Genomic DNA, 72,089 nt, shown 5'->3' on the forward strand with positions numbered 1-72,089 from the left:
TTCTCATTTTTTACAAATCAAATAATCAGCTAAGAATTATTCAAATGAGAATATTAACAAACTATAATTAAGAATAATTCATCTTTGGGCAGGGTTTGCACAGAAGGAGTACTTGTACTTTGCGGTATTACTACTTGAATAATCTAAGGCTTCCTGCACTGCTGGATAAACAGGTTAAATATTTCCGCCTGTGATCTCGTCTTATCTCTCCTCCAGCATCTGTCGCCCTGCAGCAGCCCCCCCCCCCCTCCCCCCTCGGCCGCCGTCACTTCACAGTTTAAAGTGTTTTTCTAAAAAGTAAAAGAAAACCATCCGAAACACTTATTTCAGTGTAATTCCGTGTCTGACACATTCAGGTAAAGCTGCGTAACCTCCTCACGGTTCCTGTTCCTGTCCTCCCCCCTCCCTGCTGCAGAGGTGGACCGTTCCCTCTGCTCTGCTCCTGTGTGGGACGAACCATGTGAGAGCTGCAGGGGTGCTGCTGCTCTGCTGCGTCAGACCACCTGCTGAGGTAAGAAGGGATTTCAGGTTTTCAGCTCACAGACTTGATCCGGTTAGAGAGCCGCTGACTCTCACCGACCTGCAGGACGACTGGGACCAGCCTCACTGGTGTTTACTGCGGTCCTTAAACACAACACAGCAAAGACACGCAGTCTCAGATATTTACAACTAATTCTATTTAAGGTCATTTACGCTGAACACAGGGGCTGTTCTCCTGAAGGGGGCGCTGGAGTAAACAAAATAAAATCAAACTAAATAGAGTAGAATAGAGTAAAAAAGTCATGATTATAATTTATAGAAAATTTAAGAGAATTTAAAAAATGTCACAATTTACAAGAAAATAAAGTTTTAATATAATATGATAAAGAAGAATAAAGTGCAGCGAGAGTGCGAAAAATATATGAAATGTAAAAATGTGCAGCCCTAATACCTATAAATATAATAAAAATGATAACTTACATGTGTCAAAAGTAGAATTCATGTCTTCATAAAGCAAATAGTGAACAATGTGTTTTTGTAACGTACTTTTAAAAATTCACTGATTTTATAAGACATTTTACTTAAACACAAAAATTAAGGAACACCCTTAAACACTGCTAATGATTCACACCTGTGGAGCTCACCTGTCCGTGCCCCCCCCAACACACACACACACACGTTGCCATGGTTTCTGTGATCCTGTGGGCGTAATGAAGCCGCTCGCTGTGTTTTTGACATTCCTGTGTGGATCTCTGCACTGCAGGCTGCGGCCGACATGACTGAACACAGATCAGATCCTCCTCCATCCTTCAGGCTCCGTCATGTTCGACTCACTGTAACACACTGACGGCACAGCTGCAGCTGCTGTGCACAGGTACACGAGTGCTGTCAGCTTCATATACTGACAGCATCAGCACACATGAGAAAATGTGCTTCCACTGCAGCGCTGTGTGTAGCAGTCTGTGCCCGTGGACTGGAGCCTGTTCGCCTTCATGAAAGTTTTTATACCTGCAGTCCAACAAATCTAAGTGTCAAAAAGCTGCAGTTCCTGTAACGTCCACCAGAGGCTCCATAGACTTCTATGTTTACCTTTTTAATATTAGAGCAGAAGTAGACATGTTTACAGCCAAAAACTTTTTCACCATTATTAGGGGTGTGGCCTATTTGACTGACAGGTGGATGGAGCTGCTAGCTGTCGGTTAGCTTCACCTGAACTAGACCTCTGCGTCATGTTTATGCTGTTGGAGCCTGTTTAATTCAATGATCTGACCAATCATATTACCGCTGTGAGGTTACTTGTACTAACTGGTGACGGCCATCTTTTAGATACAGTCTGTGGTGAGGATGTGAATCTCGAAAAATCTGTAACAAGAATCAAAGAAGTAATCATAATTTTAATAAACATTTCTACATCTTCTGGTTCATTTTAGGCCGTCTTAGATCATTTTGACCTCCATGTTTAAAACTAAGACGTCACACTCTACAGCTGGTTTGGTATCTGGAGTTGGAGATGAGAAAGAACGTAGAAGAAAAAGACATTTGAGCCTCCAGTAGATGCAAGCTGACGTCTCAGAGTCCTCTCCTTCTCGATCCTTCCTGTAAAGATGAACTCACAGCAGCAGCTTCATTAACAGCTGTGAGAGAAAGCCTGGGAGACGTGCTCTGGCCCTTTACTCGATTTCAAATACCCCAAAATACCCAAATATTGACAGAAGTGTGAAAATTACAAGCACTCATTATACAAACTGGTCCATTCATGTTGTTGTTTTGGTGGTTATTAAAAGCACACAAGCAAAATTCACTGAAACCCTGAAACAGCTGTTATAATCTGTTTCCATCCTGGTCATCAGAGTTCACATTAGAAGCTACAATAAAGGCGTGTTTGGGTCTCTTAGCTTGAAGAATAAGAAGAAGCTGGAGCACATTGTTAGACAGCAAACAGCAGGTATAAAGCTAAATGATGTTGCCCTCCTGTGTAGAGGGAGGGCGACCCTGAAGGCAGGAAGGATTCGGGGTGACAGCTCACATCCTCTGTGAGTATCAGCTGTTGCCTTCAGGGACGAGCTATTCTTCACCTTGTTGCAGAACAAATAGATTTAAATGTAGATTTTTTAAATTCTATTATGGGATTTGTGTTTTTTGGCTGTATTTGTCGTGTGTTTATGCTGCTGCTACAAAGCAAATTGCCCCTCAAGGATCATAAAGTTTATGTTGATCTGAAAGGAGGAAGAAAGATTTAAAATGTCAGCAGAGTTTTAAAAATCAGCTCTTGCTGTAACTCACAGTGTGAATACAGAGCTCAGAACTGCCAGATTCAATGATTCTAATAAAATAATGTGTAATGTAGTAAATGCACAGACTAAAGGAGCACAGCTTCACTGGAAACATTCAAACATTGTTACAAACAGCTGCAGTTCAGTCACACGAGCTGGTTTCACACGGCTGAAGTTCTTCATGCTGCCTCTGCTGGAAGGGAGCGGCCTCTGTTGGGCTGCTGACCAAACTACAAGCACTGTGTTGAGTCACTGAGTGTAAATTTAAAAACTGTTTGAATAAATGTTTGAACTGTGAACAAACGCTGTGTCAGAGTGAGATTTTAGAATTGACATTTGTACTTAGAAACACGATCATATATGCTTAGAGTCTATACTTGTTTGCATATTGATAGAAGGTCTCATCCTTAGTAAGACTCTGTGTACTATGAGATGGGAGGACGTTCACTCCTTTTTCCAGAGTGTTCTGGCATACCTCACATACATCCTTGGATCATGAGAGAGGTTGTATCTTCTCTTTCTGATGTATGGTATGGCAGACACATCTGTATGTTTGAGTATAAGAGCCTTTTCTTTAGGTGGACCGCTGGACTCCTCGCGCCAGCTTTCTGAGGAAGTTCACAGGGTCATATTTTGACCCACACACACACCTACACATCCACATTTACACACACACATGCACACACAGACAGGTAGTCTTTGTTCACACATATGTCTGTTTAAGATGTCATATGTTAATGAACCTATGCATATTCATGTAACCACAATATAGAGCAGTGCTACCAGGGAGCAGACGAGAGCGACTGGGGTTCAAGCTGTAGGAAAAGGCTTGGTCTCAGTTGCCTCCCTCATGCACGAGATCACACAAAGAGCTCTGGTGTCTTGCATCTTGTTTTGCCCCTGCAGTGGATTGTCTCTTTGTTCCAGCAAAGGGTTTTACTTAGATAAAGCTAACACACCGGCAGCACGAGTGGACAGGAAGCAAATGAAAATGAAGCTGTAAATGTGTAAATGACACGTCTGAGTTAGTAAAACTACGTCCCCTCACACAGATGATAAAACAGCTGCTCTCATATGTGTGATAAACATTTGCTGTGTTTTATGAAGCAACAGAAAAATCCAGAAAAATTACAGGAAAGGAAACAAAAAGTAAAATTACACTTTTTAAATGAAAGCATAAAAATTAACAAAATAAAAAGTCCATTAACATCAACATCAACATCAGGAGTCACTGAGAAAATAAACGTAATATTAGATCAAACGTAAAGAATATAAAGAAGCTGAAAGGAAAAAGTTAAAAGTTGAACATTTTAATGTCCAATAAAATATAATCACACTTCTATGTTAAAGATGAATCAATTTTAAAATGAGATCTTATCAGGCAGCAAACAGTAAATATGAGGTTTTTTTTACATGTGTCGTTTGTCTTCATCGACTGAGTTCAAATCTTTATCATCTCAGTTCAAACTGGTCTCGACCTTTTCTTTGTTCTTCTTTGTGATCACATGAACGTTCAGTGAAGGAGTTTCTCTCCTTCCTCTATTTTAGTCATGAGCTCTGCTTTTTTTTCATCTCCATCAGAGACTGAACTCGTCTCTTCCAGCCTGGTTTGCCCTCAGTTTTCTCTTCTTCAATAAGCATGTCGATGCACTCTGGAGTGGACAGAGGGTTTGGCTCCAGTGATGTCTCTTTAAGTCTGTTCAGACACTTGGCAGATATCTCCATCAGTTTCATCACTTCAACCTGCAAACTTTCATATTCAGCCGTCAGTTTGTCAGCCTGTCCCTGAACAGTCATCTTCTCTCCTCTGGCTCTATCATACTTTTCTTCCAGCTCCTTTATTATTCTTTTTTCTTTAACATCTTTATAGCTCCATTTATACTTCTGGTTAAAGTGTATAATCCAAATACATTTCCCTGGGCACTCTGTACAATATCCATCTGGCCCAATTGCTGAACAGCTCCTTTTATCTGCATCATTTGCTATGGTACAGGGATAGTGACAGGTGACATGACACTGCTGACAGTTGGTGATGTAGTTTCCAGTCCTAGAAATGTCCTCCTGAAAAGGCTTTTTGAAGGTAACTTCAAACTCAAAGTTCTCATTTCTGCTGATCTCTGCGTCATATTGTTTAAGTTTTTCCCTCGTCTCTTTTATCTCCTCAAGCTTGGCTAACCCAAGTTTCACCTGCTCCTGCAGATTCTCAACTGAATCCTTCAGCTGCTTTCTTTCTCTGAGGACTTCCTTTGTCAGTCTCAAGCTTTTAGTTTCTATAAGACTTAGAGCAGCAAAAAAACTCTTCATGCTCTCTGCCCACATTTCCCAAAACATCTGATCAAAGCCTCCTTTATTACCCTTCCTCCAACTGACTTCTTCAGATGATCCTTTCTGTGCAAACAAGGCTGAATTATTGAACTTGAAGTGAGTTGGAAGTCCATCTTTTGTTTTAGGACATGGGACTCCTGCAGCATTGATCGCCTCTAGAACTGGAGGTCGCTGACCGTCTGCAAATGTCACCAGAACCCTGATGTTTTCTGCCACATCTTTGCCAAAGATTGAGAAAACTGAATCAAACACACATTTCTGTGTTGGTGTGAGTTGTGCTAAAGCAGCCGGAGCTACAAAACACACAGCATCAATGTCAGTGACACCGTGCTGAGCAGAGAAGAGATTACGTAGCTGCTCTGTGATCTCTCTGTCTCTTTCTATGCCTCTTGTATCTCCAAAGCCTGGAGAGTCAATAATGGTCAGAGAGAACGGGATTTCAAATCCATCCTGATGGTTGATTTTGTAAACAGTGACTTCAGAGGTCTGACTGTGAGCTCGTGATGTTGACTGATCCTCATTAATGAATTTAAACCTGAAACTGTCCTCCCACTCGACACCAACAATGTAGTTGATCATCCCATTGATCAGAGTGGACTTTCCTGATCCTGTCGCTCCAAAAAGCATTATTGTACGATTCTGCCTCGTGCTTTCTTCTCCAAAGTTAAACTTCCTGCATCCATCTATGTTCATGTGTTCTTCTGTCAGAGGCAGTTTGTAAACTGAGGGGGAATCAGATTTGATCTTTTCACTTTTATTTCTCAGTTTTTCTGCCAAACATGTTTCTTTGTTTCTGCCACTTGAAGTTGTTTTAATAGAAACTTGATTATCCGGCCCGACACCTGCTGAGGTCACTGCTCTGCATCTGAACACATACTCTGTGTTTGGCTTCAGATCTCTCACTGTGACTTCTTCAACTTCTGTCTTCTGCTGCCATCCATCCTCTCCACTGACACAGTACTCAACAGAGTAGGAGGTGATGTTCTCTGCTCCAAACCTGGGTGGAGAAATCTTCAGTGTCACACTGTTGTGGTTTATGTCAGCTACAGTCACAGTTTCAGGCTTTGAAGGAGGCTCAAAGTTCTCACTGACAGCAAATCCACCTTCATAAAGGTGGATGCTGGAACCTTCCTGGGTCTCATTAGTTAACCCCACTGTCAGGAACCTAATGTTCTTGTTCTCCTCGTTGGCCTCTGCAAAATCACTGAAGAGTTTTGCTTTTCTCCTCATTTCAGCTGTTACTTCTTTTGAGGCGTACCATTGTTCCTTCTCTACATCATGAGTGTGAGATTTTTGGTGGAACACATTGAAAATGAACGTAAAAATAAAATTGAACAGACTAACCAGGAGGTTTGGTTTGTTTGTTTGTTGGTTTGTCACTTTTAAGTATTGTGATAAAGCTGAGAGGTACGGTTCATCCTTTCCCAGAGAGGTGAAAACAAAACACACAACATGCTCTGCATTGAGACTTTCCTTGTACAGATCATTTTGAGACGAGATGATTTTGGTGTTTTTCATGTTTTTGGTGACAGATTTTAAGATACTGATTTCTCTGTCTTTACAGTCCATCCACTCGTTCAGGTTTTTGCTGCTGAAAGGTGAAGAATGTCTCTTCTTCAGGATCTCTGCAAGCTCAGCTTCCTCTTCTCCTCCTCCTCGGATTGATGGAAGCTTCTTGGCCAAAGTTTGTTGGAATTCCAGTTTGAACTCAGAGCACATTTCTTTAAAACTTGTAATTTTTTTACCAATCTGTGGGAACTGCTGTGCAGTGGTGGTTCTCAGTACATCATTGTACCTCATTTCCAGCTCACTGAAGTCCTCCAGGACTCTCTGTGCTTCTTGAACTAATCCTGTACTGATCTGACGGACGAGTTTAGCAGCAGAAGAATCCAAAGCCGTCAGTGGCAGCAGCCAGACCTTCACTGGTACAGTTTTGTCTCCCAGTAATCCTGGCAGGCTTTGGTAGACTTCTACTGCATCTTGAAAGGTTGTTGGTGGTTTTGGAAGACAGAAGTCTCCATAAAATTTACAGGAGAATTTATCAAGACTGGCTTTGTCCTTCTTTTCCATCTTCAGGGAACCTTCACCCTCTACAGAAAGTAAGGGAATCTTCTTGATGGTCACCTTCAAGTTGCCCTGAACATCTTGATGATCTTCGTGTTCAGAAACTTCTCGGTCAAACACAAAGAAAGCTTGTGCTCCATAAAGAATAGCTGTGACTACATGTGTTGCTAAGCCTTGATCAAAAACATATGGATGCTTCACGTTTCCTCTTCCAAGATGATTCATGGACAGCTCCTGGATCTTTGTGGTTGCCTTGTACTTCAGTGTTACTCTGGCCTGATTTCTGGAAGATTTACTATCATTCAGATATTTGGCAGATCCATCAACCTGAACCAGTCCACCCAAGAAACTTGCCTTCAGTGAAGCATCAACACTTAGAGCTGAAGATTTGTCTGAAATTGATTCAGATGCAACAATTTCAAAATCATTAGAGGCCTGCGGTCTTTCTCCAACATCTTTCATCAGGTCATCACGATCCCACAGAGTCATTCCTGTAACGACATAGACAGACTACATTTAATCCCACACTAGGAAAATGAAAACAGAAAAAAAAGATGAGAAGAAAAAAAGCCAAAATACTATACTGTGTACAGATTGTTACTGTATACACTAAAATACCACAAGGTTGCTGTTATTATTATTGTATAAATAAAGTGCAGTGGGAGTAATATTAATACACATGTATTTTTTAAACAGTATTTTAAAAAAGTAGAACTCAAGTTCAGCTTCCTGAACAATCAAAACACGGAGATCATTATAGATAATAAAATTATTGCAACAGTCTTTTCATGATGTATAATCACCAGTGCTGATAATTTGGAACCTTATAAACCACGTATGTGTAATCTCCCTTGTCCATAAATCCTGAGTCAGTTCATAATACAGTTCCTTTATCAACTCCTTAAACATATTATAGGCAGAGTGATCTTCTTTTTTCATGGGTAACAGCACAGCAACAGCTGAGATCTCAGTCGTTTCTGTTCTGTGTAGTTTAACCTCAACAGCAAGAAAGTTTTACACTGATATATCGTGTGAGCTAGAGAATCTGGGGATCGATTCACCAGTCTAACAAAAGATTCATTCCTCCATCTTATCCACAGCCTCCCTTTTAAAAGTTCCTAAATAATACAGTTTATTTTTAAAAAGTACATAGTACACAGTTGTCTAAGGAGCTTGGAAAGAAAAGTGTCTGGACTTCTTTAAGTTGCTTGAAAATGTTTCACCTCTCATCTGAGAAGCTTCTTCAGTTCTAAGGTCAAATGGTGGAGAGTCTCAGATTTAAGCCCTGTGGGAGTGCCCCCCCACCTGATAGGGACATGGACACCCTAATGATCCTAAACAATTAGACCTAATCACACAAGTCAAGGTGTAAAAAGGGTTTCGGGTGAGCTCACTGTACAACCTGGCCCCACCCTATCATATGATTTTCCTGAGGTCAGATGTCCCAGGGTGTGAGTGGGTGTTAAGGCGTCTGGGAAAGACCTCAGAGCTGGATTATAGATGGCAGACAGTTGGTGTTGTAAGCCCCGCCCTCTGTTGAAAGATGGTTGTTCACAGTGGACATAAATGGCTTCATTTACTCCTGTTTCAAACCATTTGTCTTCTCTGTCCTAAATGTGAAGAGCCACCTCGATGAGACAAGACCATCTCCAAAGGACAAAGTTCACTCCTTTGAGGATGCCAATATCAACGTTTTCATTCAAGGTATTTCATAGAGCAAAACAACGAAAACAGCACAAAATGTAGGAAGGAAAAATATCTCATATTTTTGCTAAATCTTCAACTTCATGTGACTTAAGTGGATGAACAGGAGAGAAGCCTGAATGAGTAAAAACAGGAGGGTCAGGATCCAGTAAGTTATTAATTTTTATTATTTGACAAAATAAAATCTTTGAAGTAAATGATTTGCTCCACAGCTTTCAGCAATCAAGATCTGGAGTGGAAGTTAAAAAAAAAAAAAGGCTAGCATAATTACCTGGGATGGGATGAACTGTCTCACCAGCTGACAAATAGTTTCTGGATTTACTGTTCTAGTATGTTTTTGCAGAAAGCATCTTTGGGATCGCTGGATCTGAATAATGGGGCACATTTCCCATACAGATATTCATAGGTCCAAACAGCAGTATAGTGTTGTGCCCTTTCTCAAAGGAAAAGTGGAGACAAGGCAGGAAGGTTAAAGTTGAGGGGACGAGGTGGAGATATTTGTTTTGTCTCTTTAAAAAAATGTCTTTCAATCCAACTAAACTGCGTATATTCTGAGGAACATTCAAACATATCTAGAATTTCCTTCCTGTTTGGGAAACTTCACAACACATATATAATCCCCTCATCTCTACAACTAATCAACAAAACACTTGTAAACTTTGAAAGATTCTGTTAACCAATGATCTGTTATTAAACTGAATCACATTTTGGTGCAAAAACTAAATGGAGAAAAACAAACAAACAAAAACAAACAAACAGAAGTTTTCCTTGAAAAAATAAATAAATAAAAAGACTTTCAATTAACTTTAATAAAATGAGATTAATTGTAGCCGTTTAACTGACATTTGAGTGTTGTATATTACAGATTTGCAGGATGAAAAACAAACTACATGAATGTGATCCATGGTGTTTTGCGGTGTTCTGGATAATTTCACTTGTGTTGATTATGAAATGTTAAATACTGTAAATCCATCGTTTCTAAAATACTGTGATTACCTGCGTGCATTTTGTATTTTATATTCCTTGTTGGCTCTGAAAGAAAAACTCCTACAAATGCACATGATCTATAAAAGTAACTGCATCCATGTCCTTTGCCTTAAGGAAAAGGCACAGTGTTAGTTTTAAAACGGAAAGACGTAGACACGGATGTTTTGGTGGCTGGCCTTATTGCTTTGTATTTGAAAGAATTTCTCTTTCACAGCATTAAAGGAGAATATTTAATTCAGTCACACAAACATGATTTACTAAGTCTAATGCTAACTTTTGATGCTGAAAGAGCACATATTATTTTGATTGTGGGGTTTGTGATAGTTGGTGTATAACGGTGTGTTCACACCGAACGCGATGGACGCGAACAAAAACGCCCCAAACGCCCCTAATTTGACGCGTGCACATTCGCGCCTCAACGCGTGTCCAAGAAAAATCCATCGCGCGTCAAAATATCATATTTTGACGCGCGTGAACCGGAAATGTGGGAGGGATGTGGGAGGAAGTTGTGCCAGACCGGTATCTTTGCAAGATGGCAGCTGTCGAGCTAGCGCTTGAAGAGAGAGTCTCCCTTCTCTATGTACTGTGGAGAGCAGAGCAGCGGCGTAAAAGACGCCCTCGCCGTACCTGGGTCCATCAGGTCCTCCAGAGGCATGAGCAGTTTGGTGAGTTTCACCATTTGCTCCAGGAGCTGCGCCTGGATGACGGCCGATTCCAGCGACATCACCGTCTTTCACTCGGCCAGTTTGAGGACCTGCTTCCCCGGGTCGGTCCCAGAATCGCCCGCCTAGACACCAATTACAGGCGCTCAATCCCACCTGCAGAGCGCCTGTCCATCTGCCTGAGGTTAGTAAAAGTATTTAATACGGTAGTCCTTTATTGATACCTGTGCTAATACATGCTAAACCATCCATTTATACACTGCTAACATGGATGTGCTATGCTAACAGTGAACGCTCTCGTTGTTTACTGATAGCAAACTGTGGTACGGAGACGACTGTTTATAATATTTCTAGTGATACTCAGAAGGTCTCATCAAGTCCCGATTTAATTCGATTTATGCTGTTATCAGTGTTTGAATGATAGCATGGCTGTGGTGTCATATCAATGTATGCGCTCGGTATTTGCTGATATCAAACTGTAGCATTAGGACCACTGAGTTAACCTTTGTAGTGATACTCACTCCTTTTTATTTAGACCTGGTTTAATTCTGGGATAGTTGAATATTTGTATATAATCACCGCAGACTGTTTTAGATTATATCTAATATATATCATGTAATTATCCTTATAATTACAAAAGGTTTTATGTAAGATTTATGTTTTGCAATTTGTAATTTTGGAATTTCAATAATGTATTTTGTAACTGCAGTACACATAATACTCATTTTAAACAATTTTGTCCAGGTTCCTTGCCAGCAAACAACTCCTCCAGAGAGGCTGTCCTGGTGAGGGAGAAATTCATGGCTCACTTCTCGGTGGAGGGAGCTGTGTCTTGGCAACCAAAGGAGTAGCCTGTTTGAAGTCCGAGTGACTTCCCCACAACGGCTCTTTTAAGAGCCACCCACAAACCTCTAAAGAGTGTTCCTGTCTTTTTAAATTTTTCTTAATAAATGGAGCTCTACTCCAAAATAAACTAACCTCTTTTTACTCTCTTAAATAACTTGTCTTCACTATGTTCCTATATACAGTGTGGTGCAAAAGTTTGGGCAACCTTATTAATAGTCATTATTTTCCTGTATGAATCACTGTTACAATGAAAAATGTCACTTACATATATCATATAGGAGACACACACATTGATATACACTAAATATTTATTTCATTTCTCTTTTTTTGTGTTGCCAATTTATGCACCTGCTTGATTTAAACAGTTATTGCACACTTTCTGTAAACTGCATTTCACTTCTCAAATATCACTGTGTGTGTCTCCTACATGATATATTTGACTATTTTTATTGTGACAACCAATGATTTGTACAAGAAAATAATTACTTTTCACAATGTTGCCCAAACTTTTGCATCCCACTGTATTAGTATGTTTTGTCATTAGTATAATATGAAATAAATTCTACTTGTGTCAAGTCGGGTGCCAATATTTGCTGTGTAGTAGAACAGAGACATTTTGTCATTATAAATGTTTATTTGAAAAAATATAAATTCATTAACAAAAACATTTATCATAAATATATGAAATGTAACTATTTACAGAGAGACAGGAATAAAAAGGACCCAGCTTGGAGTGGAAGAGCCTCAGGGAGAAGGAGGAGAAAAATAAGAACATTGTTTCTGCCCTGGAGAGCCTGCTGCCTCATCAGAAAACTACTGATCATTAGGGTCCAATGTTTCCAAATTTAACACAGCTGTGTTGTTTTCAAAAACTAATTTATAAATTTGAAATTTCACGAATTCTCGTGTCTGAGGCGGCATGCTCTCCAGAACAGGAACAAGGCCGAGGAGGAAATGTTCAGTTGGAGACGGGCGTGGCCTCTTTAGGGACTCCAGGATGGCCAGCTCCACCGCCGATGGACCGTCCTGGGACCCGTCCCTCGCCCGCCTTCGAGCTGTCCTCCTCTGTGGGCCTGTAAAACACAGCACAAAACAACACAAAGTAATGAGAAGGCTGCTACTAGATTTTCATTTTCAAAATTGAAAAAAACAGGATATAAACAGATTGGTTGTAGATATTTAGTAAAGGTGATCACAAGGGAATTCAAGCGAGTAAAAAGCTGTCAGTGCTTGATGTTCATACCTGTGGGTGCAGCAGCAGGAGCTGAGGGACCAGGGACTGGAGAGCCAGGAGAAGAGACAGGGGAGGACTCTGCTGCATGATTACTTGACTCTATGAAGACAATATTAAATGTTAACAGGTTGAAGACAATAGTCATAGAGAATATTATATTATTATATACTTATATACTTATTATTATATACAGTGGTCTCTCATTTATTGCAGCACATGAACAGTAGTCACAGTTCTCACAAGTTGATTCTCAAAGTGAAAACCTTTGTCGATTTTAAAACGTAAAAGTATTATGCCGCGCTTTTTCTCCGTCTGCGGCGCCACTTTTGTGCGCCTTTTTTGCTCCCGGTGCAGGTGTGTATTTCCGAATGAGGGTCATAGTTATGAGTGTTTTTGTGCTGTTTTTTTCTATTGGACGTGATGGTTATCAAAACCAAACATGATAAGTTTGGCAAGCACAGGAGGCACGACACGGAGGAGATTTGTCATTTGGGCTGCAGAATGCAATGCGCATTGTTGAAAGCTGTACGGTGCAATAAAAAAAATCAGCGAAAAGGCGAGGCAGTGACGGATGAACAGCGGGACTACTGTATACTGTTTATTAATAAACAAAATATGTTCCTGTATGACAACACGCATAAATTAACTGCCTACATTAACTCAATGTAAACATACCTTCTGACTGACACTCCCCTGCTGCCTCTTCGGGCTGTCCCTGGTCCTCGGGGGAGAAGTTCTCCACGGTCAGCACCATATTACCGCTAGTCTCCCGCGGGGTGAGGAAGGGGTCCAGAAACCCCATGACCACGAAGAACTTCCATTTTCTCCCCGATCCTGCTGCAGACCCACTCCCCTTCTCCTTCTCTGTCTTCTTCTCCTTATTATAAGTGTCCCTGAGGCTCTTCCACTTTCTCCTGCAGATGTCCTCTGAATAAACGCATTATCTTGTTAGCGGAAAGGTATTTGTACATCAGTGGGAAAATAGCGGGACAGTAGGCGGGCTTGCTAGCTTTTGCGCGGGTTCATCGGGTCAGTCTGAAAATTAAAAAGAAGAAGGAATGAACTTACCAGGTTGCCCGATCTCCTCACTTATGTGTCTCCAAGCTAGGTCCTTTTTATTCCTGTCTCGGTAGAAGTAGTAGCTAGCATCATATAGCTCCGGGTGATTAGCCACGGCTCTGATGAGCTTTTCCTCCTGTGGGATTATGATATTATTTTATGCCATGTTAGACCCCTAATTAAAGATTGTGAATTATTATGTAGTTTTCAGTTTGCATTATGCTCCTGAACTAGAAGAAGGTGATAATTATTACATTTGGTAAACTGATTTGCATTACATTAGACTGTTGATTTATTGTGAATGAATGATATTGTTTTATGATGCATTATACTGCTGAGTTATAAGAAATACTGTTCACAGAAAGTCATCGTCTCATTTGTCTGATTAGAAGAGAACAGAGCATACTGCCCCATTTCATCAGGAGCAGATAAACAGGGAGCCAAGGTCGTAGCTTAGGCGCTGTGTGAGAAAGAATGTTTAGGCTCTGATGATTAGGTGGGGGCCACTAGAGGCTATAAGAGTTTGATCAAGGCTCCACCATTTTGAGATCTGATGCTGTCTGTGTATGGTGTCCATCTCCCACGCGTGTGTTCATTAAATCATCGTTTGACTTGACCCGGCCGGACCAGTGTTGTTATTTTGGTTTTCCTCTTGTATCCATTCCCAATATTTGAATCCGTAACAGTTTTGGGGGCTCGTCCTGTGGTATTGGGATGGAAGTTTTGGAGGCTTGGACGGTCCGAGGTGGTCAGACGGGCAGACATTATCCGGCAATCGAACTGAGTGGACAGGCGCCTTTAAAAAAGAGGTAGGCACAGGCCTGTTGATTTGATCCGAAGTGTGCTGAATTGGACGATGAAATTAAATGTCTATTCAGTAAAAGTTGCCGGTGAGTGTCTGTTTTGATTGTGATGAAAATCTCATGAGTTTTGAAACTTGAAATAAGCTTAAAGGTAAAAATACTGAGTTAGAGTCTCAGGTAAAGGTAAAAATACTGAGTTAGAGTCTCAGGTAAAGGTAAAAATACTGAGTTAGAGTCTCAGGTAAAGGTAATAATACTGAGTTAGAGTCTCAGGTAGATGGATAGGGAATTGGTCAGTTTGGGAGTTAGAGTCTCCATTGGTCTAAAGATTGCATCTGTGTTGGTCATGTTGCGAGTTAGAGTCTCCATTGTCCATAACGTTGCATCTGCCTCAGTCATACTCTTGTTTTTGGGTGTTGTCTGTTGTTTAAAAGTATTATAAATTTTGTTAGAACGGTGGTTAGAGTCCACTAAGAGGCGCATAGCCCGGAGGTTACGCTCCCTCCTGGCCGCGGACGCGCGACCTTGACCTGTCGGCGAACAGGGTTAGTTCAGTTGGCTTGACTGTGGGGTACAGGGCATCCTGGAACAAGCTAGGAGTTAGAGTCTCCTTATCTGCGCTTTTTTGGGCACTGTAAATTGACTTAGGGATTTTAGAGATGAGGCCAGATACAGTTAAAGTCTGATACTGGTTAATTGATTACAAAAAAGTTGGACTTTCTTCGGTTGGACCCGTTATCTTAAATTTGTCAAAATTGTGTAGGCGCTAAAACTTTCAGGCCTGAGAGTGATTGTAAATATAAGACGTCTTTGTAATATAATATAGAGTTGAGTGTGAAACGAGGCTGTGTGTGACGACAGCGCGCTGCAGCGCTGCAAGCTATTTTTAGATAGTGTGTGAACATGCAAATGAGGTGGCTGCTGTGAAGCCCACAGAGGACTTCCTGTTTAGCGTGTTATTGAGTTTTATAAGTATAATTTGCAAATAATGATACATGCCTGTAATTAAAACGCTGATTTTGCTGATTATAATATTACAAATAAAGTTTTGAATGACTACGGTGAATGTTTAATGTTTGGCTGAGTTTTGATATGGGAGAGACGGCTTCGCAGCTGCTGGGGGTAAGTGACCGGAAACTTGCATGCCCATAAAAGGTAACTGCCTGACTGTGTGAACTATGCACCAAGAGAGAGAGTAAAATTTAGGTGGATGAATTAAATGGATGTTGTAAGAAAAATAGTAAATGAATGTTTTAGTCTCTTAATACAGGTGGATTTCTCTCAACCAGGAGACCTGAGTACAGCAGCAAAAGGATAGATTAATAAAATTGGGACGACACACATGCCAAGCTCTGGCTCAAAATTTTACAGGTTGACCTATCACTTTGTCCCCACCCGAAAAAGAAGCTTAAAGGACATCTTCTCCTCCAGTTATCGGTTACCATCACTGGAAATTTTCAGGCAAGTTTTTCACTGAATTGTTTTTGGCACCATGTGTCCCTGAATCTCACAAGCAAGCTCTAATTCCTGGCTGAAGACATGGAATGCTGTTATTTAAGGTGGGAGATCAAAATTTGGGAAACAAAATTAAAAACACACACAATTAGAGAAATGCCTTGTTGAAAAAAAAGTTAAAATAACCCACCCACAAACGCACATACACGCAATGAAGAAACAGCTTACATTCATGAACACGTGAAAATTTTCCAGCAAGTTTAAAGCAGCGAAACTTAACATACACCTGATGTTAAATGATAAAGTCTATCCACTACTAACAATTAAACTCTCTGGGTTGCAGGACAACAACTTGACTTCAAAATGACAGACACTGGTAAATCACAAACCAGTGATGAAATAATAAATTTAGTGGTTAAAAGAGTCGAATTGTGACATGTTTTTTTTTTTTCTGATTGAATAATACAAGAGATTACTGAATGAAATAAAATTCCTTTTTTTGAATTATTAAACATGATCTTAAGAATTTTAACGTGTACCTGTGTTGTCCTGTCAACTTGGTGGGTTATGAGTTGATTATATAGTGAGAAAAAACAAAAAAAAGGGGGGGAGAAGGCTGACACAGGGCCTGGCCCCTCTCTGAATAACATAGCCAAAACAACATCATTTTCAAACAACATCATTTTCCTGTTCGTCTGTTTTTGTTTTGTTTTTGTTTTTTCTCTTTATGCTTAATTACAGGCTGCTTTGTCGGCCCGGAAAGCCGAGGCTGACCTGGACTCCTGCTCTCCCCTCTATCATCTTTCCTCTCCTCTCTACCATCTTTGATGTGACCCTGACCAAATGCTACAGCAGCTGGACCCACAACAACAGCCTGAGAATGTCAACAGTGCTGCAGGAAAGAGATCTCATGCAGCGGAGACGGAGAACGTTAAATCCAAGGCCCGTTTCACTACACGGGGGAGATTTCCAGACAGCTTCAGCTGACAGAGCTGTGACGAGACGCCTATTAAGCCCGGATGAAAAGTGAGGCCGAGCAAAAGAATGCTGACCTTAACAACACTGCATTAAAACTGTGCAGGACAGTGATGGACCAACACGGAGGATCGGGCAGCAAAAAGGGCGTGCCAGAGACACGAGGAGTAACTGAGGTCAGGAGGCACCTCAGATTGGACAAAAGCAGCAGAAGAACATAAGCTGAAGGCACAGGTGTCGGGGCTCGGTCAGGAGCTGACCTCTGAGAAGAGCCGAACAGCAGAGCTGCAGAAGGCCGTGGAGCAAAGCAAGGAAAACATCAAAAACTTCAATCTGACGTGTACGGAAAAGACTCGTGAGGTTTCTGCCCTCAGTGAGAGCTCAAGACATCAGAGCAGAAACTGAGCATGGCTCAGGAGGAGCTGGCTGCTAATCGAACCCATCAGTCAGGCTTAGAGTCCCAGATACAGGACTTGAAATCAGCCCGGAGCTTGCTGGAGCAGGAGGTTGCCAAACCTGACGAGAAGCTCCAACAGCAGGAGCAAACCCTGAAAGACCTACAGAAGCAAAAAGGGTCAAGTTAAGGAGGACCTGGACAAGGAGAAGATGCAGGACACTGGAGAAAAGGACTGCCTCAATTGGGGCCAGAACCAGTATGGAGAGAACTTTGGGCAGCAGCACCAATGGACCCAAACGGACTGAAAAGGGGGAGGGCAGGACCCCAGAGCACGCTTCAGGCCATGGTTTACCCAGAACACCAGAACAGGAAAGTGATGAACACAAACACACACACAAACACACACCTCTACATACACTGACTCAGAATCAAGAGAAACACACATATGAACACATATGCACTTGTTGATTGACTGAGAAATGACACACACACATGCACACAAATCAAAATGCTGATTCAATTCACTGAGAAGTGATCCACACACACACTCACATACACACATACACATACACATGTTTGTGCAATGAAGAGTGATACACACACGCTGCTGCAATGAAGAATGCTTTACTAACAAATGCTATGCTGATACGCAAAATGCTGCACACAAACGTCCAAATACAGAATTTGTTACAGCAACAAGAAGCCATTGATTGTTAATTGGTTAAATGCATTTCATGTCACCCAGAGGGCATTTGTGTAGATTTAGGGGACAGGGTCTGGAGCAGTTTGGTTATGAAAACAATGTCTGTGAGTGATGTCTGTTTATGGCTCAAGGCCTCAACTGAATTGTTTACTGTGCTTCACACAGCCTGATAAGGAGCAGTGGTACAGAGTGAAAATTATGAATTAACGGTGTGAGCCTTATTTCGGAGAGTCACATGTTTGTGATTGAGATTTAATTGAAGGAGGAACACACTGAAGAAAAAAAAAAAAAATAATAATAACAAATAAAAAAAAAAAAAAGAAAAGGGGGCCAGCCCTTGGATTTACGTAAGCATCCCACGTGTATTTAACACAATTGCCTCAGGCTTTAAAGATCTGTATAAAATTCAACAGGAAATCATAGCTTCCCTGTATTTCCTACATTGTTGGCATGCTGGTGAGTGCTGTTGCTCCACAGTAAGAAGGTCCTGGGTGCAAGTCCACAGTCTGGCTAGTTTGCAGTGGTTTCTCTCTGGGTATTCTGGTTTCCTGCCACAGTGAAAAGTCATGAAGCTATTAGAGTTAGGTTAATTGATGATTCTAAATTATCCGTGAATGTAAGTGTAAATGGTTGTTTGTTTTTAGGTGATAGACTGGTGACCTGTTCGGGGTGCACCCTGCCTCGTAACCTATCACTTTAGAGTTATTTCCCAGCCCTCGTGCAATTAGGATAAAGATAGGAGGATGGTAGTTGGTGTAGACCCATTCAATTTTTATGGTAATCAGAATTTAGACTTTGTTGAACCGTAGGCAATATGAAGACAACATGTAGTATTTAAGGGACCAAGTAGAATTTGGATAAAAGTTAGTGAATAGTGTTGAAAAAATGACAGAATTGTGAAGGATTAAAATATTCCAGGAGCTTAACTTACTCCATCTGAACATGTCTTAATCATGTAATATGAACTCAAAATGCACAGGTTTACTGAATATGAAAAGGTTGTGTTGATTTAACTCAGTTGTTTAAGTTTCTACCAAAGCAAAACATTTGTGTGCAACTAGTGTTCACTATTGACTGAAGTAAGTCCAACATGTTTTTGTCAGTGCAAAAAGAAGTTACGGTACCTGTATGCTTACACAATATTGTCCCGGGACGGAGAAAAACTTTCTGGTGAAGTTTTGGTTGATTTTGGGTTTTGCTTAACACTAGGTTGATTTTATCAGTGAGGTTTGGATTGTTTTCTCTCTCTAAGAGAGAGAAAGATGGTTTTATGCTTGGACATGTTTCCAACGGGCCCCGGTATTTGTTATTATATGAGTATTTTATTGGTTACGTTTGTTTTTGCTTTTGTTACAGTGCACTGAAATAAGAACATCTGAGAGGAGTGATCCACCGGTGGTGATATTTTGGTATTTTGTGAGTTCCTGATTTAACAAATCAGCTCTTTAATCCAGGCCTGAGAGATTGAACTTTAAAGCGCTATAAAACATGATTACTAGAAACAGTTGCAAAGTATTTTTCTCCATAATTATAATGGGCTCTGGAGAAATTCACTTATATGGGACATTGATCACATGAGAAGTCCTGAGCCTAAAAGGATTGCAGCGAGTCAATCCAGTCAAAAAACAAGGAACTGTTTTCCTTTAAAATGATGACGTCATCTTGCTGGTGATGGAGGCTTGATTAGGTTGCGCGTGAGACTCCATTATCAGCAATATCTGGTATGAATGTGTGTGAATGTATGCATGTGACTGGACTGTGATGGACTGACGACTAAATGTTTAAACTGACTTGACACTGAGACAAAAACGGTACCGACTTTAGGATTAGTACATGTCTACAAACAATTCACCCAGCTTGTAAAAGAAGGGTGGATGTTTTGTCTCGCTTTGTTTTGTTTTTGCAGGAGTAGGAGGACAGAGACTAGGGGGGGAGGCTGTAGCTTCACATGAGTGTGAACTGCAGACTTAACCCTTTGGTTGCTAATTTTGAGCTACTGATGTTTCCATCAAGAAAATTGTGTTTTATTAGCTGTGTTTCGATTAATGTATCACTTTATATTGTTGGGAATGTTAAATGCTAAAGTGAAGAGAAGCTTTGATTTCACTCATGACTGAACATGTTATTATTAACCATAGCGGGCCACTGTAAAAAGTCAATCAATTTTGATAGAAAAAGCAAGAAAAAACTCTATTGATACCTACACAGCAAATCCAGCATGTCTAAATTAACACTGTCAGATTTGATTTCAACACTTTTGAAGTGTCTATATGGGTCCACACCAGAGAGTGTTAATTTGACTCTTTTTGGAGAGTTGGTACGTTAACTCTGATTTAGTGTTAGACACCAAATCTCTCTGGAGTTGATAATTTAGCACTTGGTGTTAAGAGTTTATATATTAACTCTCAAGGAGTATTTTAGTTTAGCTACGTAGGAGTTATCTTCTAATTAATTCTAAAAAGCGGGAATTTTACTGTTCTGAACTTCTAGAAATTTCTTTTGGAAATAAACATTTACTAAAAAGACGCAATGGTTTTTGAAAAACATTTATTCTGAACTGTGCACCACAATTTCAAAACATTTTCTGAAAGATGTAACAGTGTACATGTTCTCACTTTCATTAGAATTTCGTTTATCAAAAGGTCTGACATAGGTGAGCTGGTAAATGCAAATAACAGCATTCTCATTACTTATTTCAATAAATACAAAATACAATATGCATGTCCTTCATTCATCACTTTGTGGAACTGCAACGCACTTCTGCTCTCCCCCATATTCCATCTTCACAAGCATATCCTATGTGGAGATTGAATAAAAATTAGTTGACACTAATTAATGGCACAAATCAATTGCAGCACAGTAAAAAAAAAAAAAAGAAAAAAAAAAAAGGAATCCTTTTTGAGACATTACTTGTGTAAAGTATTTTCCCAAAAGACAAGAACACAGACAACAGGTAATACTGAACTAAATGTAAAACCTCAACGTTTTTCATTTTTACCTAAACCGTGTGCACAAAACTCTGGAGGGATCTAAGTGCTAACGTAGAACTCAGTCGGGACTTGGGACATCTGCTACTGCTGTTTGCTCGTTTTTTATGGGAGATCGTTTTCAGGCTTCAAGTAGCACCATTATACCAACATTTCACATTCTAGACATTGTTTTAGGAGTATTTGACCAAAGGTTTGACTGAAAATTCACATGCAAGCTTTTTTTCAAGGCTGTGGTATTTGCCCGCAAACAATACCTTTCAGCTAGCTAAAACAGAATATTATGCTATCAGCGAGCAACATGGCTAATGCCTTTCACACAGCTTTGTCTCAACTCCAAAGAGCCACAGAAGTAAAAGCTAATAACAATAATTGAAACAATCTTTGAAAACATGACTTACCAAGCATGGCAAACAACTCAAATATGTAGAGCAAAATGTTTTGAAACGGCTTCACTTCAGCTTCGATTGGAGCCGTGCTGGGGGCGGAGTCTGTGAATTTACTCTATTGGTGTCATAGCCCCTGTAGGAGTTCAGAGTTAAGAGGTCAAGAGTTAATGTTTCCATTGTAACACCTCCAGATTTGAAATAGAAACACTCATTTTTAACACTCGATTTTAACTACTATAATTTTACACCTGAGAGTTAAATGAAAAGAATGTGACTCTAATTAGAGTGAAATTAAATGTAAGACTACTAACACCAAAAAATTTAACACTTTTGAATTTGCTGTGTATGAATAACAGGGGAATGATAGACTGTCACTTTCAAAATAGAGATATGTAATGACAAACGTTGGTCAAAGTCATTTAGGTTCTCCATTGAAATAGTCAATAATTTAGAAAAGTAAGATAGAACCGACAGGGGTATGTGGTGCTGCACAAGAACAAGAGCAAAATAAAGAAAAATTATTGTGTTTAGCTTTGATAAATTAAAATTAAAATGTACCATTACACTCAGAGGATCAATATGAAATTCAATATATGCTAATTTTGTATGAAGTACATGACTGATAACTGTTCTGTCCTGAGCTTTTGTTTTTACAGCACCCACTTGACCACACCAACAGTTTCTCGCCACCAAAAGCGGGTACTTGCAAAGAATAGGGAGGAATATCATCAGAAGTGGGAAAGGTAAGCCCCGATGGGGGTGATAATGTAACACACCCAAAGAAAGATTTTAGGTCTGACCAACCGTCTCAGTCGTGGGCAAAACGATGACAGTCAATAAAATTCTAAAAGATAATTTAGTGACAAAAAATATCAAGAGAAAAGATAAAACAGTCCAGTGTCCCATTCATGAATCAAATAAAAACACAGTCCCAAGGCCAGAGCCAGCTATGCCACACGGCCAGTTGCACTCCACATGTTGCCTTTAACAGGGGTAGAAGTTGTCCTTGGAGACCCACTACCCTGCAAGCATATAGCCAGTGATCACTCCAACCTGTGCAACTATGCTGCCTTTAGGCTGTGGCATATAATAGGCCCTGGCCGGCACAGAGAGACAAAATGACACCTTCAGTATAAAATTCATAGCACAAAACCCATCCATCCCAAACATATCAGATTATCACATTACATACATGCACAGAGAGACAAAATGACACAGCAGTGTTTGTAGTGTGGGCTATAAGTAGACCAGTGTATCAGTGCAATCAAGTACACCTGCCTCTAATTAGTCCAACCCCATTCCAGCCATTGGCTAACCAAAAATGTGACACACGCACAAAAAACCACTCCCAACCCAGTGCAACTTCACACAATAATATGGAGCTGAATTAACACAGGCACACTAGTCTACCATGTTACAATAACACCATTAATTTCACGTATGGTCAAATTCTTAAAACTTGACCCCAAACATGAAAAATTCTTCAAACATTTAGAGACAGAGTGGAGTTCTAGATAAACATAATGCAACAAACCACATAAGGATGGAGCGTTGGAATAAATAAGATGGTGAAAAACACGCAGGAAAAATGTTGATCATGTTGATTATGTTTATTCCAGTGTGCAGGGATTGGCTAATCTGACCAGGAAATGTTATAAATGGATTGTCAGAACAGTCAGCGTTAAAGTCACCTTTGACAGTCCAGACTGAGATGGCGTTGGACATCTTCAGGGCGGAAAAGGGTTGGTGTGACCAAGGTGTGGTTTGGCTTGTTGTATGTATATTTCATAATGATACAGCTCTGGATGGACCAGTTACCAGGGCATGGAAGGAGGACAGACTCATTAAATGAGGAGAAGGAATTTTCTGGGATTGGAGATCCTGTGGGTGAGTGGTTGACTAAAAGCATGCATAAAATAAAAGCTGTCGTTTGTTATTGATTGGTAATAGATTGATAATTGCCCACATTTATAGCTGTATTGACTTGTTGTGGACGTAGTCTACTTCATGTTTAAGCACTCTAATTAACAGATTGAAAATAGTGACATTAAAGGAAGAATAGGCAGCGCCACCCTGTCAAATGCCAGTGCCGGTGGGGCTCAGTGATGAATCAGGTGAGCTTCATGGCTGAATCAAAACATAGAGGCCCCTGCTGTGGTCAGTAAGGGATAAAAAGGGTGTGTTTTACTGTTATTTTAGCATCAGCATTATTGCTGCATCAGAATCATATAACAAGCATTGCATTGAACATTTATTGAAGCTATTGACATATTAACATTTGTATTACAGTGATTGTTATAACCCCATGTTAATCTTCTATCTACAGGTGTCAAAAGTAGTCAACAAGTTCATGTTGAAGTGAAGTTCATAATAATACAGGTTTTGTTTGTAGACGATTGTGAAGACGCAGGCTCTGGGCGGAGCCAGGTGTTGAACAGATCTAACATGACAATTAAATTGATTTCATTCCCTAACACAGAATAACAAGATTGGACCAACGACACTGGATAGGAGAAAGTCTGATACTTTCTAAGATATGAGCTCACTAACCTTGTTTTTTAATTTTCTAGCTTAATTGAATGGACACATGTTAGAATTAGAAATGGCTAATTTGTTTTTTATGTCTTTTATTAGAATGAGTGGTTTTAATCATTTTTATATATATCTTGCAAATGTGCTTATAATGAGTTGGCACTCGGTCTTTTGAAGGTCATAAGCTTCGTTCGGCGATAGTCCGGACTGATAAAGTGTAAGAAATGCCTTGAGTGCAGCGGGTTACATGCAACCACGCTTACACACACATACACTAAATTACGATAAGTCCTTGAGACATTCTGAATATTTTAAACAAATTCTGAATCACCAAAAGATCAGTAGACAGCAACATTAGATTGTTAGAGCTAGGAAGAGAGGTGTTTTGGTTTTCTGTCTCTTACAGAGAAAGGAACAGACACCAGACGAGGTCACAGATATACGAGGATCCTTGGCAGCAGAGACAGTTACGGTGACTGCGGAAACATCAACTGGGTTCAAGTGTCATGGCATTTTGGGCTCCAGTTAGTCACCTAAAAAGGATGGATCAAATAAACACAGTGATAACCACGAAGGGGTTGACGGAAATCCAGGAACACCACACCAACGACGTTCGAGAGGCTGTTGGTCATAAGGAGAACACCTTTCTGTTCCTTTTCCTGGGGAACACAGCTGTGATCCCAGAATACACAGATCATTGTTTGAAATCGGGGCAGAATAATCCCCTGATCTGTGCAACGACTGAAGGGTTGTCTAACCCCTGAGGTTGAAGGAAACAAGAGCAGAGAATAACCGACTGGAAGACACTGGTGCCTACAGCAATAAAATAAAGGTTAAAAGCTCCTCGGACAGAGGTTCTAGTCCGAGTACGTTTGGAGGGTATAAGGTAGCACTGAAATAAAGCTGTGGGAGAACTGGGGAGTGATGGGAGTATCATCTGTACCTACTGTTGTTGTTGTAATAAAAGTTTTTCTTGCATCTGAACTGCGTAAACACAGAGGTCATCTCACATATGGTTCACCCAACAGGGGGACAAAAGGCCTCAGGAGTAAGGAGAAATGAACCCGGCAACACTGGATTGCAGGGTGTAAGTGAGCTCTTTATGTCTAAAGAGCTCATCAGGGGGAATTGTGGGATTATGATATTATTTTATGCCATGTTAGACCCCTAATTAAAGATTGTGAATTATTATGTAGTTTTCAGTTTGCATTATGCTCCTGAACTAGAAGAAGGTGATAATTATTACATTTGGTAAACTGATTTGCATTACATTAGACTGTTGATTTATTGTGAATGAATGATATTGTTTTATGATGCATTATACTGCTGAGTTATAAGAAATACTGTTCACAGAAAGTCATCGTCTCATTTGTCTGATTAGAAGAGAACAGAGCATACTGCCCCATTTCATCAGGAGCAGATAAACAGGGAGCCAAGGTCGTAGCTTAGGCGCTGTGTGAGAAAGAATGTTTAGGCTCTGATGATTAGGTGGGGGCCACTAGAGGCTATAAGAGTTTGATCAAGGCTCCACCATTTTGAGATCTGATGCTGTCTGTGTATGGTGTCCATCTCCCACGCGTGTGTTCATTAAATCATCGTTTGACTTGACCCGGCCGGACCAGTGTTGTTATTTTGGTTTTCCTCTTGTATCCATTCCCAATATTTGAATCCGTAACACTCCATTCTGAATGAAGAATGAAGGGCTTTGGCTGGATCTGCCCCTTTGACCTAGGTCAGAGCCACGTCACCAGGCTCCTGATTGGTTGTCGCGGCGCGATTTGACGCTGGAGTTCAGATTTTTCCAACTCGAGCGGTAGACGCGAAACGCGCGTATGCACAAAATGCAACACAAAAACTCACGCGCGTGGTTTTATTCGCGAGTCAAACGCGCCAGACGCGCTACACTGACGCGCGTTTCACGCGTTTTGGCGTTTTCGCGACGCAAATCTGCTTCCGAATTTTCGCGGGACCCACAATCGCGCGTCATCGCGCTTTTCCATTGACTTTACATGTAAACCTGACGCTCTATTCGCGTCCATCGCGTTCGGTGTGAACACACCGTTAGTGTGATGGGTCACAGCTTTAAGTGGAGTCCTGTAACTCTTCACTCCATCCTCACAATGAGTGCTTAGAGATAAGTCCTCTTCTGCTCCTCAGTGATAATACTCAGATCATATTGTAACTTGAACTGAACTAAAGTGTGTTTCAGGTTTTTAGCTAGATTTCTGCACACAGATTACATACCATACTAAAATATCAAAATGCAGCTGTTAATTAAACTGAGTTTTATCAGTTAAATGTCTGAAATACACAACATCAACAAATAAGTTACTGCCACCTCACAACCTGCAGAAAAACAAGCACAACTTGCATAATTACACACTGCACAGTAACTGTGCTCATTAACAAAGGGAGGGCTCAGCGTTTGAAGGTAAATAATGTTTGATATTTTTCTGCACATCCTACAGGTTGTCTGATTTCAGGCTTATATGGTGGAATAGTTTGTAATAATGCAGCTCTAATCTGGATAAATTCTGCACCCCACCTGTATCTCAGTCCTCAGGACCTCACACAATCTTTCTATCAGAAGAGTTATCCTTCATCTCAAAATCATACTGACTCTTCTTCAGCATCGTCTCATTTAACTGCCACACTGTTTTCAGAGAGAAACGTGTAAAACCTGTTTGACTATATTATTTTTGTTTGGACATAATTTGCTTCCTCATTGGCTGCTTGTTTCTGAGCCACTAATTTGAGCAGCTTTTAGTAAGTAATTATTGAAATGAACTGACTGCATCTTTGTATATCATTAGGTGGATTGTTAAATCACCCAAAGGACTTCCATGGGCAAAATGCGTCATCAACTACTTCCCCCACAAAACTGATTGAGTGCCTCTTTGGTAAATGCCAATAGATTTTTTTTGTGTGTGTGTATGTTCTGTGGTTTTGCGTTGGCACAGACTTTTACTAAATCTTGTTTTTATTAACTTTCTTGCATGAAATATTCTTAAAGTGAGAACTACATTTCAGCTCTCCATATTTTACTTCTGGATAAAAATGGCAGAGCATCACTACATTATGTTCCAGCAGGACCACCCCTCTGCTCATATTATAGATGTTGTCCCATGCTGATACTTTCTTGTTCCCCACTGACTTCTTTTTGTCCCACTGTACCTGAACTAGCAAAGTATTTCTTGGCTAACTGTGTTGTCATGTCACTTTTTTCTTTTCTGGAAAAAATATATCTGTATAATCTATATATTGAATTCTTACCTGGGATCAGTGAGTCTTTGCGGCAGTCATACAGCATTCCAAGACTGAAAGGCCGGCCGAGTGCCGCCACCTCCATTGTACTGCCAGATTCAGAGTCCATGGCTCAGTCTGAACAGGACCAAATGAACAGCTTGTTAGTTTGTTTCTCTTCTGTTTGTTCATGTTCTCATTCGTACTACTAACCATCCTCACACTCTTTAATCTTAGCATATTTAACTCATTTCTCTTTGTCCTGCTACAAATTTACTGAATTTGGTTGATGCTCTGCTCCTTCACAAAATATTTCTTCAGGGTTACGATCTTTTTGCAGTACTTTTACTTCATCTTTGAAACAGACTTCCTGTTAGTATTCAGACCAAGTGTTTGTCAGTCATTCTTAAATTTGGTTTCTTACACTTCATTAACTGTCCTAGTTAATAAGGGTTTTATGTGAGATTTAAAAGAAAAATGCTTTACTAACTTACTCTTAATAAAATTATTATTGTAAACATCTAACATATTGTTTAATAATTCTAATTAGCTCCCTTTAAATGAAAAGTGCCTAAGAAAATTCGAACTATTTGTATGTCGGCTTTCAGTACATTTCCTGCCAGTTGAAGTTCTCATTTATATAAAAGTAACATTTAATTTCTCAGTTCAAGCTGTGTGCGTTGGATAAAAATTTGCTCGTGTTGGTAAAAAAGTTACTGTTACAGTACTTGGAGTACTGACTGTGGCTGGAGAGCTAAGTCCTCAGTTTGAGTCAGATATTAAAATAAAAATAGTATGTCGTCAGTGGAAAGTTATTTGCCTTACACAACTTTACTGCTTATTTTTTAACCTTAGTCTTTACCCTTAATTTTTATTGTTGGGGAGGAACTGTGATAAGAGAGTTGGACATGATAAGCCTGAGAGAGATACTTTTGCTTTCGTGTCCTAAACTTTTATGCTTCGCTGTGTTCTCATAATTAATACACAGGTTATGCAGATAATATTAAATTATTTTCTTATTGCCCAACTTGTCCTTTTCTTCAGCTTAACAAGAACATATTTAGTAAGAAATTCAACATTAATCAATTCATGACAATCGATGATACATTGTATAAAGCTGCCATCCTGTTTATGTGTCTGTTTAAACATGCACACTGTTGACCTACAGATTGTTTTTCCTTTATCTCTGCTTTATTAGCATTTAACTTCTTACATTCTGCACTCTAAAGCATCTTCAATCTTAAAAACCTCTCCTCTACTTTTAACATAAGAAGACAACACATTACTGTAACTGTAGCATCAGTTCATTGGTTCCTAGAATACAGTTCAGTATGCATTAGTAGTTTGTCCATTATTATAATACATAACGGACCCAGAGCTAAGTCCATATGTGCAATTTCCACCTGGAGACAAAGAGAAAACATTGGTGTACTCACAGGAGAAAGCTGTGGGATCCTCTGACCTCATCCTGTGCTTTCTGCCTTTATAATCTCTGCAAGGGACAAACTCCACCTGACCTTTACTCATTAACAGAAAGACTCTTCTCACAAAAAGTGCTTGTTTTAAAACATGAATCTTCCTAACTTTTCCAGGGATTTAAAACAAAAGATTTCTACGTCTCCTCCAGACTCAACAGCAGATGACAAACCAATCGACACACCTGAGTCACTGACTTTCTTAAATCCACTCACTCTCACTGGTTCTGTTTGTTACTAATCACTGTGTAACTGCTGTGAATTCACAGTAACTGCCATCTCCTTTATGTTTATTTGATTAACCACACTTATACAGACTGTATATAACCACCAACTCTCCAGCCATGTTGATGGATTGCCTATATTGGCTGAAAATATTCATTTCCAGAGAAAAGACACAGGCAGGAGATGCTTACAGGATGTGATGTGACAACACTAATGTGTCATATTTGTCCAAGGCGTATTTCATTGTTATGGAAAACAAAAATATTAAAATCATGATGACCAATTGGAGTGGTGATTTCTATGACTTTGTGTATATAATTTGGCATTTCTTACTGATGTAGGCCAATAATAAATACATGATATCATTTCATTCAGTTCAAAGGTTTATTGCATGACGTGTTGTGCATCAAACAAATTCAAACGTGGTGCAGATGTGTGTCACAGGTTGATCTGGCTGTAGGCTGTGGCACTTGGTCAGAGGTGGTGCTGGTTGACTCGAGTCCATGTTAGTGCACAAAGTAAAACTGCTCGCTTTAGTTGTGAAGCAAAAACGCTGAAATCGGAGAAATAAAACGATAACGACGACTAGAGTCTCCCGATCGTTTACTCTTGCTGTCCTGTGAACAGCATCGACGTGGTGTTAATTGTTTGCTGTTTTCCGTGATCGCGTCGCGCATAAGACAATCACCAGGTAAACTCGCAACATTTTTTAACATTTTGTTGTTCAAGAGCATCAAGACTGACGGAGTGTGTTTGAGATAACCTCACAAGTGTCACAGATGACACATTTGGTATTTATTTGCTGTTTTGTGAGTAGCGGCTCCTGAAAAGCAAGTCTACCACACATCTGTTCGACCAAAGCCAGTTGATCTATGACGCCACTTAATCTGGAACACCGGTCCACGGCGATGACAACATGGTAGCCCTCCTGGATGAAGCCGCGTCGTACTGGGAAGAAGACCCTGCATCGTTCTTGGATCTCTTTTGGGAACTGGTCGTTTACGCTGAAGTCCGTTCCTTTTAATTCCCTGCCGTGACTTTTCACCTGTTCCTTTTGTTTGAAGTGGCCGAATTTGGCCACAATAGAGATTGAAAGACCACGTGACTTTCGCGCATTGCATTGTGGGTACGAGTGGCAACAAAACCAAAACACTGCACAAGCGTTAGCATTTCGAGCACCAGCAATCATTAATTCTGTGGTTTTAATCCCTACTTGCATCTTATTTGCCCCCAAAACAGTTATGTACAAAACGAAGGAGAACACGGCAGGTCCGTACGAAGACAGACTTGACGAAAAGGCAAAGAAAAAAGTACGAGGAAAAAATCAACATAGTGGAATAAGGACGTTAACGTGCTGCCCAACTTTAATCACGCACATATTTATTATTATATGGTCCTAAGAAAATGTTTAGTAACTTCAGATCCCTGCAACAAGCCCAGGTCCAGTTTACTTTGGTGATTTGGACTATTCCATTTCACAGCTGCTGTAAATTTTTTTCCTTTATCTCCTGTACAGGCCAACGCAATCTAATTGTCCTTTCAGGTTGTAGTATTACACAACATTTTCAGATCTAATAGGAATAAAATACATGTTTCATAATTCACTCAATTTATTGTCAATTTAATAACTGGCATTATTGTTTCATTCTATTATAGAATCTCACAAGAAAAAGGCAAAATTGTTACATAAATCCATTGTGCTTTATTAGCTGCTTCGGTGAAAAACACATCAACAATGCAAAAAAACGTCCAACATTTTAAAACAACATAATGGAAAACAGTTATTCATGACTTGAGTGCTTCAATACAACACTTGGGCACATATATGCGGGACTTTTCGTGGCTGCTTTGATATCGCTCTCTCTCTCTTAGCCGATCAAATCTCGCTGTGGTAGCAGCTTTAAACTCGGTATGACCCAGGCTGATAGAGGGGCCCAGTCTGGATCGCATTCCTGCATTTTGTAAGCTGGTTTTCCTACAAAACACAACAAGCATTAGCCCGCAAAGCCACCGCGAACAAAGCAGCATAGCGCAACGAACTCAAATCAATATAAGACTTATTTGTAAGGACGGACAAGGAGGGTGACGGACAAGGTAAGCGACTCATGTTGTAACTGACGTCAGACGCCGGAGATTTTGACGGAGAATTAAAGCAAATGGTAGTTTAGATTTGAACAAATTCATTTAAGCTTCAGTATTACCAAATAAACTTATCAATTGTCTTATAACTAACAACATTTGTTTAAATCATCTCCAACACCCTGGAGAACAACAGGGAGAGTTTAGAGGCTCTCCAAGATTACATTGACCAGTGCTTCCAGGATCTCGTAATGAAGAAGGCCCAGAGTGCAGCTTCCCCGGCCAAATCTGAGACGCCGTCATCGAAAAGACAACGCCCGGCAGATTCCCCCGGCACAACATTGCCAGCCGGCAAAGATATTGTCGACATACTGGAGTCAATTGACAAACAATTGTCCAGTTTCGACGCAAGGCTGTCCCTGGTGGAGATTCTTCACCGGGAATTTAAATCCTTGCGAGAATCCCTGGAGTTCAGCCAGCAGCAGGTGGAAACGCTCGCTGCTGAAAATGCCACGCTAAGGGAGTCGGTGAAATCTCTCACAGACAATGTTACTCAGGTAAATAGAGAAAATAAAAAAAATAAAAGAAACAGTTATTGATCTACAAGCTCGTAGCATGCGTGATAATCTGGTATTTTCTGGTATTCCAGAAGCCGCTGGAGAGGACGCGGAGACCACGGTAAAAAGCTTTGTCAAAACCCACCTGAAGCTGCTGGAGGACACGGTGAAGAACATCGTCTTCGATAGGGTGCATCGCCTCGGCCCCATTCGGGCTACGGCCGGGAGACCACGTCCTATTGTGGCCAAATTCGGCCACTTCAAACAAAAGCAACATGTGAAAAGCCGCGTCAGGGAATTAACAGGAACGAACTTCAGCGTGAACGACCAGTTCCCTAAAGAGATCCTGGAACGACGCAGGGTCCTCTTCCCAATCCGACGCGGCTTCATCCAGAAGGGCTCCCGCGCTGTCATCACTGTGGACCGGCTGTACGTGGACGGACAGCTCCACCGCGACCCCAACATCACTCCGTGGCTGTATTAACCTCACACCAGATAAGAATCCGCTACACCCTTTCCCCATCCACTCACACTAACTTGCATTAACATCTGTTTAACTTACCGGTATCAAATCGCATCTTAAGTGTTATTTCATAGCAGAATTAACACCGTCACTCTCCGTCAGTGATTTAATTGGAATGTTTCTGTTTTTTCTTTTTGTTTTTTTTTTCCTTCTCGTTTTTTTCTCTCTTTTTCCCCCTCTTGTTTTTATGCTGCTCACCCTCGTCCTTGGTTTCTTTCTTTATTTCTTTCACTGCTTCGATCACCTGCTTCCACACTCATCCACAAACAACATCATTTATTTCAACACATACTCACAGCACGATCATGCACAGTCATGCGCTCAACGGCAGCACATTTACATCAGTCAGACAGCGCACACAGACCTACAGGATATACACACTTAAGCCAAGCGTACTCATATTAGTAAATATGCAAACACATAGTCAGACTCAGGGAGCATCTCGCCACACATTTTTTCTCTCTCTCCTCTTTATTTATGAACAAGTGATGTATTCTCTCCACCTGTCTAAGCGACACACACAGAGTACACCCCTAGTTATGCACAGACATCTATGGGTGCACTGAGGTTTGTTACATGGAATGTAAAGCGTAGGGTAGAGCTGGCTCCAGAGAAAAGAGGTTAAAAATATTTAACCAACTCAAAAAACTACAGGCAGATGTTGTCCTTTTACAAGAGACCCACAGACCTCTTAGAGGTTCGAATGAACTTAAAACACCTGAGTTTCCTAATGTGTTCTCAACTTGTTATAATTCTAGACAAAGGGGAGTAGCAATTTTAATACATAAAAATATTAATTTCACAGTACTTGATACAGTTATAGATCCAGAGGGCAGATTCTTAATCATTAAACTATCTATACGTGATAAAAAGCTATGTATTGTAAGTGTATATGGTCCAAATGTTGATGATCCCTCATTCTTTCACGTTTTTTTCAGTGCACTCTCTGAACACTTAGATGGCACACTTGTGCTTGGAGGCGACCTCAACCTTGGACTAAATGAAGAAATGGATAGGCTCAACACAGCAGGAACTCAGTGTAATTGGCAGTCCACAAATATAATCAAACAGTATATGAGCGACTTTGGTCTTTGCGATGCATGGCGCTCCCTTCACCCCACCAGTAAGGAATATACTTTATTTCTCACATGTTTATTACTCCTACTCTCATCTGGATTATTTTCTGGTCAGCAGCTCACTGCTGAGCGACATTTCAGACACTGAGATTCACCCTATAGCTGTCAGCGATCATGCTCCTGTATCTTTAACACTAATGCACAAGAATAATACTATGCCAAGTAAAAACTTGAGATTTAATACATCACTGCTCAAAGATGAAGACTTTATTAAATATTTTAAAAAAGAGTGGACTTCATATTTAGACTATAATGACACTCCTGGAACATCAGCTTCTGTTTTATGGGAAGCAGGGAAAGCTGTGATGAGAGGTAAAATAATTTCTTTCTCATCACATAAAAAGAAAAAAGAAAACAAAAATATTCAGGAATTAGAAAAAACCATCAAATCACTAGAAGAAGCCTACGCTTCCCACCAAGATCAGGAAACATTGAACAAAATACGCAAAACAATACTAGAATTAAATGAGATAATTGATAAAAAAAAAACAAAAATTCTTAGTACAAAGACTACGCTTACAAAATTATGAACATAGTAATAAATCCGGTCAATTTCTAGCAAACCAGCTAAAAATAAATAATTTTAAAAAAACTATATGTGCTGTTCAAGATTCATCTGGGCTCCTCTAAAACAGCAATAAGGATCATTATTAGCTTATTTACATTATTATGTAAATAACAAAATAACTTAAAGCAAAAATTGGGAAACGTAAAGTCCGAAGTCTTTATATTAAGGGCCATCAGTCAAACAATACTGTTGGTCTGGGTCTAGTTACACTCGCAGTAGCACAGGAACAGAGCGGGAGGGAGAGAGAGAGAAAGAGAGCCAGGGACAACAACGTCACATTAGAAAGGTATAGTAATCATCCACAACTATTTTCAGTTGCAGATGATAAAGGATTCCGAAAGTTATTCATGCAGGTCCATATGACAGAGAATGTGCATCTTTTTGTTTTCATATTTTAATTTATATTTAATTTTGTTGTGGTTTGCAGTGTTTTGTGTTGTTTCACTTTAAATTTGTTTAAAAGGAAAAAGCTGAAAATTTAAATAGTTAAAAGTTGAAATGTGAATAGGATACTCCAGGATGCTAGGGGCAGTATTGAGCTTTTGTTACCTAGTGGCTACACAAGCCAGCAAGTACCAACGACCGGTTTTGGTGTGTGGTAGTAACAGGTAAATGAAATTTATTTTTTTTAATTATTTGAATATATATGAGTGCCTGTGTATAAATACACAAACAATACACATATGCTTTAAATTGTATAATTTAAGTGATCTAGGTAGCTGTTTTGGAAGTTCAGTTAACGCTAGAAATGTGTTTTGGAGTTTGTACGTGTTTTGTCTCTAGAGGCCACCGCATATATTTATATATAAACATATATAAATAAAACCACATATTATTTTTACATTAGTAATTCCTTTTGTGCATAATTTTATATTGTTGTTAATAATAAATTAATTAAAGCAAATCCCATCACTAAGTGGTCAGCAACAGGTTCTCTGAGCAGAAACGTTGACAAACTTAACATATCTCCTGAAAACGGCAGCTCTCCGCGGATACTAAACTTTGAGAGCGTGTGTGGGAAACCGTCCAGAAGTGGTGGCTCGTCATTTGCGACCTCTCGAAAACTCACAACTTGACGTTTTTGAACCGTAGCGGTGAGAGAGAGGAAGGACGCTAGCATCAACTAGCTAGCCGGTCGTCACGGCAACGCTACAAGCATGGGCCCGAAAAAAGTTCTGTCAGCCGAGGAAGGTGACGATATTAAGAAGTCGCTGGAGTTTATGACAGAGGAGATTTCTACTGTCAAACTGCAGCAGAAAGCCATCCTGGACCTGGTCGAGGAAGTTAAGGCTCTCCGCATCCAGAACGCCGAGAAGGATCGGCGGCTGGCGTACCTGGAGAACAGAGTGGCGGATTTGGAGCAGTACACCCGGATGAACGATGTCATCATCACGGGGCTTCGCATCAAACCCCGGTCATAGGCCCGGGCGGTCGCCGCCGACAATGTAGGAGGGCCAGGAGAGGAAGATGTCAACTCCACGGAGCATCAAGTGGCTACCTTTCTACGGTCCAAAGGTGTGGAAGTGGATTATAACAACATTGAGGCTTGCAACCCTCTACCCCGAAAAAATGACAGTGACAAACCAGCCATCATTGTGAGATTTGCAAACAGAAAACACAAAACAGCACTGTTAAAACAAGGAAAGAAACTGAAAGGATCCGATGTCTTCATGAATGAACATCTGATAAAAAGAAATGCGGACATTGCCAGGAAGGCACGTTACTTGAAGAAACAGGGAAAAATTCAAAATACATGGACCACCAACTGCAAAGTATTCATTAAACTCAATGGAACACCGGAACAAGCCAAAGTGTTGGTCATCAGAAATATGGAGGAGCTGGACAAATACTGAGGTTCAACTTACTCTGAAGGTATGAATACACATGTGATGTGACACACATCACAACACATGGCACAGTCCAAAAGAGCTTCATCTGCATCCGACAACAATATCAGTATAACTCATTGGAATTCTCTTTATGATAATCTTGAACTGAAAACATTTCGATACACAGACCATAATGTTCTAGACTTAGAAAAGGATATAGACCCGGAAAATAACTTCTTCTACAACATCAGCAGTAACTGCTGCTACTTCACTGATGAACAGTTTAAGCACACCATCAACACGGAAAATAAATTATCAATAATCCATTTTAATAGCAGAAGTCTGTATGCCAACTTCAACAATATAATTCAATTCAATTCAATTCAATTCAATTCAATTTTATTTATATAGCGCCAAATCACAACAAAAGTCGCCTCAAGGCGCTTCATAGATACAGAGAAAAACCCAACAATCATATGACCCCCTATGAGCAAGCACTTTGGCGACAGTGGGAAGGAAAAACTCCCTTTTAACAGGAAGAAACCTCCGGCAGAACCAGGCTCAGGGAGGGGCGGCCATCTGCTGCGACCGGTTGGGGTGAGAGAAGGAAGACAGGATAAAAGACATGCTGTGGAAGAGAGACAGAGATTAATAACAGATACGATTCAATACAGAGAGGTCTGTTAACACATACTGAGTGAGAAAGGTGACTGGAAGGGAAAAACTCAATGCATCATGGGAATCCCCCGGCAGCCTACATCTATTGCAGCATAACTAAGGGAGGATTCAGGGTCACCTGGTCCAGCCCTAACTATATGCCTTAGCAAAAAGGAAAGTTTTAAGCCTAATCTTAAAAGTAGAGATAGTGTCTGTCTCCCGAATCCAAACTGGAAGCTGGTTCCACAGAAGAGGGGCCTGAAAACTGAAGGCTCTCCCTCCCATTCTACTTTTAAATACTCTAGGAACAACAAGTAGGCCTGCAGAGCGGGAGCGAAGTGCTCTAATAGGGTGATATGGTACTACAAGGTCATTAAGATAAGATGGGGCCTGATTATTTAAGACCTTGTATGTGAGGAGCAGGATTTTGAATTCAATTCTGGATTTAACAGGAAGCCAATGAAGGGAGGCCAAAACAGGAGAAATATGCTCTCTCTTTCTAGTCCCTGTCAGTACTCTTGCTGCAGCATTTTGGATTAACTGAAGGCTTTTCAGTGAGTTTTTTGGACATCCTGATAATAATGAATTGCAGTCGTCCAGCCTGGAAGTAATAAATGCATGAACTAGTTTTTCAGCGTCACTCTGAGACAGGATATTTCTAATTTTAGAGATGTTGCGCAAATGGAAGAAAGCAGTCTTACATATTTGTTTAATATGTGCGTTGAAGGACATATCCTGGTCAAAAATGACTCCAAGGTTCCTCACAGTGTTACTGGAGGCCAAGGTAATGCCATCCAGAGTAAGAATCTGGTTAGATACCATATTTCTAAGCTTTTCAGCGCCGAGTACAATGACCTCAGTTTTATCTGAGTTAAGAAGCAGAAAGTTAGTGGCCATCCAAGTCTTTATGTCTTTAAGACATTCCTGCAGTTTAACTAATTGGTGTGTGTTATCTGGCTTCATGGACAGATAGAGCTGGGTGTCATCTGCATAGCAGTGAAAATGTATGCTATGTCTTCTAATGATGCTGCCTAGGGGAAGCATGTATAATGTAAACAGAATTGGTCCTAGCACTGAACCCTGTGGAACTCCATAATTAACCTCAGTGTGTGAAGAGGACTCTCCATTTACATGCACAAATTGGAGTCTATTAGATAGATATGATACAAACCACTGCAGTGCAATACCTGTAATACCTACAGCATGTTCTAATCGCTCTAATAGGATATTATGGTCAACAGTATCGAATGCTGCACTAAGGTCAAGAAGGACAAGCACAGAGATGAGTCCACTGTCAGAGGCCATAAGAAGATCATTTGTAACCTTCACTAAAGCTGTTTCTGTGCTGTGATGAACTTTGAAACCTGACTGAAACTCTTCAAATAAACCATTCCTCTGCAGATGATCTGTTAGCTGTTTGACAACTACTCTTTCAAGGATTTTTGATATGAAAGGAAGGTTGGAGATTGGCCTATAATTAGCTAAGACTGCTGGGTCTAGAGATGGCTTTTTGAGTAAAGGTTTAACTGCAGCCACCTTGAAGGCCTGTGGTACATAGCCGATTATTAGAGATAGGTTGATCATATATAAGATCGAAGAATTAATCAATGGCAGGACTTCTTTGAGCAGTTTTGTAGGAATGGGGTCTAAAAGACACGTTGATGGTTTGGAGGAAGTAATTATTGAAGTTAACTCAGAGAGATCAATTGGAGAAAAAGAGTCTAACTTAACATCAATGGAACTAAGAGTAGCTGTAGATAATATTACATCTGTGGGATGATTATTGGTAATTTTTTCTCTAATGATAAAAATTTTATTTGTGAAGAAGTTCATGAAGTCATCACTAGTTAACGTTAAAGGGATGGTTGGCTCAAAAGAGCTCTGACTTTTTGTCAGCCTGGCTACAGTGCTGAAGAGAAACCTGGGGTTGTTCTTATTTTCTTCAATCAGTGATGAGTAGTAAGCTGTTCTGGCTTTGCGGAGGGCTTTCTTATAAAGCAACAAACTATTTCTCCAGGCTAAATGATGATCCTCTAAATTTGTGACACGCCATTTCCTCTCCAGATTACGAGTCATCTGCTTTAGGGTACGTGTTTGAGAATTATACCACGGGGTCAGGTACTTCTGATTAGAGACCTTAGTTTTCACTGGAGCTACAGTATCCAGAGTCGTACGTAGTGAGGAGGTAAAATTATTAACAAGATAGTCGACCTCTGTTGGGGTAGCGTTCAGATAGCTGCTCTGCTCTGTGTTGGTACAGGGCATTGACGATGATAATAGTGGCTGGATTATATTCTTAAACTTAGTTACAGCGCTTTCAGAAAGACATCTACTTTGATAAAGTCCACTCTCCACTGCTGCGTAATCAATTATTGTAAATGTAAATGTTATCAAGAAATGATCAGACAGGAGAGGGTTTTCAGGAAACACTGTTAAATGTTCAGTTTCTATGCCATATGTTAAAACAAGATCTAGAGTGTGATTAAAGTGGTGGGTGGGTTCTTTTACATTTTGAGAGAAACCAATTGAGTCTAACAACAGATTAAATGCCATGTTGAGGCTGTCATTTTTAGCATCAACATGGATGTTAAAATCACCCACAATAATTATTTTATCTGAGCTCAGAACTAAATTAGATATAAAGTCTGAGAAATCAGACAGAAACTCTGTGTAAGGCCCAGGTGGACGATAGATGATAACAAGTAAGACTGGTTTCTGAGTTTCACAGCTGGGGTGGACAATGCTAAGCATCAGGCTTTCAAATGAATTAACAGTCTGTCTGGGTCTTTCATTAATTAATAGACTGGTGTGAAAAATTGCTGCCACACCGCCCCCTCGACCTGTGCTTCGAGATTTCTGGTAGTTAGAATGACTCGGGGGTGTTGATTCATTTAAACTAACATAATCATCCTGCTGCAACCAGGTTTCTGTAAGGCAGAGTAAATCAATTTGTTGATCAATTATTAAGTCATGTACTATAAAGGAATATCTAAATGAGTTGACAAATCCATTTGGAATTATTGCCATTTCTGAAACATGGATCAATGCGGAGAAAGGACTGGACTTTGGACTGGAGGGATATGAAGTGAATTTTGTAAATAGAAGGAACAAGAGTGGAGGGGGAGTAGCTGTGTATGTGGATAAAAACCTAAATTACAAGGTGGTAGAAAGCACGACAACTGTAATTGATAATTTATTAGAATGTATAACAATTGAAATTTTTAAGGAAAAAGAGAAAAATGTAATAATTAGCTGTGTATATATAGAACACCTGGCTCTAGTATTCAAGTATTTAATGACTTCATAGAGGAAATGTTCTCTAAAACAAATCAAAAAGTTATGTTTATCTGTGGGGATTTTAATATTGACCTGTTGAATCTGAAAAAGCATAAAATGACCGACGAATTCCTAAACACTATGTACAGTTTGAGTTTACATCCTAAAATAACCAGGCCTAGTAGAATTACACCACATTGTGCCACCTTACTTGACAATATTTTCACTAACAATATGGAAAACAAGATTATGAGCGGAATATTAATTAATGACATCAGTGATCACCTACCAGTTTTTGCAGTTTATGACACTAATTATAAGAAAAATCAGCATGAAGAACAACTGAGATACAGACGTGTAAGGACAGAAGAAACTATGAATGCACTTAAGAATGATCTATTAAATCAGGACTGGGACAATGTGTACAAAGAAACTGATATTGATATTGCATATGGCATATTTTTAAGAATATTCATGGAATTGTACAATAAAAAACTGTCCAACAATAAAATACAACAGAAAGCACAAATATTCAGATAGACCATGGATCACTAAGGGTTTACAAAATGCATGTAAAAAGAAAAATACACTCTATAGGGAATTCCTAAAACAACGAACAAAGGATGCTGAAAATAAATATAAAAAATACAAAAATAAGTTGACCAATATTATACGTGTATGTAGAAAGGAGTATTATAGTAAAATATTGAACAACAATAAACATAATATGAAGGGAATATGGGATGTTTTAAATGGTATCATTAAAAATAATTCTGGACAGCAAAGTTATCCTCAATACTTTATCGACAATGGCAATATTATGGAAAACACTGCTGATAAGGTCAACAGCTTTAATCATTATTTTGTAAATATTGGACCAAAACTGGCAGAACAAATTCCTGAGTCACTGCCATCAGTAGACTGTAGTGAAAACCTGATTGATAGGAACCCTAACTCAATGTTCCTCACATCAGTGGAGGAAAAAGAAATAATTGACATTGTACACAGGTGTAAATATAAAACATCAACTGATTGTAATGATATTGACATGAAAATTGTCAAGAAGGTCATTGAAGGAATTGTAGGACCTCTAACATATATTTGCAACTTATCATTTCAGACGGGAAAAGTGCCAAACAAAATGAAAATAGCTAAAGTTGTGCCGCTGTATAAAACTGGGGATAGACGCCACTTCACAAACTACAGGCCTGTTTCTTTACTACCACAATTCTCCAAAATCCTAGAAAACCTGTTTAATAGACGATTAGACAAATTCTTAGATAAATATAAATTACTCTCTGACAGTCAACATGGATTCAGATCAAAAAGATCAACATCTCTGGCATTAATCGAATCAATTGAGGAGATTACGAATGCTATAGATCAGAAACAGTATGCAGCTGGAGTATTTCTGGATCTCAAGAAAGCATTCGACACAATCAATCATGACATATTAATTAATAAACTGGAACGGTACGGGATCAGGGGGGGTTGTACTGCAATGGGTGAAAAATTATTTAAGTAACAGGAAACAATTTGTGAAGCTGGGTGTCCATTCCTCATCATGCTTGGACATTGCTTGTGGTGTTCCACAAGGCTCTGTACTGGGTCCAAAATTATTTATTATTTATATAAATGATATTTGTAAGGCATCTGATATATTAAAATTAGTATTATTTGCAGATGACACAAATATTTTTTGTTCTGGGGGGAATCTAAAGGAGCTGCTGGATACAATTACATCAGAAATGTGCAAAATTAAAAAATGGTTTAACAGGAACAAACTATCGCTAAATCTAAGTAAAACTAAAATAATCTTATTTGGGAATTCCCTTAGAAATGCACAAGTGCAGATTCATATAGATGGTGTGGAAATTGAAAGAGTACTTGAACATAAGTTTCTTGGTGTGATTATAGATGATAAATTAAACTGGAAGTCTCATATAAATCATATACATAACAAAATTTCAAGAAGTGTCTCAATCTTGAGTAAAGTAAAACACATTCTGGACCACAAATCACTCCACATTCTCTATTGTTCCCTGATTGCACCGTATTTGAATTACTGTGCAGAGGTGTGGGGCAATACTTACAAATGTTCGCTATCATCAATCTTTATATTACAAAAAAGGGCCATAAGGATAATCCATAAAACCGGTTACAGAGATCATACAAATCCACTATCCTTAAAATCAAAAATTCTCAAATTCACAGATCTGGTTCATTTTCTCACTGCACAAATTATATATAAAGCAATAAATAACCTGCTTCCTGACAATATTCTAAAAATGTTTTCTAAAAGGGAACAGGGATACAATTTGAGGGGGGAATTAAATTTAAAACATCCTCGTATCCGTACAACATTAAAAAGTTTTTGCATCTCTGTGTGTGGAGTGAAACTGTGGAACAGACTAAGTAAAGATATAAAGCAAAGTCCGAGCATGGCACAGTTTAAAAAGCGGTTTAAGGAGATGGTTTTTACAGGGTACAGGGAGGAGGTAGAGATTTGATAGGGTGTTCTTGACTAATATTTTCATGTGTGTGCGGGTGCACGGGTATGTTGGTATGGGTATATATATATATTTGTAGGTTGTGTATCCTTTGAGGTGTTAATGGGGTTATTGAAAATGTGTATATGTGCGTATGTGTGTATACGTATGTATGGATAGATAGAAACATATATGTATATATATTTAAAAAAAAATAAAAAAAAATAAAAAAATACACATGACATATAATGTGATTGCAAGGAGGTATTTCGGTAGTCTATAATTTTACTAGATAGTGGAAAAGGGGTGGGATTAAATAAGCTCATGCTTCTTCCTGCTCCTTTTTGAACATAAAAGATATTTGTAGTTGTGGTTGCTCGTTTTCTTTTTGTTTTGCTTTGTTTATTTGTCTCTTTTAATTCTATGTTGATGTACTTTTTTAACATGTTCAAAATAAAGATTCAATCAATCAATCAATCAAGTGATACATTTTAAAAGTAACCTTCCCAACACTGCAAATGGCAATGAAGCATCCTTCCCCTGAATTCGGACGCAGCCAGAGTCATGCTGCAAGTGAGACGTCAATCTAACCCGGATCCTGGAGAAATTCTGACCCAGATGAAGGCCCTAGCATGAGTGGTAGTCAGAAGAAAGAAAAAAAAGGTATAATGGGGACAAATCGATCCAATTCTGCTATACCTGGTAAGCAGGGGAAAATGATCAAAATGCTTTTTGTGATATTTTTTTGGTTGGTGGTGTGCTGTGTGATTTTTTTATAAAGTAAAATATGTGCCATGGTTCCAAAAGGTTGGGAAATACTGGTCTAATGTATATACAGTGGCTTGCAAAAGTATTCGGCCCGCTTGAACTTTCCCACATTTTGTCACATTACAGCCACAAACATGAATCGATTTTAATGGAATTCCAGGTGAAAGACCAACACGAAGTGGTGAACACGTGAGAAGTGGAACGAAAATCATACATGATTCCAAACATTTTTTACAAATAAATAACTGCAAAGTGGGGTGTGTTAATCATGCTAATCATTTTTGATTGGTCGGCATGGTGCATTTTTTCATTAGGACGAAAGGGTAGGGTTTTTTTTTCTTTTGGTCATAAGCAGAGAGGAAACTATTGAGGAAAAACATGCATATATATTGTTTATCATGACTCTGGTTTTACGTGGCCTATCAACACAATTTAAAAACTGGTATATATCACCTTGTTGCTTTGTCTTAAAGTGGTCATGTGATTGGCTTACAACGATAGAAATAGAAATTAGTTAGATTACTCGTTACTGAAAAACGCCGTTATTCCCATCACTGTTAATCTGCAGCTGTTTATGATGATGTTATAAAATTTTAAATTTAAGTGTTACTAAATCAGTAATAAATCAGAAGTCCAATGTTACTACACTACCAGTATATTTAACAATGATGTGCGCAGTTTATGAGCTCTTTTTTATTTCCTTGAGAAACAACAATACTTCTTCCAAGAGAATAACTGTTCACAGCATTAAATCAGCTGATAATCAGAATTTTTAAATGCAGCATCTGATGACATCAGGCCGGCTCTGTCATCGTCCCATCAAAATGCCAGAATCTCAGGTTAAACCTCACAAAATTTCAACAACCACCAAACAGCTGAAACAGTAAATGAGAGCAGGTACACTGATTCTGCACAAAGACGTGAACACAAAGCGCGGAGCCTCTGATGCATCAGAATCAGTGAGATGTGACTTTCTCCCCCGACGGCACGGACACGGTCGGGGTTCAGTGTTCATACAGAGCTGAAACTATCTGACATAATGTGACATAAAACAGGGCGATCGTGGCTCAAGAGTTGGGAGTTTGCCTTGTAATCGGAAGGTTGCCGGTTCGAGCCCCGGCTCTGACAGTCTCAGTCGTTGTGTCCTTGGGCAAGACACTTCACCCGTTGCCTACTGGTGGTGGTCAGAGGGCCCGGTGGCGCCAGTGTCCGGCAGCCTCGCCTCTGTCAGTGCGCCCCAGGGTGGCTGTGGCTACAATGTAGCTGCCATCACCAGTGTGTGAATGTGTGGATGACTGGTTGTGTAAAGTGCTATACAAATACAGGCCATTTACCTGAAACGAAAACGGAAACTACTAAAACGGTACCTTCCTCTTAATTCTCTCAGGGCTTCAACTCGTTCCTCCCAGCCTTGTTTGGTCTCTGATTCTTCTCCATTAATAAGCAGGTCGATGTATTCTTTAGTGGAGAGATGGTTTGGCTTCACTGATATCTCTCTCAGTCTGTCCAGACACTGAGCAGATCTCTGCAGTAGTGTCTTCACCTTATTTTGCAGATGACACTCTTGATCACTCAGGTTTGATGTCAGTCCTTCAACAACTGTCTGATCTTTGTTGGTTTTTGGATATTTTTCTTTCAGCTCTTTCACTGTTTGTTTCTCTCTGACTCTCTGATATTCCCAACTGTACTTCTGTAAAAAATGTACATTAATGTGACATTTGCCTGGACACTTGGTGCAGAATCCATGTGATGCAGCTTCTTCACAGCCTTCTTTCTCTGAATCCGTGGATGTGGAGGAGGGATAGTAACAGGTGACATGACACTGCTGACAGTTGATGATGAAGTTTCCTGTACCAGAAATACGAGCTTTATAAGGCTTCATGACAGCGACTGTAAACTCAGGGTTATTATTTCTGTTGATTTCGTCCCTGTGTTCACCAAGTTTTTGTCTTGTGTTTCTTAACTCTTCATACTGGGCTAATCCAAGTTTAATCTGCTCCTGCAAATCTTCCACTGAATCCTCGAGCTGCTTTCTTTCTCTGAGGACCTCCTGTGTCAGTGTCAAGCTTTTAATTTGAATCACATTCAGAGCAGCAAAAAATATCTCCATACTTTTCGTCCCCATGTTCCAAAACATCTCATTAAAGCTAATATCAGCATTATATTCATCATGATTATATTGTTCTTCATCGTCATTGTAATTGTCATCAACAGCATCATCTGTGCATTTTTTGACACATGTGTTTTCTGCAAACAAGGCTGAATCATTGAACTTGAAGTGAACAGGCAGCCCGTCTTTTGTTTTAGGACATGGGACACCTGAAGCTTTTACTGCATCTAGAACTGGAGGACGTTGGCTGTTTGTGAATGTCACCAGAACTCTGATGTTTTCAGCCACATCTTTGCCAAAGATTGAGAGCACTGAATCAAACACATATTTCTGTGTTGGTGTGAGTTGTGCTAAAGCAGCCTGAGCTACAAAACACACAGCATCAATGTCAGTGACACCGTGCTGAGCAGAGAAGAGATTACGTAGCTGCTCTGTGATCTCTCTGTCTCTTTCTATGCCGCTTGTATCTCCAAAGCCTGGAGTGTCAATAATGGTCAGAGAGAACGGGATTTGAAATCCTTCCTGATGGTTGATTTTGTAAACAGTGACTTCAGAGGTCTGACTGTGAGCTCGTGATGTTGACTGATCCTCATTAATTAATTTAAACCTGAAACTGTCCTCCCACTCGACACCAACAATGTAGTTGATCATCCCATCGATCAGAGTGGACTTTCCTGATCCAGTCGCTCCAAAAAGCATTATTGTACGATTCTGCCTCGTGCTTTCTTCTCCAAAGTTAAACTTCCTGCATCCATCTATGTTCATGTGTTCTTCTGTCAGAGGCAGTTTGTAAACTGAGGGGGAATCAGATTTGATCTTTTCACTTTTATCTCTCAGTTTTTCTGCCAAACGTGTTTCTTTGTTTCTGCCACTTGAAGTTGTTTTAATAGAAACTTGATTATCCGGCCCGACACCTGCTGAGGTCACTGCTCTGCATCTGAACACATACTCTGTGTTTGGCTTCAGATCTCTCACTGTGACTTCTTCAGCCTTTGCTTCTGTCTTCTGCTGCCATCCATCCTCTCCACTGACACAGTACTCAACAGAGTAGGAGGTGATGTTCTCTGCTCCAAATCTGGGTGGAGAAATCTTCAGTGTCACACTGTTGTGGTTTCTGTCAGCTGCTGTCACAGTTTCAGGCTTTGAAGGAGGCTCAAAGTTCTCACTGACAGCAAATCCACCTTCATAAAGGTGGATGCTGGAACCTTCCTGTGTCTCATTAGTTAACCCCACTGTCAGGAACTTCATGTTCTTGTTCTCCTTGTTGGCCTCTGCAAAATCACTGAAGAGTTTTGCTTTCTTCCTCATTTCAGCTGTTACTTCTTTTGAGGCGTACCATTGTTCCTTCTCTACATCATGAGTGTGAGGATCTTGAAGGTCTGGGTTGGTTTTTCCTCTTAAGTATCTTGATAAAGCTGAGAGGTATGGTTCATCCTTTCCCAGAGAGGTGAAAACAAAACACACAACATGCTCTGCACTGAGACTTTCCTTGTACAGATCATTTTGAGACGAGATGATTTTGGTGTTTTTCATCATCCTTGTAAAAGACATTAAAGTGTAGATTTCTCTCTCTTTACAGTCCATCCAGTCATTCAGGTTTTTGCTGCTGAAAGGTGAAGAATGTCTCTTCTTCAGGATCTCTGCAAGCTCTGCTTCCTCTTCTCCTCCTCCTCGGATTGATGGAAGTTTCTTGGCCAAAGTTTGTTGGAATTCCAGCTTGAACTCAGAGCACATTTCTTTAAAACTTTTAATTTTTTTACCAATCTGTGGGAACTGCTGTGCAGTGGTGGTTCCCAGTACATCATTGCTCCTCATTTCCAGCTCACTGAAGTCCTCCAGGACTCTCTGTGCTTCTTGAACTAATCCTATACTGATCTGACGGACGAGTTTAGCAGCAGAAGAATCTAAAGCTGTCAGTGGCAGCAGCCAGACCTTCACTGGTACAACTTTGTCTCCCAGTAATCCTGGCAGGCTCTGGTAGACTTCTACTGCATCTTGAAAGGTTGTTGGTGGTTTTGGAAGACAGAAGTCTCCATAAAATTTACAGGAGAATTTATCAAGACTGGCTTTGTCCTTCTCTTCCATCTTCAGGGAACCTTCACCCTCTACAGAAAGTAAGGGAATCTTCTTGATGATCACCTTCAAGTTGCCCTGAACATCTTGATGATTTTCGTGTTCAGAAACTTCACGGTCAAACACAAAGAAAGCTTGTGCTCCATAAAGAATAGCTGTGACTACATGTGTTGCTAAGCCTTGATCAAAAACATATGGATGCTTCACGTTTCCTCTTCCAAGATGATTCATGGACAGCTCCTGGATCTTTGTGGTTGCCTTGTATTTGAGTGTTACTCTGGCCTGATTTCTGGAAGATTTACTATCATTCAGATATTTGGCAGATCCATCAACCTGAACCAGTCCACCCAAGAAACTTGCCTTCAGTGAAGCATCAACACTTAGAGCTGAAGATTTGCCAGAAATTGATTCAGATGCAACAATTTCAAACTCATTAGAGGCCTGCGGTCTTTCTCCAACATCTTTTATCAGGTCATCACGATCCCACAGAGTCATTCCTGCAAAAGAAGAAGCAACAAAAGTACTACCAGGACTCCATCAATTAAATCAGACACCCTAAAATACATTTTAAAAAATGATTTTAAAAAAATGTGAATTTTAAAATAAATAAACAGAGCGGTGTCTTTCTATGAGCAAAACTGTCAAACTTTTGCTGTTGATTTCATGACTTTCCTTGTTTTGTTTTTTCATCTCTTTTTGTGATATTCACCAAAATGAAACAAAAATAGTAAATGAAGCACAAATCTTTTGTTTGTCTGGATGAACCAGATTAACTGATTTCTTTCAAATGAAGAGTTCAGGCTCTGCATCTGAGTTTTCAGTATTTAAGATAATAACAGTAATAATATCAAAAATTTAGTTTACGCCACTGTCAAAAGACTGCATGTTACTGATCAGCCAATCAGTGACATGTAGTAGGTACTCACAAAGTATCTGGTACCAGGTACTACCAGCTAATGATGAAATCGTAAGGACTGAGTCGACTCAAGCCAACCTGAGTAGATCCAAATGGAAAAGCGCTCCAAGAGTTGGAGCTGATTTCCAGGTGTTGCATCATGGCTGCCAACTTGTTTTAATAGTGATTAACTTTACTCATGAGGATCAGTGAAGATGTTCTTATCCTTATGTTATCTTTAGGCCCTGTTAGTTGCACACTGATTACAGCAGCTAGTTAGAACTTGTTTTTGTTGTTGTTTTTTTTTCTTTTACAAAAAGGCATAAATAGAAATCAGAAGAAGGAATAATAAAACCTCGGCTGTTTCCACAGGACTTAAAACACTAATCTGCTAGAATCCAACAACTTTGAGCAAGCAGCAGGTTTTAATTCTGTTTGAAGGCTCAGTTTGAACGTTCTTTGAGAATTATAAAAATAAAAAATTAGCAGGACAAAGGAACAGTCCGGATCACTTTAACACAACTGGGTGCAGTTAAAACCATGTGGAGCTGAAACTTGGAAATGTTAAAAACTACAGTTCCTCTGGGTGCCACAAGGCTCCAAAAGGGAGTCAGTGCCCAGAGTGTATATATATATATATATATACACACACACACACACACACACACACACATATATATATATACACACACACACACATATATATATATATATATTCACACACACACACACACACACACATATATATATATACACATATATGGACTGGTTCTTATATAGCGCTTTTCTACTCATCTGAGCACTAGAGGCTAGAGGGCAAGATCAAAGTAACACGGAGGGCTACTTTAGCCAACTAACGGAAAGGGTCTCCAGTATGAAGAGTTGGACAGCACCAGGGCCCGACATGGTTCACGCCTACTGGCTAAAGAAGCTGACTGCACACACGAGCGTCTGGCAGCACAAATGAACCAGCTGCTAGTTAACGAGGGACACCCGGAATGGCTAACTGAAGGTCGGACGGTAGGCTAAGATGAACAGGAACATGGGTCAATACATGAGCGGGACACAGAAAGGAATTGGCAAGAATATCAGCTACTGGTAGACAGAACAGTCAGCCGAGACTGCAAGACCAGACTGACCAACCTGTGCACTGCCTGGATTGATTACAAGAAGGCCTATGACTCAATGCCCCACAGCTGGATACTGGAATGCCTAGAATTGTACAAGATCATTGGGACCCTAAGAGCCTTCATCAGGAACTCAATGGGGATGTGGCGTACAACACTAGAGGCCAACTTCAAGCCCATAGCACAAGTCACCATCAAGTGCTCTGTCCCCACTGCTGTTCTGCATAGGCCTGAACCCCCTCAGTGAGATCATTAACAAGACTGGCTACGAATACCGACTACAGAACGAAGCAGTTGTCAGCCACCTCCTGTACATGGATGACATCAAGCTGTATGCCAAGAGTGAACAAGACATCGATTCACTGATCCACACCACAAGGATATACAGCAATGACATTGGAATGTCGTTCGGGCTGGAGAAGTGTAGTCGGATGGTAACAAAGAGAGGGAAGGTAGTCAGAACTGAGGGGATTGAACTACCAGAAGGCAACATTGCAGACATAGAGGACAGTTACAAGTACCTGGGGATCCCGCAGGCGAATGGGAACCATGAAGAGGCCGCTAGGAAAGCTGCAACCACCAAGTACCTGCAGAGGGTCAGGCAAGTCCTGAGGAGTCAGTTGAACGGTAAGAACAAGATCCGGGCCATCAACACGTACGCCCTGCCCGTGATCAGGTACCCTGCTGGGGTAATAGGCTGGCCAAAGGAGGCGATAGAAGCCACTGACATAAAGACAACAAAAGCTCCTTACCATGCATGGAGGGTTTCACCCCAAGTCCAGAACCCTGAGGCTGTACGCTAAGCAGAAGGAAGGGGGCCGGGGACTGGTGAGTGTCAGCACCACAGTCCAGGATGAGACAACGAACGTCCAAGAATACATCACGAAGATGGCCCCAACTGACAGCGTGCTCAGTGAATACCTCAGGCAGCAGAAACCCAAGAAAGAGGAGGGAGACGAGGAACCATCATGGAAGGACAGGCCCCTGCACGGTATGTACCACCGGCAGATAGAGGAGGTGGCTGATATCCAGAAATCCTACCAGTGGCTGGACAAAGCTGGACTGAAAGATAGCACAGAGGCACTAATCATGGCAGCACAAGAACAAGCTCTGAGTACAAGATCCATAGAGGCTGGGGTCTATCACACCAGGCAAGACCCCAGGTGCAGGCTGTGTAAAGATGCCCCAGAGACAATCCAGCACATAACAGCAGGGTGCAAGATGCTAGCAGGCAAGGCATACATGGAACGCCATAACCAAGTGGCCGGCATAGTGTACAGGAACATCTGTGCCGAGTATAACCTGGAAGTCCCGAGGTCAAAATAGGAGATGCCCCCAAGGGTGGTGGAGAATGACCGAGCTAAGATCCTGTAGGATTTCCAGATACAGCCGGACACAATGGTGGTGGCTAACCAACCGGACATAGTGGTGGTAGACAAACAGAAGAAGACGGCCGTAGTGATCGATGTAGCGGTTCCGAATGACAGCAATATCAGGAAGAAGGAACACGAGAAGCTGGAGAAATACCAAGGGCTCAGAGAAGAGCTCGAGAGGATGTGGAGGGTGAAGGTAACGGTGGTCCCCGTGGTAATCGGAGCACTAGGTGCGGTGACTCCCATGCTAGGCGAGTGGCTCCAGCAGATCCCGGGAATAACATCGGAGATCTCTGTCCAGAAGAGCGCAGTACTGGGAACAGCTAAGATACTGCGCAGGACCCTCAAGCTCCCAGGCCTCTGGTAGAGGACCCGAGCTTGAAGGATAAACCGCCCGCAGGGGCGTGCTGGGTGTTATATATATATATATATATATATATATATATATATATATTCTAGAGTCGACTGGCTTTAAAAAATGAAAGCTTGTGATGCATCAAGAATCTTTACATGTGAATTCTTACCAGGGACGAGCGAGTCACTGCGACAGTCGTACAGCATCCCGACGCTGAAAGGCCGACCGAGCGCTGCCACCTCCATCGCACCGCCTGATGTACCGTCCATCCTTCAGTCTAACCTGGAAATCATAGAAAAAGTTTGAGGATGTTTTTCTGGTTCTTCTGCTGTCCAGCTGTTTGTTTTTATACCATTACTATAACTGACAACATCTGGAATAGTTCCACCTGGCACTTCCTGGGTGAGACAGTGACAGTGTAGTAGGTTGTAAAATGCTGCACGTTCAGTTTTACGGAAACAAACTGTTTCTGTTTATAACTGTCAATAACAACTCTTATACATTTACATACTAAGATAAAACCTTATTACATCAGTAGATGGTGATCCTGCACAGCTGTGGATCCACTGGAAAGCAAACAGCTGCAGGTTCAGGCATTAAAACTCTTTATTGGTCCACAGCTACTGCAAAGCTTCATTTGAAATGCTTCTTACACCAAATCTCCGTAAGCGAGTCGACGTGGATCGCCCCATGTGTGGGTTGTACGGCACTAACGCGTTTATGAGCTACCGGAGATTTGCCGCGTTAATGTGGTTATGAGGTTAACGTCATTTTGACGAGATCAACGCTGACAGCACTGGTCACTTCATTGTCATTAGTATTTAAACAAATAAAAACCTATATAATAAAAACAAATATATAATGTGCATTCCTTTTCAACACTGATGTGAACATAACATACACAATAATATAACAATAGTTCAGTAAATGTAATCAAAGGAGAGTGTGAGTCACTCTCGCTCACACTGCTCCTCTCATTGGTGAGAAGACAGAAAGCTGAAGTTTCAGTGGTCTAAGTCAGTAAACCACAAGGTTGCCAACTGACTGGTTCTTATACAGCACTTTGTATTCTGAGCACTGAAAGTGCTTTACACAACTTGTCTCATTCACCTGCTCGCACAAGCACTTTTTTCTATGCAAGTATTCTCTATCTAACATTCATACTCCAGGGGATGCATTGGAGAGCAACTTGATGTTGCCCAAGAATATTTGGCATGCAGACCTGCGGATTAGTCGGTGACCTCCTGATAATAACCTGAAAATATTAAATATAAAAAATATTAAAAAAATCTTAGCAATGAGGAATCAGGAAGATCTAAAACAAACAAATCAAGTCAAACCACATACTCACAGCTGAATGAAGTCCCTGACAGGAACACACCCCACCAGCGATTGTTCCTTTGTGAAGGTCAGGAAGAACTCTGATTTCCCAGAAATGGTCTGAGCTTTATGCTGCAGCTTTAACCAGGAGGGAAAACCAGAGAAAAGAAATTTACAAACAGAACAGCTTATCTGAAGCTTTATAATAAGTTTAGCTCTTGATTTGTTGGTGCACTAAAGAGAAAAAGCCCAGAAAACTGAAAACATCAAGTGATCTTGATTCTATACATTTAAGAGTTTCTTATGTTTTGACTGCTGTTACTGAATTATTCCATCACAGTATTGCATCCAGTATTAAAGACCTGCTGGTTTCACACTCAGGACCTTCCACGTGTTAGAAAACATGGAAGTGCTCTAACAACGATGGACACAAATAAATCTGTGAGAGCAAGTTGAGGTTATTCATGTTACTAAGGCTGTATTTAAGGAACACCAATGAAATTATATGTGTGAAGTATGTACTTATAAAGTATTGTTGAATTAATTCTTAAAGATATTTCAGTTCTTACTATGTTTCAACTGCTTCAGAAAATGATTCATATAAAATTGCCACCTATTGAGCTTCCCTCGGCCCTTTGAGGTGAAAACATTTTATAGTAACATTATTGCATGGGCTGCATGTGTATCCTGTTGGTTTGTAACAATTCTGAAATTGAACGTCTGCGATATCGTTCCACCACCGTGACTCCCACAGAGCTGTTAATGACAAGTTACAGAAGCTTCTCTGGTGAAACCTGCAGATTTATTAGTTCCTCCAAAAACAAAACTGGAAATATTCAGAATAATAAATTGGATGCCGTCAGGTCTCTGGTAAAAACAGTTTCTTCAATGACAACATATTTAACATAAAAACAAAACGAACATAAAACAAACCTGATGGAACTCAACTTGAATTAAAAGCCAGCATAAAAAAGTGAGTTTTAAGACGCGATTTGAAACGCTGTATAGACTCTTAAGTACGAATATTGAGTGGCAGGTATTCCAGAGTCTAGGCGCTGCAGCTGTGAAGGCTCCATCTCCTTTATTGGGCTGTACTAAGATCTCAGTGCTCTGTTGCGGTTATATATGTTGAGGAATTTGCTTAAGTAACTGCTCGCCATATCATTTAAAACTTTGAAAGTAAGTAAAACTCTTTTCTTACAACAAACGACACAAGAAGGAAGCACACATATCTACGGAAAAAGAAACGAACACCAGACAATTGGTAGCTTGTTGCACCAAAACTGAAAAATAAGCCACCAGGCCAAGGCTCTTCCAGCAGCCACCAGGCCCAGGATCCTCCAGCAGCCACCAGGCCCAGGCTCTTCCAGCAGCCACCAGGCCCAGGCTCCTCCAGCAGCCACCAGGCCCAGGATCCTCCAGCAGCCACTAGGCCCAGGATCCTCCAGCAGCCACTAGGCCCAGGCTCCTGCAGCAACCACTAGGCCAAGGCTCAACCAACAAGTTAATCAACAGTGACTTCAACGGGCCATCACAAGGAAATACAAATCTCATCATTTTCAAAATGCCGCCTAAAAAAGCAAACCCAGGAGTTGAAGAGGAGTTGGAGGAGATTAGGAAATCGCTTAATTTCATGTCTGATGAACTGAGCAAAGTGGCTAAACAACAAGGTATGCTACATGACCTAATGGATGAAATAAAACAACTAAAAAACCTCATAAAGGACAAGGACAAGAAAATAGATGACTTGGAACGGCGAATCGAGGACCTTGAACAATACACAAGAATGGATGATTTAGTCATAAGTGGACTGGAGACGCAACACCGAACCTACGCCGGAGTAACAGCTGGGGGAGGTAAAGATGGTGAAGATGCCCCGGTAGAGGAGCTGCAAACGCTTGAACAGCAAGTGATAAAATTCCTTCAAACGAAGAATGTAAGTATTCAGAGCCATCATATTGCAGCATGCCACACGCTCCCCAGGAAAGACAGTAAAACAAAGCCATCAATTATTCTTCGGTTTGTGAGTCGCAAAACAAAGATTGAGTTACTGAAACAGGGTAAGAAGCTTAAAGGGACTGGTGTGTATTTAAATGAACATTTAACGAAAAAGACTGCTGAAATTGCAAGACAGGCACGCAGCCTGAGAAAACAAAATAAGATACAAGCGACATGGACGAGGAACTGCAAAGTAATGATAAGACTAAATGGCAATCCCGAAGAAGCGAAAGTTGTGATGATAAGAGAACTCAAAGACTTAGAGCAATATAAATAATCAGGAATCTGCTCTGGAATCTATTGGAAAAGTGACGATTGGATAATGAACAATGGGTATGGAAAGTGTTTCTGGCCTTACGGCTCAAAAAACAACAACAACAACAAAAACACATAAATGACAAGTTTGGACACAGATTATAGGTTTCCATTCAGAGATATTGAAGAGGAAGAATTTGATTATGAAAAGGACTGTCAAGGTGGTTATTTTGCCACACACGCTGAGAAAACGAACTTCAAAACGTTTAACTATGCAGAGCACAACATGCATGACCCTGAAAGTAACATTGACCCAGATACCCACTTCTACAATAACACCAATAATACTTGTGAGTACTATACAGATGACCAATTCAATATGAATATTAAAATGGCAAATGCATTGTCGGTCATACATTTCAATAGTAGAAGCCTGTATAAAAATTTTTCTAAAATTACAGAATGTTTAAGTAAGTTAAAAAAGTTTAATATAATTGCAATATCAGAAACATGGCTCGATAATGAGAAAATTAGTGAAATGGGACTGGAAGGATACGAATTATTTACAATGAACAGGGTGAATAAAAAAGGAGGCGGTGTTGCCTTATATGTAGATAAAGTTTTTAAATGTAGTCTGATTGAATGTATGTCAAGCACCATAGATAACGTATTGGAATGTGTCACTATTGAAATCCATGTTGAAAAAGCTAACAATATAATTATAAGTTGCATCTATAGGACACCAGGTTCATGCCTTGAGACATTCAATGAAAAACTTGCTGCTATGTTTAGCAACCTAAATGATAAAAAAGTGCAAATAATTTGTGGTGATTTTAATATAGATTTGCTAAACCCAAATGGACATCAGAAAACAACAGATTTCATAAATACAATGTATAGTAACTCCCTTTTCCCTGTAATTATAAAACCAAGTAGAATAACAATTGATACAGCTACATTGATAGATAATATATTCACAAATAAAATTGACCATGAAATAGTAGGTGGACTTCTTATAACTGATATAAGCGATCATCTTCCTGTTTTTGCAATTTTTCAAAATTATTTTGGGATTAAAACTAAACAAAAGAATCAAATATTTGATATGATACGACTTAGAACAACAAGAGCCATTGCTGCCCTCCAGGTGGACTTAAAGGAACACAATTGGAATGAGGTTTTTGCAAATGAAGATTCAAATAGTGCATATGATGCATTCTTATCAACTGTAATTTCACTATATGAAAAACATTGTCCTTTAATGAAAATCACTAGAAAGCATCACAGATCAAATAAGCCATGGATCACAAAGGGGATAGAAGATGCATGTAAAAAGAAAAATAATCTATATAAGAGATTCATAAAACAGAGGACAAAAGATGCTGAAATAAAGTACAAGTTATATAAAAATAGATTAGTAAATACTATAAGAACAAGTAAGAAAGAATATTACCACAAATTATTGGAGCAAAGTAGAAGTAACACACAAGAAACATGGAGGATATTAAATAGTATAATCAAAAAGGGCTCAAAAAATAAGAATTATCCAGATTATTTAAAAAAAGATAAAGATATTGTGCTTGATAAAACTAAAGACATTGCAAATGAATTTAATGATTTCTTTGTAAATGTTGGCTTTAATTTAGCAAAAGAAATTCCAGAGTCAAGAAATAATAACGACCTAAATAAACATATTACTCAGAATGTGTCCTCCATGTTTATTGGTGCTGTAACTCATAGAGAAATAATTAACATTGTGAAGACATTTAAAAATAAAAAGTCCACTGACTGTTTTGGTATTGACATGATATTAGTTAAAAGTATTATAGAATATATAGTGCAACCTTTCTCATACATTTGTAATCTGTCCTTTCAAACTGGTGTATTTCCCTCACAAATGAAAATAGCAAAAGTTATTCCAATCCATAAAAACGGAGAGAGAAGTCAGTTTACCAATTATAGGCCAATATCACTGCTCCCACAGTTCTCAAAAATTTTAGAAAAGTTATTTGTTAATAGACTTGATAAATATATTGAGAAGCATAATCTCCTAAGTGATAACCAATATGGCTTTAGAGTGAAAAGGTCCACTTCGATGGCAGTGATGGAACTTGTAGAAGGGATATCTAATGCTATAGATAATAAGGAATATACTGTTGGTGTTTTTATAGACTTAAAAAAGGCGTTTGATACGATTGATCATTCTATATTAATGAATAAACTAGAGAGATATGGCATAAGAGGGTTAGCATACAAGTGGATGAAAAGTTACCTGGATGACAGATATCAATATGTCGAATTCAATAATGTAAAATCTAAGCAGTTGAAGGTAACTTGTGGTGTTCCTCAGGGCTCTGTGCTGGGCCCTAAATTATTTATATTATACATAAATGACATATGTAGCATTTCCAAACTGTTAAAATGTGTATTGTTTGCTGATGATACCACTCTGTATTGCTCAGGTAAAAACCTAGAACAGCTTCTGACTACAGCGGAAAAGGAGTTAAATATATTAAAAAACTGGTTTGATGTAAATAAGTTATCATTAAATATAAAGAAAACAAAATTGATTATTTTTGGCACTAGACAAATGAAAAATGTATCTAAAATCAGGGTTAATGGAATTGAAATTGAAAGAGTGTACGAAAATAAATTTCTTGGAGTGATAATTGATGATAAGCTGAGTTGGAAGTCTCATATAAACCATGTGAAAACAAAAATGTCAAAAACCATTGCTATTCTCTATAAAACAAAGCATGTCCTGAACAAAAAATCATTATACACACTCTATTGTACTCTGTTGCTTCCATATATGACTTACTGTCTGGAGATATGGGGTAATGCATATAAAACGAACACTCTTCCTATTTTCAAGTTGCAAAAAAGAGCTATAAGAATTATAAACCAATCAAACTATATAGAACCAACTAACATTTTGTTTATTAATCTGAATACCCTGAAATTTTATGATTTTAGTTGAATATAAAATGGCACAGATAATGTATAAAGCACAAAATAACTTGCTTTGCCCCAGTACTCAGAAGCTGTTCAAAGTCAGAGAGAGTCAATATGACTTAAGGGGAACAGATTTCTTTAAAAAAAACAAGATAAGGACAAATATAAAGCAGAGATGTGTTTCTGTTAGAGGAGTTAACCTGTGGAATAGTTATGACAGTGATTTAAAAAGGTGTAGTTCATTTTCCTTGTTTAAAAATATGTTTAAAAATAGAGTATTAGAAAAATATATATATCAAGAATGAAAAGAGCAAAAAAAAACAAAAACAAAAAACAAAAAAACCTCTTGATTCTTTTGCTTTGATGTAGTTACTTACTTAGGTGGAAAGTTTTTTGTTTTTTTGTTTTTTTCTTGTTTGTTTGTTTGTTTGTTTTGTTTTTGCTTTGTTTGCCTTCTCTCACCCCAACCGGTCGCAGCAGATGGCCGCCCCTCCCTGAGCCTGGTTCTGCTGGAGGTTTCTTCCTGTTAAAAGGGAGTTTTTCCTTCCCACTGTCGCCAAAGTGCTTGCTCATAGGGGGTCATATGATTGTTGGGCTTTTCTCTGTATCTATGAAGCGCCTTGAGGCGACATTTGTTGTGATTTGGCGCTATATAAATAAAATTGAATTGAATTGAATTGAATTTTATTATTTGCTTCGAGCCCTGTGTACAGGAGCTGCATGCTAAAAGATCTTTTGTTAAAAGGGTTGGCGTAATAAGCAAATGCTTCAGCCAATACCTTTTGATTAGCCTTGTCTCATGCTTTCTTGCTTTGTGGTAAATCTTTGTTCTGTCTTCACTGAGATATTTGAATGCTAATCAATCAATCAATAAAAAAAAAAAAAAAAAAAAAAAGAATCTTATAATCAATACAATATTTTACAGGGAGCCAGTGTAAATTTGCTAAAACTGGAGTGATGAGTTCATACTTTCTAACACCTGTTGGAAGACATGCAGCAGCATTTTGGGCGAACTGCAAGTGATGGAGAGATGAGTGTGGTAGAGAGAATTGCAGTAGTCCAGTCTAGAGGTGATGAAGTCATAAATGTTTTACTAGGTCTTTAGGAGGAAGATAAGGCTTCGCTTTGGCAATTTCACATAACTGATACAAACTGATTTCAACAACTGTGGACACTTGTTTCTCTAATTTGAAGAGCTATCTAAAAACACTCTGACATTTCTTACAGTGTGGAGGTGATGACAAGCTAGAGGACCGAGCGTATCAGTTAACTTATCCAAAGGGGCATCACTTCCAAAAACAATAACTTCAGTCTTATTTTCGTTTAGGGTGAGAAAGGTCTGTGTTAACTGTCTACATGATGTTAAAGACTGGTTAAGCAAAGGCTGCAGTGGGACAGAGACATCCATCAGTATTACAAGGTCTTAAATGGTCGATTGCTTCCTTTAAGACCGAAAAATTCCCAGGTTCAAACTGCAGAAAAACAGCAGAGAACTTAGAAGGCAGATCTCGGTCTAACACTGCCTGTGAATGTGCAGACCTTAAAGATGAGATTTTGATAAATGGAAAATGGACTGGTTCTTTTATGGTGCTTTTCTACTCTATCATGTGCACTCAAAGCGCGTTACAGAACTCGTACATTCATCCAGTCACACCCATTTGCACAAGCACCTTTTCCTAAGTTGTTAGCTAGTGCTTCTTAACTAACATACACACATTCATGCTCTGATGGATGCATCGGTAGGCAACTTGGGGTTAGTAGTAGTTAGTTAGTAACAGTTGACTCTGTTATGTTTTCAGTGGCCATGAGTACCATTCACAGAAGGTTCAATTCAATTTTATTTATATAGCGTTAAATCCCAACAACAGTCACCTCGAGGCGACTGTTGTTGTGATTTGACAAAGTGAGATTATTTGAAAAAGCTGATGAAGGTAAATGATTTTTAGCAAGAAAATTAAAGGTTTCAACTGTTTTCTGTTATAAGAAAAAAATACTGACTTGATATGAATACTGATTAAGCTTTTATTCAAAAGATAACTACAGTCAGAAAGCAAATAAAACATGTAACCACAGTACTCACTGCACACAGGAGTTGGTCTCTCAGGTTGTTCTGCTTCTGCCTCTGACGTCTCTGTAAGGAACAAACTTTGCCCAACTTTGGCTTTTATAGGACATACAGAGAGGAGGGACTGATTTCTCAGAAATGTGTGACCTGCTTCCTCTGTAAACAGGGAGGGAGAACCACAAGTCACACTTGTTATACAGGATTTACAAAAAGGAAAGAAAAAGACTTTTGAGACCAGCTTAAGCACCCACACTGTGTTATTGCAGTTTAAATTTATTCATGCTTAGTTCATACATATACATGTCTCATTCTTGAAACTTTCTCATACTCTTTTCAATTTAAAGTTCAGTTTTTATATGAATATACACACATGTATTTGTTCTTTTAGACTTGTAACTTAAACTTTTTAATTTTGAACTAGGAAAGATTTATTTGTAATCCTGAGCTGCTGCAACACATGAATTTTAGCCTGTAGGTGTGAATAGACTGTGGAGTCCTGGACTAAGGAGCTCTTCTATGTTCTGTCATCTGTTTTTGCAAGAGGTTGTTTGTACACTACATTACTCTGTGTCAGGGAACCAGTGTTCCAAATTAACTGGTGTGGCAAATTAACTGGTGATGTTCAAACAGGTGTGTCACAGACTTTTCAGGAGCCCTACTGACTGATCTGTGACATTTGTGAGGTTAATTTAAACACCGTCTGCATTCTTCTTTCTCTTGACTAATAATATTAAGAACTTTCTGAAGTTTACCCGGTGATATCCCCATGTTGTGGAATGTTTTTAATGGCATATATACCTGAATACACTGGACATATACTATGTAATTATATATACTCGTATACACTATATACACCTACACCAGAGTGTTTATATAATGGAACCACTGTGATACTGTCACAAAACGGCCGGAGGCTGAGCACCAAAAATCAAACCCACGTGCAGGAAACCCAAGGCGGACGCAGAGTAAAGGGTTTAACAAAGGTTTATTAACTAACACCAAAATGACGTTGACGTTAGTAATTGATTTAAGGCTTGACATATGGGGTGTGAGGGTCTTGGCCAGGGGAGAGTGACAAGCAAGGGGACAGGTCCAAGAAAGCAACGGCAGCTGCTGGTGATTAGGAAAGTACTGGAAGAGAGGAGAGCAGTGTTAGAGCGGTAGCCAATGAGGAGTTCTGGAGAGAGTGGAAGCTGTGAAAATCTTCGTCTTACTGTGCAGGTGGGAGCGTTGAAGGAGAGGTGGTGCGGTCCAGGTGGGTTTGGTGGTGTGTGGCAGCTGTCCTGAGTGGTGAAGGTCCCGAGGTGGTGTAAGGGCAGGCAGGTGAGGCAAGGAGATGATTCCGAGAGCTGGCGGGTTAACCAGATTTCCAAGATGAGTGGTTCAGTATGATGGAGTTTTCCTGGAGTAACTAGAACACGAGATTACAAAGTTAGTAAAGCACTTGAGATTCATGAACATGAAGCGTGAGACCTGGTTACCAACATATGGTAGTTGACGAACTGGCGAGGAAGCAGTGTCATCAAGCAGCTTAAATCTCCAACCTGATTGCCTCAATCAACTTCAGGTGAGGGGGGCTGTAGGCCCTGCCCATGGGTGGATACCAGGGAGGTCCAGACCTTCAATGGAGTTTTACAGCCACACACCCAGACCATGACAGATACGCATCTAACCTAAATCTTCAAATCACAAGACCCATATATTTAGGTCAAATATTATTTACAAATATATTAATAAAGTCTGTGCCACTTGTTGTATGAGCACCTGTTCATCAGTACTGTATGAAATGTAGTTGTTAGGGTCAATAAGTAACCTCTGATCATGTTATGGCCAACGGTGACAAGTCCAAGCATATGGTTAAATAAACCTGACCCTGCTAAAGATGCACCTGGGAGCCTCTCTGCCCGTCTTTGCTGCCAAAACGTTGTAAACAACCCTTCTTTAACAAATATAGTAAACAAACTTGGCCTGGCTGAGAATCAATGTTCCCTTTAATGTTTCATGTGTCTGAACACACAAACTCCCTGAGCGTCCCTTGGACCACTGTGAGCAACAGCAGACGTGTGCACTGTGGTCACGCCAGCATTGAATCCAAGTTACATGTTTATTAAAGTAATCAAATTACAGCATTTATGTTAGACTACTTTTAATTAACTGCTTTAGCCCACTTACAATGAAAATTTAAAAAATCTTGACCATGTGTAGCATGTTAACACTATTGGAAGGAAAAATAACTTGAACTCCAATTTTGAAAACACAACTTTCTTTTTTTTTTTTTTAAATAAAGCTCTGACTGTATTATGAGTCTGTGGTCTGGGAGAGAGTCTGTAACTCTGTCTGCAAAATACAGTAAATAATGACCAATGTTGGGCAATTAATCATATAGTTACTTCTTCAAAAAAGTAACTAAGTTATGCAAACAACAAAGTTTTTTGCAGCTGTTTACCTAAAAATGCAGCCAAGGCGTTTTTTAATAAACATTTCAAACTATTTACAGAACAATCAGCTGTTCTGCATCAAATCTGATGCCACACAAATTATTTGTGTCACTCCAAAAAATAATTTGTGTCCACTATGAGATGAAGGAGAACAACAGCCTGATACCTGCAGGCCTGACAGCAGCAGATGTGTCACTGCTGTAACACCTGTAACACTCAGCAGTCGCCTCATTGTTCTGACACACAACACAACACTATTGACTACACTACACACTAACTACACACTAACTACACACTAACTACACACTGACTACACACTAACTACACACTAATTATACACTAACTACACAAGAATTGCGCTAAACGCTAAACAAATCTCTCGCAATCTTCCCCCTTCCTAAACAACTAAATGCCACGTTGCCATATCATTTTTTGATTGGTCGACGTGGTACATTTTTTTTTACATTTTTCACCAATAGGAAAGGCGGGGAGGGGGGGGGGGGTGTTTTTGCTCACAAGCTTTCGAGCGTTTCCTTATTAAGCGTCTTTTTTACCGTTTCTTCCCGCAGTAAATATAAACAACGACAGTATTCAAGAAGAAAACCAAACATTGCAGATATTTTATCATAACTCTGGTTTTACGGCCGATCAACACAATTTAAAAACTGGTATAAAGTCCACACTTTTCCCGTCAGTTGTTCCATCTGTCCTGCTCACATCTCCAATGGTTGTACACGTTGTCATCATCGTGGCTTCACTCCACATCAGCCGCTTTGCTAAAACGCCGGTGTCGGCACATAAGGACGCTGTCATAGCCTGTCAACAATGCTGATTAGCTGCGTATATACGAATGTGAATCGCATCATTGGCTGGACTATGGGATAAGGTGGCATCGTTCTGATCCCATACGGGAGCAGCCAGTCACTGACTAACACTGGAAAACAGAACTGTTAACATATTTACTTTAATTTCAATTCAGGTTAGATTTTTTTGTGCGCAACACAGATTTTCTGTGTGCAGAGTCCGAGCCAGCGCAGCTTAGAGGGAACATTGGTCCTATATAAGAAATATTCTTCTTAAGAAGGCTTTGTGAAAATCATTCCAGATCTATCTACTATTATTTATTGAAAGCCTTTTGGTTATATGATGTTGAGATTTAAATATATATTTTAAGGCTGATTTTCTTATTATATTGTTTTATGTACTTTAATAATGAAGGTTTGTACAGCAAGGCCACTTTAGACTCATAAACTAAGTGCTCAGCCAGACTGAAAAACAGGAAGTTAGTGTAGAGCTATACAAGTATATTAATAAATACAGGAAGCCAGACAGAAAAGAGGAACTTGTACCATATAAGGAGTGTTTGTATCGAAACTGTGTGCCGTGTAAAGTACCAAAATAACACCTATATGTGAGACGTTTTTAAAGTCTAATGTTAGAGTTTCTGCAACTAGCTTTTGGGGCTGTGCAGGGCTCTTTCTCTTCCGGAAGATGGTTGAATAAAAAGAAATATAAATGTTTTGACCACTATGAGTCGGGTTTTCTCTGTTCTATCATGGGGACAAAAGGATCGGGTTTTAATAAGACCTACCTTGGCTCTTGTGGAGGTGAAACCAAAGGGAAGATATGTTTCACCATATTTTCTAGTCTTTGGCTTAGAATAAAGTTGGTTTGGAAACATATTCAACGATGTTTCATCTCCTGCTTTGCTTTTCTGTGGGCGCCCGTGCTAGCAGTGTCAAGCGTTTTGTTTTTTCCCCCCCCTTTTCATTCTGCGCCCCACCTGCAATGGCTCCGCGCCCCCCCTAGGGGGCGGGCCCCACACTTTGGGAAGGTCTGCTCTAGCAGATCATTACATGAAGGAACCTGTTAAACACAAGCGCGTCCATGCTCACAGGTGTACACATGGGTGCTCACACACACAAACTACACCCTTTTTGGCTCCTACCTCAAAGCACACTGTGCTGTCGATCTTACGTGCTGCACAATAATGTTTAATATTTAGTATTTTATACTGATAAAAAAAAAAAAGAATCTTATGATTTAATAAAGAAATTTGCAGACTTGCACAGAGATGGTAAAATTATGATGACTGATAACGGAGACGAAGACAACAGACGATGAGGACAGGGAGGAACTGGGGTTTAAATGCACCAAGGAGACAGTCAGAGAGAACTCGGGACAACTGGAGACATTTAAGGATGCAGGGACTGACAGAGACAGGGAAGACATCTCAAACTCCGCCGAGTAAAGTTTGTTACCTGGCTGATCAGCTCTCTGGGTGCTCAGCACCCTCAAAGCTCTGATCCTAGCAGCGCCCCTGCTGATAGCTGATAAACATTTACTGTGTTTTATGAAGCAACTAAATTACAGAAAAATCCAGAAAAATTACAGGAAAGGAAACAAAAAGTAAAATTACACTTTTTAAATAAAAGCATAAAAATCAACACATTAAAAACTCCATAAACATCAACATCAGGAGTCACTGAGAAAATAAACTTAATATTAGATCAAAGTTAAAGAATATAAAATATGCTGAAAACAAAAAGTAAAAGGTTGAACATTGTAAAGTCCACTCCAATAATCACACTTCTATGTTAAAGATAAATCAGTTTAAAACTAGATCTATCAGGCAGCAAACAGTAAATATGAGATTTTTTATGTGTTATTTGTCTTCGTCGAGTGAGTTCAGATCTTTATCGTCTCAGTTCAAACTGGTCTCGACCTTTTCTTTGTTCTTCTCTGTGATCACATGAATGTTCAGTGAAGGAGTTTCTCTCCTTGTTCTATTTTAGCCATGATCTCTGCTTTTTCTTTCATCTCCATCAGAGACTCAACTCGTTTCTTCCAGCCTGCTTTGCCCTCAGAGTTCTCTCCTTCAATAAGCATGTCGATGTACTCTGGAGTGGACAGAGGGTTTGTCTTCAGTGTTATCTCTTTGAGTCTGTTCAGACACTTGGCAGATATCTCCATTAGTTTCACTACGTCAGCCTGTAACGTTTCATATTCAGCCTTCAGTTTTTAAGCATTCATCGTCTCCATTCCCAGGTATCTGCTGATCACTGCTTCATATATGTTAAGTTTCTCACTCGTCTCGTTTATCTCCTCAAGCTTGGCTAACCCAAGTTTCACCTGCTCCTGCAGATTCTCAACTGAATTCTCGAGCTGCTTTCTTTCTCTGAGGACTTCCTTTGTCAGTGTCAAGCTTTTGGTTTCTATTTTATTCAGAGCAGCAAAAAACCTCTTCATGCTTTTTGTCCCCATTTCCCAAAACATTTGATCAAAGTCTCCTTCATCATCATCATCACTCATACTGTCTCGTTCGGCTGATTTGTTGTTTGCTAAAAGTGCTGAATTATTGAATTTGAAGTGAGCCGGCAGCCCGTCTTTTGTTTTAGGACATGGGACTCCTGCAGCATTGATCGCCTCTAGAACTGGAGAACGCTGACCGTCTGCAAATGTCACCACAATGCTGATGTTTTCTGCCACATCTTTGCCAAAGATTGAGAGCACTGAATCAAACACATATTTCTGTGTTGTGGATCTCACTTGAGCAGCTGGTGCTACAAAACACACAGCATCAATGTCAGTGACTCTGTGCTGAGCAGAGAAGAGATTATGTATCTGCTCTGTGATCGCTCTGTCTCTTTCTATGCCTCTTGTATCTCCAAAGCCTGGAGTGTCAATAATGGTCAGAGAGAACGGGATTTTAAATCCATCCTGGTGGTTGATTTTGTAAACAGTGACTTCAGAGGTCTGACTGTGAGCTTGTGATGTTGACTGATCCTCATTAATGAATTTAAACCTGAAACTGTCCTCCCACTCTACACCAACAATGTAGTTGATCATCCCATCGATCAGAGTGGACTTTCCTGATCCTGTCACTCCAAAAAGCATTATTGTACGATTCGGCCTCGTGCTTTGTTCTCCAAAGTTAAACTTCCTGCATCCATCTATGTTCATGTGTTCTTCTGTCAGAGGCAGTTTGTAAACTGAGGGGGAATCAGATTTGATCTTTTCACTTTTAATCCTGAGAAGTTCTGCGAGGCGTTTAAATGTTGTTGTGCAGACTTTAACAGTGATGCTTTCTTTGCTTTTTCCAGCTGAACCACAGTCACATCTGACCCTGACTGCATATTCTGTATCTGTCTGGAGACCTGAAAGGATGCGACAGGAGAAGGATCCCAAGAACACCATACCTACTGTGAAGCATGGGGGTGGAAACATCATGCTATGGGGCTGTTTTTCTGCCAAGGGGACAGGACGACTGATCCGTGTTAAGGACAGAATGAATGGGGCCAAGTATCGTGAGATTTTGAGCCAAAACCTCTTTCCATCAGTGAGAACTTTGAAGATGAAACGAGGCTGGGTCTTCCAACATGACAATGATCCAAAACACACCGCCTGGGCAACAAAGGAGTGGCTCCGTAAGAAGCATTTGAAAGTCCTGGAGTGGCCTAGCCAGTCTCCAGACCTCAACCCCATAGAAAATCTGTGGCAGGAGTTGAAAGTCCGTCTTGCTCGGCGACAGCCCCAAAACATCACTGCTCTTGAGAAGATCTGCATGGAGGAATGGGCCAAAATACCAGCTACTGTGTGTGCAAACTTGGTAAAGACCTATAGTAAACGTTTGACCTCTGTTATTGCCAACAAAGGTTATGTTACAAAGTATTGAGTTGTATTTTTGTTATTGACCAAATACTTATTTTCCACCCTGATTTACGAATAAATTCTTTACAAATCCTACCATGTGAATTCATGGATTTTTTTTTCACATTCTGTCTCTCACAGTTGAAGTGTACCTCTGGTGCAAATTACTGACCTCTGTCATCATTTTAAGTGGGGGAACTTGCACAATCGGTGGCTGACTAAATACTTTTTTGCTCCATTGTACATACATACGCACACTCTTCTTTTTTTTTTTTTTTCTCTTGGAATCCATAGCAGCAATGGTAAGACAACAGACATTACAGAGCACACTAAAAACCATCATTGAGTATACTGTGACCAGACCAACTGTTTGTAGAGGGATTTAAATCTATGAATATTTTTGCATTGTTTCAATTGTAAACTCAGACTGTTCCAGATTTTCACACCACATACAGACACACAAAAACCTTTACGGGTTGTTCGAGTTCTAGGTAATTTGAATCTCTCACATTATAAACCTTTTCTCGAATTTCAAATCTAGTTTGTAAATTTGCCGGTAGAAGTTTAGTAAAAGCTTTATACAAAATTATGGATGTATTGTAATTAACCAGACCCTGGAATTTAAGTAACTTTGCCTGAAGAAAGAATTTGTGAGTATGATCTAGATAACCAGCCTTGTGAATAATACGCAGTGCTCGTTTCTGTACTGTGACTAATGGATTAGTTGTATTTTTATATGTATTTCCCCACACTTCCACACAATATGTAAGATATGTCTGTGAAGGTTCTCAGTCATCCAGGTCATCGTAGTCAAAGGAGCTTGCAAAGAAAAGCGTCTGGACTTCTTTAAGTTACTTGAAGACGTTTCACCTCTCATCCGAGAGGCTTCTTCAGTTCTAAGGTCAAATGGTGGAGAGTCCCAGATATAAACCTGGTGGGAGTGTCCCCCCACAGAGGGACAAAAGGACCCCCTGATGATCCTCTAATCGCCTGAGCCAAGGTGTGGAACTGGGTGTGGGTCCCAATCAGCCAGAGTTTTGGGTAAGTTCATTGTGAAACCCGGCCCCACCTTATCATGCGAATTCCTGAGGTCAGATGGCCCAGGGTGTGAGTGGGCCTTAAGGCGTCTGGGAAGGGATCTCAAAACTGGATTATAGATGGCAGAGAGTTGGTGTCGTAAACCACCGCCTCTGTTCAAAGATGGTCGCTCTATGCCATCTATGTCCACTGTGAGCGAACATCTTTGAACAGAGGCGGTGGTTTACGACACCAACTCTCTGCCATCTATAATCCAGTTTTGAGATCCCTTCCCAGACGCCTTAAGGCCCACTCACACCCTGGGCCATCTGACCTCAGGAATTCGCATGATAAGGTGGGGCCGGGTTTCACAATGAACTTACCCAAAACTCTGCCTGATTGGGACCCACACCCAGTTCCACACCTTGGCTCAGGCGATTAGAGGATCATCAGGGGGTCCTTTTGTCCCTCTGTGGGGGGACACTCCCACCAGGTTTATATCTGGGACTCTCCACCATTTGACCTTAGAACTGAAGAAGCCTCTCGGATGAGAGGTGAAACGTCTTCAAGTAACTTAAAGAAGTCCAGACGCTTTTCTTTGCAAGCTCCTTTGAATATGTAAGATATGGAAGAACCAGGGTACAGTACAGAGTACGAAGTGCATCTTTATCAAGGTATGGTTTCACTTTGTTCAAAAGTGCGAGGCTTCTGGAAATTTTGGTTTTTATGTGTCTGACGTGGGGTTTCCATGAAATTTTGTTATCAATTACGACTCCCAAAAATTTGTTTTCACTAACATTATCAATTGGTACACCTTCAATGATAATTGGTAATTCTATATTATATTTTAAATTACCAAAAAACATTGCTTTAGTTTTATTTATATTTAATGATAATTTATTTATGTCCATCCATTTTTTTTTATTAATTTTAGCTCCCTGTTTACGGTTATTACAAGATCAGTATAATCATCGCTACTGAAAAATATGTTGGTGTCATCTGCGAACAGTATGAGTTTAAGTACTTGAGAAACATCAAAAATATCATTTATGTATACATTGAAAAGTTTTGGTCCCAACACTGACCCTTGGGGAACACCACATGTAATACCAAGTTTCTCTGAATGGTAATGCCCTATGCTAACATATTGTTCCCGACCCGTTAGGTAACTTTTTAACCAGTTACCAGCTTTCCCTCGAATACCATATCTTTCCAATTTATCCAATAAAATTGAGTGATTAATTGTGTCGAAGGCCTTTTTGAGATCAACAAAAATACCAACTGCATATTTATTTTTATCCAGTGTATCAGTAATTTCTTCTACTGCCTCAATTATCGCCATTGAAGTGGTTCTTTGCGTTCTGAAACCATACGGACCAACATTAATTATTCGATGTTTTTCAAGGAATTTTTCTAATCTTGAATTAAAAAGTTTTTCTAGAATTTTTGAGAATTGAGGCAGTAGAGAAATAGGCCTATAATTGGTAAAACTGTGTTTGTCATTACTTTTATATAGTGGTATTACTTTCGCAATTTTGATTTTTTTTGGAAAAAAAACGGACTGAAATGATAAATTACAGATATATGTTAAGGGACTAGCAATATTCAGAATAACCTGTTTAACTACAGACATATTTATGTCATGATAATCCATTGAAGACTTACTTTTACATTTTAATGTAATATTTATTACTTCTTGCTCATTTGTAGCTGAGAGGAACAGTGAAGAGGGATTTGATTTTATATTACTGTTATTTTCATTTTTATGACACGGGATGTCCGCTGCTAGTTCAGGGCCAACATTTATGAAGAATTTATTAAACCCATTGACAATATTACTCATGTTGTGATTTTCACCATTTGCATGAGTAAAATATTCAGGATATGATGTTCCAGAAGATCCTTGTTTAATTAAGTTGTTTAACACATCCCAAGTTCCTTTTATATTGTTTTTATTTTCATATAATCTTCTTCTATAATAAAGTTGTTTACTCGTTCTTATAATATCAATCAATTTATTTCTATATGCTTTATATCTTTGTTCCACTTCTTTTGTTTTTACGTTGATGAACTGTTTATACAAATTGTTTTTCTTTTTGCAAGCATTAATAATTCCTTTTGTGAGCCAAGGACTTTTTATCTTTTTTTTCTTTGTCATGTGTTCGTTTACAGGACAATGTTTATTGTACAACATGGTAAAAATATCTAGAAAATTATCATAAGCCTTGTCCACATCTGACTCTTCATACACTGAACTCCAATCTTGTTGTGCGGAATCAAAATTGAAAGCATGAATTGCTCCTTCATTTATTATTCGCTTTGCTATCATGATCTTGGTATCTATTTTTCTTAAATCACAGTCACACAAAGTAAAAACTGGTAAGTGGTCAGTTATATCACAGACAAGCAGGCCACTATTAATTTGGAAATCCATGACATTAGTAAAAATGTTGTCAATAATAGTGGCGCTATGTAATGTTATTCTGCTTGGCTTCGTTATTGTTGGATATAGTGATAAGCTGTACATCGTGTCAGTAAAGTCATCAATGGCTTTTAACCTTGTTGGATTTAGCAAATCAATATTAAAATCACCACAGATGAATAGTAATTTTTGGTTCACCGAAGCAAACGTTTTTTCTATCCATTCATTAAAAGTGTCAATACTTGAACTGGGTGTCCGATATATGCAACTTATTATAACAGTTCTCTTTTTTTCATTCATGATCTCAATAGTCAAACATTCCAAAATTCCATCAATAGCCATAGACATAGTTGTTACAACATTATATTTTATAGAGTTATGAACATATATAGCAACCCCGCCGCCCGCCTTATTTAATCTATTCATGTATTTTAAATCATATCCATTCAAACAGAAATCTATTCCTTTATCGACATTGAACCAAGTTTCAGTGATGGCTATAACACTGAAGGGGCGAGAAAATTGTTGCAAATAGTCCTTAATGAAATCAAAATTAGAGTACATACTTCTGCTGTTAAAGTGAATTAATGAGAGCTTCTCGTCTAGGTAAATTTTTTTTAATATTGTTCCTGAGTGAAATAATTACAATTTTTAACAAAAGAAGAGAGAAAGTTACTTTCAGAATCTATTTCTGGATCTATTATATTATGCTCCTTATATTCACAATCTAGATCAATTACTTTCTGTTGAAGAATTAATTTCAACGTGTCCATGTCATTTCCTGGTGTAATTGATACATTGGTGTCAGTTGTACTTGTCCAGATCCTCCATGTTCCTCACTATCAATACTTTTGCCTCTTCTGGTGTCCCGTTTAGCTTAATGAAAATCTTACAGTTTGTTACCCATGTATGTTGTATTTTACCGTTCTTCTTCAGTTGCCTTGCCTTCCTCGCGATGTCTGCGTTTTTTCATTAATGAAAACGTCCGTGCCTTTCAGTTTGCGTCCTTGTTTCAGCAGTGCGACCTTGTTCTTCCAATTGACAAATCTCATGATGATGGCCGGCGGTCTGTCACTCCTCCTGGGCAGTGAGTGACATGCTTCTATGTGCTCCAGGTCCATCTCTATCCCCTTGCTTTGGAGGAAGGACGCCACCTGTTGCTCCACCGAGCGGGTCTCCTCGTCGCTGGGCTCCCCGATGTTCCCGGCCACCGCGCGGCTTGATTTTAATACCGCTGATGACCACGTCGTTCGTACGGGTGTACTGCTCCAGCTCATCCACCCGCCGCTCGAGATCCATGATCCGCCTGTCCTTCTCGGCATTTTGGAGGCGTAGCTGTTTTACCTCCTCCAAAAGCCCCAGAAGCAGCTCCTGCTGCGCCCTGACTGCGGCCACGTCTCCGCACAGCGCTCCGAGGGAGGTTTTAATGTCCTCAACCTCCTCTGGTGTTGGGCCTTTCTTGGGTGGCATACTGAAGCGAGAGCACGAGGCGGCCACCACGAGGGACCCGGAAGCGGAAGTCACGAGTGACACCCAGGGATATAAACGCCACACAAGTCCTGTCTTAATTTGTGAATCAAAGGTTCAATTGCCAGGGAATACAGCATCCCTGACAAAGAACAGCCCTGCCTCACCCCCTTAGAAAACTGAAAGGACCACTCAAGACCCCATTTATTTTTGGTACACTCGTAATGTCATGGTACAGAACCTGAATCATGGCTACAAAACCTGGGCTGAAGCCAAAAGCAGTGAAAGTGTGCCACAAATATTGGTGTTCAACCCGGTCAAAAGCTTTTTCTTGGTCTAGAGAAATGAGACCAACATCTATACCCAAAGAGCTAGAAAGGTCCAAAACATCCCTAATCAAAGTGACATTATCACTTATCAGCCTGCCCGGCACACAATACGTTTGGTCCCCATGAACAACAGAAGCCATCACGTCTCGAAGCCTGGTGGCCAGGACTTTGGAGAAAATCTTATAGTCTGTACAGAGCAACGATACTGGACTCCAGTTCTTCAAACTGCGCAGATCTCCCTTCTTTGGCAGCAGAGTGATGACCGCCCTTCTACAGCTCAGAGGCAGCAAGCCTTTATGCAGACTATCCGTGACAACCTCCAGCAAATCCTCACCCATCACAGACCAAAAGGCTTTGTAGAACTCAACAGGAAGGTCATCAATGCCAGGAGCTCCACCATTCTGAAAACTCATCAGAGCAGCATGAAGTTCATGCAAAGTCGGCTGAACCTCCAGATTCCGATTGGTTTCAGCCGCCACCTGAGGGAGTCCCTTGAAGAATCTATTGCACAAACTAGGATTTTCTGAGAAATCACTCTTA

General features: G+C 39.8%; 2 protein-coding genes, 1 long non-coding RNA gene and 3 pseudogenes across 3 annotated transcripts; 2 read left to right on the forward strand and 4 right to left on the reverse strand.

Annotated features, from left to right (window-relative positions):
* Window positions 1–4,266: 4,266 nt before the first annotated feature.
* LOC148097263 (uncharacterized) lies at window positions 4,267–27,248 on the reverse strand (annotated as a pseudogene).
* On the forward strand, window positions 10,176–11,495 carry LOC148097264 (uncharacterized). Its single transcript, XR_015716837.1, has 2 exons — window positions 10,176–10,679; window positions 11,240–11,495. It is a non-coding gene; the product is annotated as an uncharacterized LOC148097264 (long non-coding RNA).
* A 7,525-nt stretch (window positions 27,249–34,773) lies between the features above and the next one.
* Window positions 34,774–35,534, forward strand: LOC148097265 (uncharacterized; annotated as a pseudogene).
* Window positions 35,535–44,030: 8,496 nt separating this feature from the next.
* LOC148097266 (uncharacterized) lies at window positions 44,031–59,286 on the reverse strand. Its single transcript, XM_087832390.1, has 5 exons — window positions 59,242–59,286; window positions 51,985–52,091; window positions 50,803–50,915; window positions 45,696–47,380; window positions 44,031–45,656 (listed from the first exon to the last, which is right to left on the reverse strand). The coding sequence occupies exons 3-5, from the start codon at window positions 50,900–50,902 to the stop codon at window positions 44,031–44,033; spliced, it is 3,411 nt and encodes a 1,136-aa protein (XP_087688516.1). The 5' UTR covers window positions 50,903–50,915; window positions 51,985–52,091; window positions 59,242–59,286.
* Window positions 59,287–64,685: 5,399 nt separating this feature from the next.
* On the reverse strand, window positions 64,686–65,861 carry LOC148097267 (uncharacterized). Its single transcript, XM_087832391.1, has one exon. It carries the CDS (start codon window positions 65,859–65,861, stop codon window positions 64,686–64,688), a length of 1,176 nt encoding a protein of 391 aa, XP_087688517.1.
* Window positions 65,862–70,557: 4,696 nt separating this feature from the next.
* LOC148097268 (uncharacterized) lies at window positions 70,558–71,223 on the reverse strand (annotated as a pseudogene).
* Between the last annotated feature and the right edge of the window lie 866 nt (window positions 71,224–72,089).

The sequence above is a fragment of the Neolamprologus brichardi genome, chromosome 18, assembly GCF_056152115.1.
Source record: "Neolamprologus brichardi isolate AB-2024 chromosome 18, ASM5615211v1, whole genome shotgun sequence".
NCBI classification, from domain to species: domain Eukaryota; kingdom Metazoa; phylum Chordata; class Actinopteri; order Cichliformes; family Cichlidae; genus Neolamprologus; species Neolamprologus brichardi.

Bases quoted from the DNA above. Each gene is read 5' to 3' on its own strand.
- LOC148097266 (XM_087832390.1), bottom strand. From the start codon at position 50,902: ATGGACGGTACATCAGGCGGTGCGATGGAGGTGGCAGCGCTCGGTCGG. The intron at 47,381-50,802 runs GTAAGAATTCAC...CTTCTTTTGCAG, and splicing joins CAGTGACTCGCTCGTCCCTG to GAATGACTCTGTGGGATCGT. The intron at 45,657-45,695 runs AAAACAACTTCA...GAAACACGTTTG, and splicing joins CGGATAATCAAGTTTCTATT to GCAGAAAAACTGAGAGATAA.
- LOC148097267 (XM_087832391.1), bottom strand. From the start codon at position 65,861: ATGGTGTTCTTGGGATCCTTCTCCTGTCGCATCCTTTCAGGTCTCCAG.